Raw genomic sequence first — 72,089 nt, 5'->3', positions numbered from 1 at the left:
CAGTATAACACCATCCATCATCACTACATATAATGCCATCCATCATCACTACATATAACTCCATCCATCATCACTACATATAACACCATCAATCATCACTACATATAACACCATCCATCATCACTACATATAACACCATCCATCATCACTACATATAACACCACCCTTCATCACTACACATAACACCACCCATCAACACGACATATAACACCATCAATCATCACTACATATAACACCTTCCATCATCACTACATATAACGCCATCAATCATCACTACATATAACACCATCCATCATCACTACATATAACGCCATCAATCATCAATACATATAACACCATCCATCATCACTACATATAACATCATCCATCATCACTACATATAACACCATCAATCATCACTACATATAACATCATCCATCATCACTACATATAACACCATCAATCATCACTACATATAACACCATCAATCATCACTACATATAACACCATGTAATAGGCCCCTGTCTCATCAACAGAACGTATTATATAAATGGGTCAATACATCTGATATTATATTCAGATTCACCACCCTGTAACTTTCCACTGTCTATGAGTAAGACATGAGATTGACACGTGAGCGGGCAACTTACCCAAGAGGGCGAGACCCATAGCTCAGCATTCCTGTAAGCACGCACTGCGATGCCCCTAAGCTTCAGTAGCTCACATCAACTCATATCGAAAGGACGTGACCAAACGTTTATCATACATAAACGCCGTCCCTTTCTCATTCACTCCTAGACAGTGAGACTTACGGTTGATATACACTCAGGAATTATATATATAACCTTTTATAATAAAACAAAGGAACTACCGTTTGGGTTTCGTTACTTAAAACCCAAATATAAATATGTGTGAACGGACTGGTTAATTGGACAAGCAGCCGATTCAACCATCCATCATCACTACATATAACACCATCAATCATCACTACATATTACACCACCCATCATCACTACATATAACATCATCCATCATCACTACATATAACACCATCAATCATCACTACATATAACATCATCCATCATCACTACATATAACACCATCAATCTTCACTACATATAACACCATCAATCATCACTACACAACACCATCCATCATCACTTCATATAACGCCATCCATCATCACTACATATAACACCATCCATCATCACTACATATAACACCACCCATCATCACTACATAAAACACCATCCATCATCACTACATATAACACCACCCATCATCACTACATATAACATCATCCATCATCACTACATATAACACCATCCATCATCACTACATATTACAACATCCATCATCACTACTTATAACATCATCCATCATCATTACATAACTCCATCCATCATCATCACTACATATAACACCATCCATCATCACTACATATAACACCACCCATCATCACTACATATAACATCATCCATCATCACTACATAAAACACCATCCATCATCACTACATATAACACCACCCATCATCACTACATATAACATCATCCATCATCACTACATATAACACCATCCATCATCACTACATATTACAACATCCATCATCACTACATATAGCACCATCCATCATCACTACATATAACACCATCCATCATCACTACATATACACATCATCACTACATATAACATCATCCATCATCACTACATATAACACCATCCATCATCACTACATATTACAACATCCATCATCACTACTTATAACATCATCCATCATCACTACATATAACATCATCCATCATCACTACATATAACACCATCCATCATCACTACATATAACACCACCCATCATCACTACATATAACATCATCCATCATCACTACATATAACACCATCCATCATCACTACATATTACAACATCCATCATCACTACTTATAACATCATCCATCATCATTACATATAACATCATCCATCATCATCACTACATATAACACCATCCATCCACAGATCGGTAAAGTACTTTCCGAGATTCTCATGCATACACACAAACAAACACACACACAGACATACTTCTTTGTTTTATATATATATATATATATATATATATATATATATATATATATATATATATATATATATATATATAGAGAGAGAGAGAGAGAGAGAGAGAGAGAGAGAGAGAGAGAGAGAGATTACGCTACATAACATTCAAATCCACCGCGCTTGTAGAATCTCAGAAAACGGGAAACACTGATAAAGGTTAACTCATTTGTTGAATTGTACCCAGGTACAGTTATATAACATTAATTGTATGTATTCATAGCATTAAGGAGAACTCAAGGTATCTATAGGATGGTTGTGAGAGTCCAATTGATCCGGGCTAGTGTACTATCCGGGCTAAGTGTTGATCGTGGTTTTGTAATGGCCCCTGTCTCATCAACAGAAGTATTATATAAATGGGTTATTTACATCTGATTTATATTCAGATTCATCCCCTGTAACTTTCCACTGGCTATGAGGTGACATGTTCAATGCAAGTGATAAGGTGTGCCCACGTGAAGTATACGTACCTCTCTTGTCACGCTCATAGATAGCGGAAGATACAGTGATTTACACATCAGGAATTGCAGCAACGGTGGTGACGGATGCTTACCAGTCTACATACCAAGACGTCAAAGTTTTGTGAAAACAAGAAAAACAAAAAACAGTGACGTGTTACAAACAATATCCGAGTGTTAAGAATATCCCGTATTGAGACGATAGTAAGTGAGTGCTTCTCATTCTCTGTACAGCTGTTGTGGTTTCGCGATCGTTGATTGCAGTATTTCTGGTGTCATCAGACAGTCCCCCATATATACGGGATTGCAGAACATTTGACATTCAGTGGAGGCGACATCGTATCAGCGCATAGCCTACAGTGGGAAGGAAGATATATATATATATATATATATATATATATATATATATATATATATATATATATATATATATATATATATATATATATATATATATATATATATATATATATATATTTCCGTACTTTATGTATTATTAACCGACCTTTCGGATTATCCGTCGGCCTTCCCCCCATATGTGGTCAGTTAATCGAGGTTTTACTGTATATATATATATATATATATATATATATATATATATATATATATATATATATATATATATATATATATATATAAAACATATGAAAAACCGACGGTTAATTAACATTAAAAGAAAAATACATTTTCAAAGCACCTTTCCCTAACCTACCTCATTTAATTCCCTCTATTCATTTTTGTTCATTTGCCATTCATATTTCAATAGAATTTGCTTTAAAACATTAACCACTTTAGTAAATAAATATAAACCAGCACAGAAACCGTGAATAAAAAATGGAAAAGTCAAAGAACATATCATCACAAAAATTGTGACCAAGTCCCAGGTTGCTGATCTGACTTTCTACCTCATTTACACACAATTGCAGGGTCTCAATTGCTTCTCTTATTATTGACAACACAACATACATATATTGTTCCTCATTCTTGATTTTTTTTTCATTTTTGCATTTATTTATGGTTCTTTATTACTATTATTATTATTATTATCATTATTAATATTATTACATTATCGTCCCCCAGGCCCCGATGTGGGTCAGTGACCTGTGCCCGGGTGGGCTAATCCCCGTAAAAAATTTTTTTTTATAGGAGTTCGGGATTGACGATTAATCCAAAAATCGGTTAATGGAGGTTTTACTATATATATATATATATATATATATATATATATATATATATATATATATATATATATATATATATATATATATATATATATATATATATATATATATAAAACGTAAGTGTAAATATGCAATAGCAATCAAAGATATTGTTATATGTGTTACATTTATTACTAAAAGGAAGATGAACTGTTACATCTGCTACATGTTGAGTTTATGTCCATAACCAATACTGAGTTATTAAAAGTTGCTGAATTATGGCAACAATCCTGTGAGCTGAAGTGAACATTAGTTTCTGCAAATGATTCGTTCACTGCCCAGGGTGTGACAGGACGTGACTGCAGTTGCTGTGACTACTCATCAATCAATATCCGGTCAACAAAATTCTTTCGTATGGCGTGAGACACTCCCAGTTACCAGCACCCCACCCTAGTGATGACACATCTCCGGTCTGAGAGATGGTCTCAGCATTCTGAGGTATGGTGTGGTGGATGACCTAGTGTGACCAGGAGCGGCAGTTTGCTGTACTCAGAATTTTCGTGAAAACGTGAAAACTGACCCAGTCACCGGACCTTGGAATCAGCTGTGACTGCTGTGAGTGACACACGCAAGTCTACGGGATTGCGGCAACAATTTCACATTGTCAAGAAATTCTAGAAAGGATTCTTCAATCAAGCCTACAAGGCATAGGTAGTATCTAGGTATACATTAAATATATACACACATTTACATGTTCGAGACATAACTCGACATTGATAGGACATCGATAGGTTATGTCATTGTTGTAAGTGCTTACTTATTTTAATTTACTGATGTGAAATAATTCCTGGTATTTATTAGACAGAAAATTTGGACATTTTCTTTTGATCCCAGGGAGGATAAGAATGTTCATAATTTTCAATCTACATATTTTAATGATGTCAAAGACACATCTTCTTAAAATAAAAATATGATAGTTCTACGGTAAAGTATCACAGACTGTAAATTTTCAGCCATGCCGTGTAGAACCCTTCACAACTCAGTACCATTGCTCACCGCAAGGTCGAAAGTGTTGTCCACCATTCCCGCTCAGAGGAAGGCGGATAATAATGAGTCACAGCTAACCCAAGACCTCACACCTTCACTTTCCCAGCGTGATTACAGTAGCAAAAGTTGTACACTGCTAAGAAGATGCGTTCTTAAACACAAAGTAGATGAAGATTATTTCTGCCATGTTGCTTTTGATATTGGCAGTAATGTTTATGTTTGAAGTCATGTTTTTTTTCTGTTATTATAAGTCAGTGTCATCCAAGATGAAAATTGTTCATAACATTTTAACCCAAAAGGCACTAAAGTATAGGACCCCCTGTAGTAGATAAAAGCCCTACAGTAGTAGAATCCCCAGCTTAGTGTCTACACCTATGTTTATAACATGGTTAGGGTTGTATAGGATGTACTGTACTCTGTGAGCTTTTTTAGGCCTCACGGAGCTTGGCCGGTAGGTGACCGAGCGATGTAATGGCCCCTGTCTCATCAACATTAGTATTATATAAATGGGTTATTTACATTTGATTTATATTCAGATTCAACCCCTGTAACTTTCCAATGGCTATGTGACATGTTCAATGCACGTGATAAGGTGTGCCCACGGGAAGCTGCGTCATACTATGCTGAGTAAAGGCATAAGTAGCCGGCTCTCTGGCCACCTGAAGCGAGCAGTAGTTTGATATCCTTGACTAGAGGAAGACGTTATTTGAGAGCCGCAGTGGATGGCTCCGTCTTCCCTCGAGGGAGAGCGACGCGTCTATTCCGTTCTCCCTTGATGGGTCACTCCTCATTGTCTCACTCACTACTTAATATCGAACGGACGTTGATTCTTTACTGTATTTACATAGACACCATCCCTTCCTCACCACACTCATAAATAGTGGAACTTACGGTTGATCTACACTCAGGAATTATTTACATAATACTTTTTAATAAAACAAGAAACTTCAATTGGGTTTCGTTACTAAAGCCCAATATAATATATGTGAACCAACCTGGTTAACTTGGAATTAACCAGCCGCTTCAGTTTGAAGGTCATACTATTTACGTCTGTGAATGTTTAGTGAACATAACTTCTACAGATATCAGATGAAAATACATGAGAACAATGATTTGGAAAAAGAATAAGGGTATCAGAACTATGTGAGGTGTTGGAAGTGATCCAGAAAATATTTGACATACCCACGCTATGAACATTCGGCTTTTGTTTCAGAGTAGCGTCCTTGGTACCTGGACTGCAGGTTTGAGTTAATGATATCGCCCAATTAATTTCCCCAGGGGCTGTCAAACCTGGGCCGTCCCTTAGTATGTAAGTTAGGATTAAAATATGTATTTATAAGACACAAGGTCACAATAAACGGGAAAGTGTTCACGTGAGAACCATAAGAAATCAAAGTGAAAATTAAAGATTGGAAACTGTAGGCCTACACGGTGAGAGGCTACAGGACACTGCCCTCAATATCCTTCGATTCTCATCAAAACAGGTCAGTGTCCTCCATCGGGCTACATCCAGCCCTAAAAAGACTTATATAACTGTTATTACAGCTTAAAACTTTGCCTGATGTATAAAGTGAAGTAGTAATGTGTTAGGGTGGGTAATAACGGCCCATCAGGCATTATCTGAGTATCCTTTGTCTTCTCATTGAAACAGGTCCCATGCGGTCAGAGCGCCTTTCTGTGCGTCGGCCATTATCCCTGTGAGCGTCCCACCATGTGAGATGACTACTCCCAGCTATGCTACTCCACTGTGAACCTGTGGATTCCCGGCATACCACCACACGAGTAGGAATACATAATGGAATGTTTGAGAAACTCCGCGGTCGTCACTTGGAGCGACCTATAATACCAGGCGTAGAAACAGTACTGGTAGGTCTCTTGGTGAAGCCCTCGTCTCTACCCCCCGAGGGCGGTGTGCGAACGAGGTGCCTGATATGTGTACCTAGAAATTACAAGGAGTCCCATACTTGCAGGTGTGGAGTGTGGTGAGATGGTGCTACAGGGAGGTGAGATGGTGCTACTATGTATGATGACCTAAGGTGCTATATTCCATACAGGTGGAGCAGTCCGACGTGTTGAGTGTTATTGTAAGAAGGGATGACTGAGGTAAGGAGGTCACTAATTGTTATGCGCAATAAGTATGTGGATGACACGCAATTAATGTAAGACGTCTGTTGTTGAGCAGAGTAACCAAAATCATCGTTGTTCTTCTGAGGAAGACCAACTCACTTGTATTTTAACGGAATGTAATATGTTTTATAAGGAATAAATTAGTTAAGACATGTTATTGTTTCACCCTTCTTTCCCTTATCGATCTGGTCAATGAAAAACCCAACCCAATGCCTAGTTCACTCTGCCCGCTACCTAACGAGCTACTGCCCAGAGGGGGTCTGGTGGCAGCAACCCTTAGAAATTAAGAATAGAGTTAAGTTATCCCCTTAGACTTAGTGACCCCAGAATATGGCAGTATAGTATCAAACTAAAACAAGAGACCAGATTGGACCAATGCAGTCAGATACTGGTGAGCTAACTGATAACAACGGAGAAATGAGCAATCTGAGCAGATATTTTTCAACAGTTTTTACCACCAAGAATTTAAACATGATACCCAAGGCACCAACTATATATAGAGATGGTGACAAAATAGATTAAGCGAGAGTAGTAACGATGTTAATAAACAAATAGACAAACTAAAGCCTAATAAGTCACCAGGTCCAGATGAGATATTTGTCAAAGAATTAAAGTAATGCAAGGAAGAACTTAGAACAGTATGACCCAAGCAAATTTGTTTAACATATCATGAAAAACGAGTGTAGTACTGTAGTGGATCCTCTCCCCTACAACTCCCAACTGAGCTCCGGCCGCGCGCCTACCAGCCAATCAGCGTACAGCCAGCTACGCCGAGAGACTACTAGGTCTATGCAGTGGACATAGGGGTAAGATCGCCGACCTAGTCTCGACCTTCAACCTCCAGCTCAGGATCAGAGCGTTTCACACCTTACGCTTAAGCCGCCGTGATTGGCCCTCGCGCTATGAGCACCTCATATCCTGAGTTTCCTAAATCACATAAATACGGCCCCGGCTGACCGGGGAGCTTCGAAACTTGGAACCGGGGAACTCATTCTACACTCGGCTACCGGACTAGCAACATCTTTCACAGCTCCTCACCACCCAGCTTCCTCAGAAACCACCTCGCCCTACAGGACCTCTGAGCAAGCTTCTCCTCACCTAGTCACTCCTAAGCACTGCGCTGTACAACAATAGATATACAGAAAGCGCATTGTGAGTTTCTATTCTACCTCATTCCTGAGTGTGAGATATCTACATGTACGTACGTTTGTGTGCCCATACAAAGAGAAAACAGACAACTAAAGAGAATTGACAACTGGCCACATTAAGTACGCTACAGTACCAGTATCCTTATACTGCCAGACTGGGGGTCACTAATACTAAGGGTAAATACTTAACTCTAATCTTAATTTCTAAGGGTCGCTGCCACCAGACCCCCTCTGGACAGCATGTAGCTCGTTAGGTAGCGGGCAGAGTGGACTAGGCATTGGGTTAGGTTTTCCATTGACCAGATCGATAAGGGGAAAGAAGGGTGAAACCATAACATGTCTTAATTAATTTATTCCTTATAAAGCATACTGGTAAGAAACATACAAATGAATTGGTCTTCCTCAGAAGAACAACGAAAATGTTGGATACCCAGATGGGCACCAGACGTCTTACATTAATGGCATGTCATCCACATACTTATTGCATACCAATCTGTGACCACCTTACCTCGGTCATTCCTTCTTACACTATCCCTTAACACATCAGACTGCTCCACCTGTATGGAATATAGCACCATCGGTTATCATACATAGTAGCACCATCTCAACACACATATTACACTCAACCCCTGCAGGTATGGGACTCCTTGTAACTTTTAGGTATACACAACAGGCACCTCGTTCACACACCGCCCTCGGTGGGTCGTGGGTAAAGACGAGGGCTTCACCCAGAGACATACCAGTACTATTTCTACGCCTGGTATTATAGGTCGCTCCAAGTGACGACCGCAGAGTTTCTCACGGTCTCCTTAATTGTTACTACTCATTTGGAGTGGTGTGCTGGAAATCCACAGGTTCACAGTGGATTGGCATACCTGGGAGTAGTCACCACCTGTTGGGACGCTCATAGGGATAATGGCTGCCGGGCAGCAAGGCACTCCGACAGCATGGAACCTGAGGTGACGGTAGAACGAAAGGGACTCAGAAATAATGCCTGACGGGCGGTTATCACACCCCATAACACATTACTATTACACTTATACATCAGGCAAGCTTTAAACTGTAATAACTTCTATATAAGCCTAAATTATAGGGCGGGATATAGCCCGATAGGACACTGACCTGAGAAGACGGTAGTACGAAAGGGACTGAGTGCAGTTCCCCGCCGCTCATCACAGCGTACGCCTACAGTTTCCAATCTTTAATTTTTACTTTTATTTCTTACGGTTCTCACCTGAACACTTTTCGACATATTGTCACTCATGCCTTATAAACACATATTTTAACCCTAAAGTACAAACTAAGGTAAGGTTCTGGTTTGCTAATTCGTGGGTAAATTCATTGGGTTATAATATCAACACGGCACACTCGAGGCGGGTGCAGGACGCGCCTTAAAACAAAGGCCGAATGTTCATGGCAGGGGTGTACCAACTTCACTTAAAACTGTAATGAGGGATCCTCCTCTCACACATTGCACTATTTGAACACAGACATAAGATTCTCTGATCACTGTACCTGTCGTGGGTATATGTCACGTGAAGATACGAGGTGTATTAAGTTCATACCGACGCATACAAGATATTTCCTTTCAAGTATAGTTTCTGGGTCACTTCCAACACCTCACATAGTTCTGATACATTTATCCTTTTTCCAGATCATTGTTCTCATGCATTTTCATATGACATCTGTGGAAGTTATGTTCGCTACACGTTCACAGACGTAAATAGTATGACCTTCAAACCCTGATCCCCACTTAGTCCTACAGTACACTAGTCCGGCTCAACTGGACTTAAACATTCATCTTATGGATACCCTGAGTTCTCCTTAATGCTATGAATACATACAATTAATATTATATAACTGTACCTGGGTACAATACTGTCATGGTCACGTTGACTGCAGATCTATTTAACTCATGATTCTTATTAAACTCCACGCCCGCAAAACATGAGTGAGTTAGCGACCCCTGAGAAGACGTGTTTTTTCCCCATCGACGCTACACTTCTGTTTCCTCCCAGAGTCCCGCCTTTGTGAAGACAGTTATCAATGCTTTGTTATTCCACTTTCTCCTGGGAAGCTCAATCTTGAAATAGTCTGTGTAAATCAACTCAAGTAATTCGCCAGACCTTTGTCAACTGAGGGTCATCTTTGAATGAGTAACAGTTTGTTTGTAATTATTGTCATTGCGTGAGTAGCGATCACTGGCAACTCAGGGGTATATATACTCAAGATGAGCCAGGGAGAACGCTCCTTGACGCTGCAAAATGTTTCTCCAGGTATGTTTGTGTAGCCATTCAGTTAATTCAGTCAATTGTAGTGAATATCAGTGTTCACCAGTGTTCATGATTTAACAGTTGAATTGTCATTCACCCAGTGTAGAAGTAATATAACGTAAATACGTCTGTCGTCTAGACAAGAGAGTTGTTTGTGTTGTCATGCTCCTTGACGCTGCTCCAATGTTTCTCCAGATCCCATTGTGATTCTTGCAACCATTCAACAACGGCCCGGATGTAGTAGATACCCAGCAGGAATCATATATGAAACGATGGCACCGATGCTGCCTGATTAATGCGCCCCATGGCTTCGTTGGGCCAGACCCGAGACTCGCCATGTGTCTGGCTACCCCACAATAACAACGGTCGTGAGCCCTAGTGTTCTACCCTGGGTTACTCCTTGGAAGTATATGTCCACAGAGAGTGTTGTAACATGTATGCTAGGGATAATTAGTTGGAAATAATTATCCCATGTTGGGTAGTGGACCCCTATATATGCTAGTGTCAGTATTAACGTATGTTGAGTAAAATAATCTACAATGAGTGCCATGTAATGTAACACCAGTAATGTTGTGAGTAAGAGTAAGAATGTGGGAACTGAGTCTGCAATAAGCCCAGGAGTTGAGCCTGGTAGTTATATGATTAATACTATATCTTTTCCCCTTTCATTTCATATTAATAAACTTGTTTTTAGAGTACTTTAGGTGTATTCCTTTCTCCCACAGTATTTTACCTTTATTTCCATCCAAGTGACTTGATACCAGAATTACCATACCCATGTGCCTAGACCCTCGACCATGCTACCAAAAGAATGTCCATGCTACCAAAAGAAGGTCCATGCTACCAAAAGAATAGGTGACGGAACAGAGTAAGAGTAAGACTAAGAGAAGTAAGTAAGATGAGGGTTGTGTAGATACAGGGGGGAACATGCGCCCTCACAATACAACACATGGTCTAGTAACATTGAGTAGGTGAGTTATCCTTTATCAATGTTTCCCGTTTTCTGAGGTTCTACAAGCGGGGTGGATGTGAATGTTATATAGCGTAATATGAATTAAATGGGGTTTTTAGGAATGACAATGATGTGCACAGTACATCCTGGAGGATAGCGAATGTGATACCGATTTTTAAGAAAGGAGATAGATCACCAACCTCTAACTACAGTAATGTACAATTAGTTTAACATCAGTTATAGGCAAATCGCTGGAAGCAATAATTTCAAACTCTATTCAAAACCACCACGAGAAGTACAGTCATGCGCCGGTTAACGTCCGACCGAACAACGTCCAATCGCATATACGTCCGTGCCCCCCCCCCCAGGCCAAAAAAAAAATCCATGACGCCTGCTGGACCACCACTCCATGACCCCCTGACGGAGACATGATGATCCACCCCATACTGGTCAGATATTATGTGTTACAGGAATATGCTTCCTTCCTTAGGCTTTTTATGCCTACAGGTGTAATGTTAACCTACATCTATTGAGGATAAAATCTTTCACCTAAAAATTGACAATAACACATTTACTGTAATCAGACATATCTAGTTGCCTCAACAATTGCACCCCCAGTTGCAATTGGGGTTGCAATTTCAAATTCTGTGGCATTACTAAGAATATTGAAGTCTCTGGTGCACTCTAAGATTAAGAGAGAAAACGGAGGACTAAGGCGTCCTGATGTGAGAGAAAATGGACTCGTATGATGGAGAACAAATAAAAAAAGCATAGCTACATGTTTTGTGGACTACAGTATTAAGGGTACCCTTTTCATCACTATGTAATAAACCTAGCCATGCCTATGTATATTTATGATATTTACCGTAACATTATATATATATTTAGTGGGTATAAATGGTCGTAAAATGGGAAACTTGGGGTTGGGTTGTAGTGGATCTTCTCCCCTACAACTCCCAACTGAGCTCCAGCCACGCGCCTACCAGCCAGCTACGCCGAGAGACTAGGTCTATGCAGTGGACGTAGGGGTACGATCGCCGACCTAGTCTCGATCTTCAACCTCCAGCTCAGGATCAGAGCGTTTCACACCTTACGCTTAAGCCGCTGTGATTGGCCCTCTCGCTACGCTCACCCCAAATCCTGATCCTCGTAAATTGTATAAATACGGCCATGCCTGGCCAGGGAGACCATTCTACACTCGCCTACCGGCCCAGCAACATCTCTCACAGCTCCTCACCACCCAGCTTCCTCAGAAACCTCCTCGCCCTACAGGACCTCTGAGCAAGCTTTTCCTCACCTAGCCACTCCTAAGCGCTGCATTGTACATCCAATACAACATGTATACAGAGAGCACATTGTGAGTTTCCTTCCTCCATCCCATCCTGAGTGTGAACACAAACACAAATTAAACCCCCACAGGGTCTTGGGTGCCTGGAACCAATTAGAATAATTCCCATAGGTTCTGTACTTTCGTTATCAGGGTCCCAATTAGGCGCGATAACCAAGGGATGACTGTACTATACTGTATATACTTGTGACACTGGCCAGTTGCTTCTGGTGTTATGGTACAGGCGTACCAAGTGACAGCACTAGGATCCCGCTTCCTCTATCAAGGAATAAACAATTAAAATTTAAATTGAAAAAAAAAACATTCAAATAATGGGACCTAGCGAACCTAAATGGCCCTAGAGCGGGCACAGTCACGTATGCATCGCGTATTCTTATAGATTGTGCTGCCAGGCGTACGTTATCTAGTGAATTTAGTCAATATTGTACAGTAACAATGGACCCAAGTGCAAACCTGTATTGTACATGTACTAAATGATTACGGTACTAAAATTGTTATGTCTATTTCAAATATAGCTTGTTTATACAGGTATTCAAATAAATTACTATCTTACAAGAATCCCTCCAATGTAAGTTATATTCACCCAGGTCGTTTGGGTGGCAAATTATGAGAAGTCACTCTTAAGTAATGATAAATAAACATGAAGGCAGGCCTTCAGCGCCAACTGTCAAATCTTATCTCAAATAAATAAACAAACAAACGCCAGACATTCTGTCACCTCACCTCCCGCCCCCTCCCCCCCCCCCTTGTGTTCCCAGACAAAGATTAATTTGAATATAAACGTCATATATTTTGCTCAAGATATAAAAAATGTAGTACATTAGTGTACAATACTGTACAGGTTGTACATTTTATAAAAAGTTTTTCAACTGTATTTTTGGGTAGATTTACATAAAATTTTTCATTTATTTTCATCCATTTACATGCACACACCATACTAAAAGAAACGCAAAAAAAATAAAAGACCTTAGTGCAAACCTGGAGTGCACATGTACTAATTTGATTACGGTACTAAAATTGTTATGTCTAGTGTGAATTACAACATGTTTATATTCAAATAAATCAGTATCTTACAAGAATTCCAGCAATGTTAATTATATTCTCCTAGGTCATATCACTGGCATTTTAAAATGAGAGAAGTTTAGTAGGGCTGTTAAATAAACACACAAAGACTGTAGTGGCTCCTCTCCCCTACAACTTCCAACTGAGCTCCGGCCGCACGCCGACCAGCCAATCAGCGTACAGCCAGCTACGCCGAGAGACTAGGTCTATGCAGAGGACGTAGGGGTACAATCGCCGACCTAGTCTCGACCATCAACCTCCAGTTCAGGATCAGAGCGTTTCACACCTTACGCTTGAGCCGCTGTGATTGGTCCTCTCGCTACGCGCATCCCAAATCCTGATCCTGGTAAATTGTATAAATACGGCCACGCCTGCCCAGGGAGGACATTCTACACTCAGCTACTGGACCAGCAACATCTCTCACAGCTCCTCACCTAGTCACTCCTAAGCACTGCGCTGTACAAACAATATATATACAGAAAGCGCATTGTGAGTTTCTGTCCTACCTCATTCCTGAGTGGCTACATCTACATGTACGTACGTTTGTGTGCCCATACAACTAAAGAGAATTGACAACTGGCCACATGCAGTACGCTACAATTGGTGACCCCTGGAGCCGTGAATACCACACTCCTTTCTGCTGCCTTACTACTAGAGCTGAGAAGATCGTCCTGCCTGCTGCCAGCCTAGGCCAACCGCCTACCTGCACCACCCACTACTCCACAAGGACACCATCTCACGACCGTAAGGTTTATAACGCATTAGTCTGTTCTCCCTACTGGCGGTGTGAGTGACCCACATCACAGCTGGAGAGCAACTATTGTGCGATATTCCAAACGTGGTTTGAGCTCTTTTGCCTATTCTCCTATTTTTCTTTTGTTTTTTTAGTTCTGGCCTAAGGACCTGCACCCTAAAAAAGTGTATTCGTCCCGAAGTCCCCCCCGCAAGTGTTCACCTCCCTCCCAGGAGATTGTGAACACGGAAGGGGGTCGGAACAAGCACCCATCCCTCATCCTTCCCTAACAGGTGCGATATACTCCCGCAAGAATGGACGGACGGATCTCTCTACCAACCTTCAACCACAACGTAGAGGACTGGTTAGTTCATGTCGAAGCAGCTCTCATCGGCTCTACAGCTACAGACGGGCAAAAGTACGGCGCCCTGCTCTGCTCCTTGCCCACTGAAGTCGCCACACAAGTCTCACAGACCATCTCCAACCCTCCAGAGAACAACAAATTCGCCACTCTGCGGGATGCCTTAAAAACGCATTACCAACGGACCCGCTCCAATCTCCTGCAGAACCTATCTTCCATCTCCCTTGGAAACTCAACTCCGGGATTTCTCTGGGAAGAGATGTGCAGGGTGAACTCCCGGTACACAGACAGACTTCCTGACTCTATCCTGCGCCAGCTTCACGCACAAAAGCTACCCACAGAAGTACGCAACATCCTGTCCGCAGTAGATTACTCTACGACACCAGAACTATATGCAACCGCGGCAGACAGAATTTTCAACGAGTGCGCTGCTGCACCCCTTGCTGCCACGGTCACACCAGTACCTACCACCGAACTTGTAAGCCGGGTCAACACCCCTCAGCCGAGCAATACCTCACAAGATATCAAGGACCTGTTACAAACCTTGAACCGCAGGATGGACACCATTGAGCAGTTCTGCTCCTCCTTACCTGCTGCTGTGCCAGTTCCTGACTCACGCACCACGCCCTACAAGTTCCGACGCACAGCAGCCAGCCCCCAGCACAACAAATATACCCTCTGCTGGTATCACCAGACTTTCGGCCGCAATGCTCGAAACTGTGAGCCCTATTGCACCTATTCGGGAAACGGCAACACCGGAGGCTGGTAGACGCCTCAGCCTCTGTCCCTTCAGGCGTCTCATTACTGCACGTCACCGACCGCACCTCTGGCAAGAAGTTCCTCATCGACACAGGTTCATCGGTCAGCCTCATCCCTCCCTCACTACAAGACAAGTCAAAGCAACCCTCTTATGACCTGTTTGCTGCCAACGGTAACCCCATCGCCTCCTACGGCGTACTCACCCTCACCTTAGACCTCGGTCTGCCCAAGACTCTGCGTTGGTTATTCGTGATAGCAGACGTGTCTCAACCCATCCTTGGTTTCGACTTCCTCACCTTCCACAAGCTCGGCGTCAAACCAAGTCATCTATGCCTCATCCATGAGCCTACAGCACGCAAGATCCAGGGTTCTCGTGCCAGACACACCGACACTATCACCTGTCTTGCGCCTTCCAACGAGTTCTCCTCCCTGCTCGACGAATTCAAGGAGCTTTTCTCACCCCGAGTCTCCCTACCCCCACCACCTACATCGGGAATTTTCCACCACATCGAAACCAAAGGACCACCAGTCTTTTCACGCCCTCGCCGCCTGCGCCCTGAGCTCCTGAACACAGCCAAAGTAGAATTCAACAAACTACTGCAAGACGGCATCATTCGCCCTTCAAGGAGTCCCTGGGCATCGCCTCTTCACATGGTTCCCAAGCAAACACCCGGCGAGTGGAGGGTGTGTGGCGACTACAGAGCCCTGAATCTCGTCACCAAACCTGACAGCTACCCTATTCCGCATGTCCAGGACTTTCACCACAAACTTCATGGCAAGACTATCTTCTCGAAGATCGACTTGGAGCGTGCCTTCCACCAGATCCCAGTAGCACCTGCAGATACCCAGAAGACAGCCATCACCACTCCGTTTGGACTCTTCGAGTACACTTTCATGAGTTTTGGCTTACGTAATGCAGCACAGACTTTCCAGAGGTACATGGACCATATGCTTCGCGACCTCGACTTTGTCACCGTCTACATTGACGACATCCTCGTCGCATCTTCGACGCCTGCCGAGCACCGCCACCACCTACAACTCCTTCTCCAACGCCTGCAGAACGACAACATGAAAGTTCATCCTGCTAAGTGCGTCTTTGGAACCTCGGCCATCGATTTCCTCGGTCACAGAGTCTCGCCCAGTGGCATACAACCCCTACCACAGAAGATAACTGCGATTAGGGAGTTCCCCAAACCTGAAACGGCGAAGAAACTCCGAGAATTCCTGGGTTTAGTCAACTACTACCACCGCTTCATTGACAAAGCTGCCACCGTCCTAGCCCCCCTACACGACCTTCTCAAGGGACGCCCAAAGAAGTCTCACAAGTCTCTCGTGTGGACTCAAGAGGCTGCCACGGCATTCACCACTATCAAACAGCACATTACACGCCTCACCCTCCTGGCCCACCCCGCACCTAACGCCCGGACCACTCTCACAACAGACGCTTCTTCTACTGCAGTGGGCGCCGTCTTACAGCAGGAGATCAACGGAATTCTCATGCCCGTTGCTTTCTTCTCACAACGGCTTCAACCACCACACCTCAAGTACAGCGCCTTTGATCGAGAACTCCTGGCCATATACCTGGCTGTCAAACATTTCCAGCACTTCCTCGAGGCCCGTCAGTTCACCATCTTCACTGATCACAAGCCCCTCGTCCACGCCTTCGCTTCAGCTTCCCAGTCACATACACCTCGTGTCCTGCGCCACTTGGCTTACATCTCAGAGTTCTCCAGGGACGTCCAACACATTAAAGGCAGCCACAACGAGATCGCCGACGCCCTCTCTCGTTGTATATCCAACATTCTTCCCTCATCTCCACCCATTGATTATGGGCAGCTAGCCGCGGCTCAAGAGAAGACGAAGACCTGGCAGCATACAAGACATCCCCCTCAAGCCTCACACTCCAAGAACTCCCTGTTCCTGGCATAAAGATAAAATTGTGGTGCGACGTATCCTGTGGCCAGCCTAGACCGTTCGTGCCTCACGTTCACCGCCGCGCTGTTTTCGACCGCATCCATGGTCTCAGCCACCCGGGTGTGCGGGCCTCCCAGCGCCTCCTCACGCAACGTGTCGTCTGGCCCGGCATCAAGTCTGATACTAAGAAGTGGGCTGCCCAGTGCCTGGCCTGCCAGTCCTCCAAAATACATCGTCACATACGGGCCCCCTTACAAACCTTCCTTATTCCCAAAGGACGTTTTCAAGTAGTACACCTCGACATCGTGGGACCTCTTCAATCATCCTACGGTAGCACCTACATCTTCACCTGCATCGACCGTTTCACCAGGTGGACAGAAGCAATTCCCATGCCCAATGCTACAGCAGAGACTACTGTCCGCGCCTTCATGTCCGGTTGGGTTTCCCGTTTTGGCCCCCCCCCCGCAACCGTAATCACTGACCGAGGAGTCCAGTTTGAGTCACAACTCTGGCAGCACCTCCTACAGTTCCTCGGCACGTCTAGACAACGCACTACAGCATACCACCCTCAAGCCAACGGCATGGTAGAACGTTTTCACCGGCAGCTGAAGGACGCACTCAAGGCACAGCACGACCCTTACAGCTGGACTGATGCGCTTCCCTTAGTGCTCCTCGGCATCCGTGCGTCACACAAGGAGGATATGGACTGTAGCCCAGCAGATCTTACACTAGGCGAGCCCCTTCGGCTACCCGGGGATTTCTCACTCCCTCCTGACCCTCACCAAACCACTCCAGCCGTTCGTCACGACTTACTCCAAAAGCTACGACAAGCAGTTTCTGCATTCAGAGCTACTACTCCACGCCAGCCTCCTCGGCGCCCTGAACACATCCCTCCTGCACTACTCACAGCCGAGTATGTTTTCGTCAGGCGTGATGCTCATCGCAACCCATTACAACGCCCCTACGATGGACCCTTCCAGGTGGTTACCCGTTCAGCAAAGTTCCTGACGATTATCCGGAATGGCAGACATGACACCATCAGCATAGACCGAGTCAAACCGGCCACCTTACCCGTCGGGCCCCCAGCCCAGCAGCACCATCAACAAACTACGCCTGCACCAGTCTACCCGCAGTTACCACCGGCAGCAACACCACGCCCACGACATTTCTGGGCACCCTCTTTTCACCCTCATGTACACCCTGTTCCTGCTGTAGAACCTGCTCCTGTCATAGACCCTCTTCCTATCATAGAACCTGAACCTATAATAGACCTCCCTCATGTCATAGAACCTGCTCCTGCCATGGACCCTCCTCCTGACATAGAACCTGCACCTATCATAGAACCTGTACCTATCATAGACCCTCCTCCCGTCATAGAACCTGAACCTGTAATAGACCTCCCTCCTGTCATAGAACCTGCTCCTCCCATGGACCCTCCTCCTGACATACAACCTGCACCTATCATAGAACCTGCTCCTGCCATGGACCCTCCTCCTGACGCAGCCCCTGCAGCAGCAGGAGCACAACAACCATTGCTTGTACAACCTCCTCTAATCCCAAACCCTCTTTCTCCTCCTAATTCTCCCACAGGTTTTGTGTCACTGGAGGGAGTTGTTACACGTAGCGGCCGAGTCGTACATACACCTGCCCGGTATGTGTTATGTGTGGGACACAACCCGGACAACATCCAGCCTCCCGCCGCGCCGGGAGGGGAGGGGGAGTATTGTAGTGGCTCCTCTCCCCTACAACTTCCAACTGAGCTCCGGCCGCACGCCGACCAGCCAATCAGTGTACAGCCAGCTACGCCGAGAGACTAGGTCTATGCAGAGGACGTAGGGGTACGATCGCCGACCTAGTCTCGACCATCAACCTCCAGTGCAGGATCAGAGCGTTTCACACCTTACGCTTGAGCCGCTGTGATTGGTCCTCTCGCTACGCGCACCCCAGATCCTGATCCTGGTAAATTGTATAAATACGGCCACGCCTGCCCAGGGAGGACATTCTACACTCAGCTACTGGACCAGCAACATCTCTCACAGCTCCTCACCTAGTCACTCCTAAGCACTGCGCTGTACAAACAATATATATACAGAAAGCGCATTGTGAGTTTCTGTCCTACCTCATTCCTGAGTGGCTACATCTACATGTACGTACGTTTGTGTGCCCATACAACTAAAGAGAATTGACAACTGGCCACATACAGTAGGCTAAAAGACCTTCGGCTCAAACTTATCACCTCAACCCCCCCACCCCCCCAACCCCTTGCTGACTGGCTGGCTCCGTCAGTCCCTCCCCCCTCCACCCAGCCTTTTAGGCTTACAGTTTTTATCTTATATAATATCTCAGACTAAAGTTAGATTATAATTTGCATTGCTGGAATCCTTGCAAGACAGCCAATAATTTGAATATAAACGTCATATATTTTGCTTGAGATAAAAACTGCTGTACATTAGTGTACAGTACTGTAGTACATTTTATATAAAAGTTTTTCAACCGTATTTTTGGGTAGATTTACATAGATTTCTTCATTTATTTTCATCCATTTACATGCACACACCATACTGAAAGAAACATAATAGAAATAAATGACATTAGTGCAAAGCTGGAGTGTACATGTACTAATTTGATTACGGTACTAAAATTGTTTTGTCAAGTGCAAATTATAGCATGTTTATATTCAAATTAATCAGTATGTTACAAGAATCCCAGCAATGTTAATTATATTCACTCAGGTCATTTCACTGGCTTTTTATAAGAGAGAAGCTTAGTCACTTAAGAACTGATGAATATACACGGGTTAGACCTGGGCCTGTGCCAACTGTCAAACGTACTACCTCGCCTCCCCCACGCCCCCTCGATCTCTCCCACCCTCTCTCCTCCCCATCTGCCCGGCGTTGCTGGCATCCTTGTAAAACAGTGAATAATTTTAATATAAACGTCATGTATTTTGCACGAGATAAAAATTAATCACCTGTATCACATTACAGTAGAGATTTAAGAGTAAAAGTGTATATGTACGTATATAGTATTCCACATACACGTAAGTATAAATACTAAGTTTATGTGATGATCGGACAACGTCCATTTCGGTTAACGTCACATTTCCAAGAATGTATCTAGGACGTTAACCGGAGCAGACTGTATAAGTTGAATCAACTTATACTTCTCGACATGGCTTCACAAGTGGGCCTTCATATCTGACAAATCGTTTAACATTCTTTTCAACTGTTCTCGAATCAGTGGATGACGGATTTGATTATGATGTGGTATACCTCGACTTTAGCAAAGTCTTGGACAGAGTCCCCTAGGAAAGATTAAGAAGAAAATTGGAGGAGATATTCTAAAATAGATTAGGGCGTGGTTACAGGACAGGAAACAGCGATAAAGTATTAACAGCACTAAATCTGATTGGGGTAACGTCACTAGTGGAGTACCCCAAGGTTCAGTACTTGGACCATTACTACTATATTTATTATAAACACAAACAACACAGATATCGGCATAGACAGCAGTACTGTATAAGTAAATTTGCTGACGACACTAAAATAGGGCGTGTAATTAAATCTGACGAGGACTCCGCAAAACTATAGGAAGATCTAAGAAATTTTTCGCAGGGTCTGAAAAATGACATGAAATTTAATGTACCGGGTAGACAAATGTAAAGTGCTTACTCTAGAAGATGTAAACAGAGAAACCAGAGATCAGACAAATAGCAATGTTTTAGAGAAATCCAACTGTGAGAAAGACTTAGGAGTAATGATAAGTAGGAATCTTAAACCAAGACAACAATGTGCATGTGCTTGAAACAAGGCTAACAAAGTACTTGGATTTATACAAAGGAGTGTTAGATACAAGACTAGCAAGGTTATCCTAAACTTATATCTTGTGCTTGTGAGACCTCACCATACTACAGAATGGATACAGAATCCCTAAAGCATTCAAAGGAGGATGACAAGACTAATCCCAGGCATTAGGAACCTTGAGTACAGAGACAGGTTAAAGCATCTTAATTTGCACTCCCTAGAGAGACTTAGGGTGAGGGGCAACATGATCACGGAGTATAAATGGAAGTCAGGGTTAAACAATGGTGATATAACAAAAGTACTCAAACTATCCAACCAGAAGCAAACTCATAGCAACGGTTTTAAATTAGACAAATTTAGATTTACTCACAAGATAGATAAACACTGGTTTGGAAATAAAGCAGTGGATGAGTGGAACAAGTTACAGAAAGTCATTTTTAACTCGAACACGCTGGGTAGCTTCAAATATAGGTTAGACGGATATGTGAGCGATAGGGGTTGGGTGTAAATGGGGCTGCCTAGTATGGGTCAATAGGTCCACTACAGTCTTCTCCATTCTTAAGTTCTTATATAGCTGAGGATCTCCTAAAGAACATTGACTGCCATCTTGGCATGTTGGAAGAATTCACCTGTTATGTTTCATGAGAAAAGTTCCAAGTGAAAGTCAGTCCGGAATCCATTTGCCATCAATGCGTTAGATGTCCCAGTTGCTATTGAAGGGGTGTTCTTGGGGATTAAATATAATTAATTGAAATCCGATCATGGATTTTTATCCATAATCAAGCTTTTGAAAATATTGGATTACCTAATTCAGGGTTTTTTGCTGTTTTTGTTTGTTTATCTGAGAATTAATCCTAACTTTCCATTAGATTACAATCTAGCTTGTGGATATATTGCATTCTCTCACAAATTATATCTCCAGAAACGAGCTTATTCTTTGTGGTTCAGGGGGCACCACACGTTGGAGGTTAGTCTTTGGGTGCCTCTACGAAGGTTGAGAACCGCTGTACTAGATCAATGTCGTCTAAAACAGAAACCGACTTTTCCCAATAACAACCTGTGTCATTATTCAACAAACATGTAACTCTCTCTTATCACTCTCCACTTTCACTTCTTATTACACCATTCACGAATGCATTAAACAACCGTAGTAACAGTACTGTACTCTACTGTATTTACATTTTCCTACCATCACTTTAAAAACTGGACAGCATTCAAGAATTTCACATTTTCAGTACATCCAACAATTGCTTCTCTGTCTCATTTACCATACACTTTTCTAAATCCATAAATGTCATGATATTCTCTCCCTACTCAAGTTATTTAAATACAATACAAACTTGATTCACTCTTTTCATTTTCACTTTTGAGTTAAAGCTCATCACTATGAAATTGGTTCTTTCATCAGATTAAAGGAGAGGCAACCCAGATGTCAGCTATTGTGGAAGGAAAGATGTCATCAGGACTGCAAGAAAAGTAGTGCAACAGATATGTAAGAATATGAACAAACAGCTCGGGTGAACTTTCTGAGTGGTTAAGAAATATGAGGTGCAAATAATAAATATGAAGAGTAAATAAAAAATATGAAGTGTGGATAAGAAATATGAAGTGTGGATAAGAAATATGAAGTGTGGATAAGAAATATGAAGAGTGAATAAGAAATATGAATGTGGATAAGAAATATGAAGAGTGGATAAGAAATATGAAGAGTGGATAAGAAATATGAAGAGTGGATAAGAAATATGAATGTGGATAAGAAATATGAAGAGTGGATAAGAAATATGAAGAGTGGATAAGAAATATGAATGTGGATATGAAATATGAAGAGTGAATAAGGAATATGAAGAGTGGATAAGAATTATGAATGTGGATAAAAAATATGATGAGTGGATAAGCAGTAATAATATAACAAGAACTATGCAAAACCAAAGATAAGACACTGAAGGCAGGCAATACATGATAACTAAGTGACAGTACTGAGCTGGGAAATAAAACACACAAAAAAAAGACTAAGAGTTATTGAAAGAGGGACTCTGGAAAAGTTTAAAAAACAAAACTGGGTTGTACAAATGCCACCATCCTGGATTATGAGGTTTGTTGATAGTGAAACCCGAAAATTAATTTACCCCGGTACATACCAGACATCTCAGTACAGTGAATAGTGACTGAACCTTTAGACCATCCCTCTCCCTTGGCTCCTTTTTGGTCACTTCTCATAAAACCAATAAGATTTTTTCAGTACTGTATGTGTTTACTTAGAGGGTTCTATCATAATTTTTAATTGTTGATAAAGTAGTGTAATTACTAACCTTGTTATGAGTTTAAAACATTACTTGTTGAAGCACAGTACTGTAATAACATTTGAACATCGTCATTAATACAGCATATTTTACACATCATTTCGTCACTGTAAGACACAAGTAAGGATGGTAAAGAGAAACAAAATCACTTGGAAGGCCATTTTTGTATTGCTCTTTTTCTAGAGGGTTTAGATTTTGAAGAGAATAAACATTAACTTTGAAAATACTTCTTTGTAGAAAGAGAAAACAAACTAGCGACAAAGTTCATCATCGCAAAATTTAGTACAGTAGTGTCTAAAAGATACATACCGGTATGTTAAATGAATCTGATTAAGCCCAAAAAATTTAATTTATGTAACCAAGAAAAAAAATGTGTAAATGTTACCAAAGTATTTGTGATGGGGAACAATGGTAAAGACCACACAGATAATTAGTAAATATCAACATAAGTGGTGATGCATGAAAAGTTCCGTATGACGGAACATCAAATGTTTTCTGCTAAACCTATACAAAATTCTGACAAAATCAAGTGAACAATTCAATTATCCTTTGGTGACTCAAATTCTTAATAAATAAAGCTGCTTTGCAATGCTAACATACATCCTACTTCAGAAACAAATGTTAATCATACAACATATTCATTCAAATCATAATAGGAAAAAAAAAATTGAGTATGAGGATGAAATGTACAGTATAGTGTTGCCATGATGCTCCAGAGCCTCTAGCTATATCATACACTCACAATGGCTTCATAAAACCATGTTTAAATATTTCTCCTTAATAATGCCACTTGTCAAACCTTGTGGTCACTGGTGAAGCCCCACGTCTCCTTTTACACAGTAAAACTAAAGATTGTGCAAGACTTAAGAAAATAACATTCATACATACATATTTATATATACAGAAAAAATACATAAAGGAGACAGGATGAATATAATTAACACATTTTAAGGTTTAAACATGGGCCACCACTGTGGTGGATAACAAATTTTTGCATCTGCAATATTGCTGTAAAAGAAAAAATACTACACACCAACTCTGATGCAGTCATTAAAGATTAAGTTTGATGAACAGTGCACAACTGACAAGTATCTTCATGCATTATGTGAATGATGTACAAACAGAAAAGTACAATGCCATCCCTGAATAAATACTGAACGAATTTGACGGCCTAGTTATGATCAACTTTAAATTATGAATGAAAATAGTTAGGACTTTGTTCTTGTTCCAACAGTGCACTTCTCTGTGACTGCTCAACTTTCACATCAGGCCTTTCCCCATAAAAATGTGTTTCCGGTAATCTAACCAACTGCAATTTTTAGCCACATTAAAAATTGGGTATACAGTAGTATAACAAATTTCCCTCATGTACTCCTTTCTCTCAAAGGTTTTTTCTCACTTAAATGGATTTCACACATTAATACTATTTACAGGTGGGTTGTACATTCACTAACTGTATCATATCTATATTCATTATGCCATCATTCAGTTGGACAGTATGTACAGGCTACCTCATGAATCTCTAACCTAAGACCATCTCAACACTCTCGCTCACACTCTAGTTATCAGTACATCCTTGTATTGTTACCTGCCTCCTCCCTTTCACTTGGATACATAGTATAGTCCATTACTGTCATTCATCATATCCAAACATCAACTGCACTTTACAATTTGCTCTCACTTTTTTTCAACCATTATTTCTCTTATTCCTTGTCTTCTTATATTCACTCTTCTCATTCCCCATCCACACCTAACATACACTGTACTCAACTCTGTTGCTTTTACTCCTTGTCCTCCTAGTCTGTGCATCTTTTTAACTTCCATACATTAAAACAAGCTCAACTAGTCCTTCCCATTAACTCCTCTATAACTGAAAATTCAGTTTTACTTTTCATAACCTCCATAACCTTCACAATAAAAAATATATTATTTTTGCATTCAATTCCACAACCAGTGGCTACTCTAGTAATATCAATGAATGAATACTATTTATTGGTGGGTCAAGTATAACAAATTTGATATTATATACATATGTATCAAATTTTGAATGGTGATTGAGCTTTTGTGAGCATATAGTGTATCACTACCTCATGCCACAGTCTGTCCAGCTATCGAGTACACTACAGTACAGTACAGTACCAAAGAAAGGTTGCCCTGGAGTCTTTGTCAAACCTTCGGGAGTTATATCAAAATTGCTGAACCTAGAAGGAATGCTCTTGCAAATGATAGGGGAAATCAGAAAAGGTATTAAGCAACAGAAGAAACAATCAAAGAGAAAGGGAAGTGGAGAAAGACAAACAAGGAATATAAATAAGGACACACAAGAAAAATATAGTTGTAATACATGAGAAACTTAGTATATAATTATTAAATATATTATCTTACTGTCTCAATGTTCTGGTAACTTTCAAAAGATTATAAAAAAGGTTGCAAACCTCTTAAATGCAATCCCACCTGAGAATGAGACCAGTGGAATATGTCAACTAGGAGCCAGAAGCTACTGTACCTCTTGACAATATAAATTTGAGATTTAGCAACAAACAAATAGGATATTAAGCCACCAAAACAACCACCACTATAAGAAACATGAAGAACTGAAGTACATGACAACAAAACTAAAAGAAAAATTCACAGTAACTAAGGATAAAAAAAACTATGATAAGGCCAAAGAACCTTAAAAAGTGACCCACTACCACAATGCCTCCATGAAGACTTTGGGTCTAGTTTAAGTTGGTTTAAGGCAAGTTTATCATGGACTTGAGGGACACAGGGTATACACAAGCTCTGGTACCGAGACACCACTGATATCTGCAGGGAACAAAGGAGGAGTAGGTCTGGGTTATCTTGAGGATGCTTCTACATAGGTTAACTAGCCTTTCTGTAGGTCTTTTTAATGAGCAGATATGATTAATTCATATGATGAACTAGCAAGGAGAGACTCACCGGGTTGTAGAGTGAGGAATGAACAATGTCCCCTATAGAGTAAAAGGCACAAATTGGTGATGAGAACCATGGTAATCCAATTAGGGCAACTGATTGAAGAGGGACAGAAAGGTAGCACACTATAATATTGGCCCATTAAGGTATGCGACTTATTAGATGCTACATATTAATTGTTTTGGCATGAAACACGCTACTCCACACAAGAAACCTTAAGTATGCTGGCACAACACCAAGAGGGGCACCAAGATATTATATGTGACTAAGGTTTATAAACAGGATGTCCTGTAACAACCACTGCCAATCATTTTATCAATTTGTTTGTACCCCAAAATTTATGAGTACTGTACAGGATATACACCTAAACATATTTGACATGCAAAGGCCAAATGTTCTAGTGGTGTGGAGTAACACTAATTACATTAAGATAATGTCAGTCTTTTGTTATTTCCAAAAGATAAGTTGAAAAAGGCACCTTTGACCAGAATGCCATAGTATGTGAATCTACCTGTCAAGGTGGCAGTGGACTCGATTGTGCCAATTGAACCACAATGGAGTAAAAGATCAGTTTTATCAAGACTATGGTAGACCATGTAATTAAGCAGTCTAAGGAAGTCATGCTTCCAAATGACTGATCATTGCTGAGGCACAAGTGAAGTTCTCTAAAAGTTGAGTTGTCCTGAGAAAGCCCAACATTATGAATGGTCATCATTTGCATACAAAGCAAAAGAAAAGTCTGTAAGCAAAGAATCTCCAAAGCTGCAAATGGGTTTATACAAATGATTAGTGGAAAATAAATGTCTACAGGTCATGTAATAAAATATCCAGGAACTGGGATTGACTTTTTCAACAAACCCATTTCTAAAAGAAGGCACCATAGAAGAGTGTGGGGTTCTCTTCTTCAAATTACTGTTTTATGCATGTTAACTGACTCAAGAAGCATTATACTACTGATTTTGTTGGTACAAGTGGCATTATTAAAAGAATGTCCATTATAGTTGGATGTGCAGAGATGAGGACCTATCATTAAATGTTGTTAAATAAAATTCTAAAACAAAACCGAACTTACAAAATGACTTATTTGAGTATGCCAGTGTTTGATTAATTAGCCAAGTTACCAATGATAAAATTTCCATGAGAGCACACCAAAAATATGTCAACAAAGATAATTTGTGCTTTATCTGCGTGTTAATCTTCCACATTAGCTCTGGTGGAGCATCCTTACAGGGGACTGAAGAAATGAGGAAAACAGAATCATAAGCAACCTTGACTAAATCATACAGTAGTACACTAAACATCAGGCGGGCTTCACAATACAGCAGTGTACTTATAATCATGTTAAAATCCAGGACAGAAGATTAATAGAGGAAATTACCCTGTTTATGTATAGATTCCTTCATAGTAAAAAAAAATAAAGTAAAGAAAGTAAGAATTAGTAGAGCTGGGTAACATGCATTTATAAAGCTGCTAAAAACATGGGTTATGAACACCGAGCAGATGATTCAAAGTGAAAATGCATCTGTCTTGTGCCATACAAATTCATTCAAAAATCTCAAAAATACTTAATTGGTGAGAAAAATAAATTACCAGCACTGCACAAGCAATGAGAGGTCCTTATTTTGACACTTATTCTAGTTTCCTGTATATTATATAGGTATACCCTAGGTTACAGAAATTCCCCAAAAAAAATGAAAATTACGACCACTAAGCTCGGGATACGGCCTGTAAATTCGACCTTGTGGAAACGGTGTAAATTTTTAACAAGAGAATCGTGATATAGAAGAAAAAATAATAAAAAAATCAGAAATTACAATTTATTTGGTGTGGATGTCTTGGTGTTTGCTACCACCAAGTGTGGGTACGCTGGCATACCAACGCTGACTCGGTGTGTTATCTCCCAGTATGTACGCTTGATCTCTTGAATTTAATACTTACGTACATATTTTATTCAAGACTGTCCCAATGTATTACCCTCATTCAAGATGAGTGGAAAAAGGCCACCAAGTGCAAGTGAAAGCAATAGAGCTAAAAAAGAGAGCCAGTAAAGGAATTAATTTAGATATAAAACTCCTCACGCAACACACATTATTTTTGGCAAGTTAAATTCACGTGTTTTATGTACATCATTAATTGTTATTTATTCCTCACATTTACTGGTACAGTTGGGCAGTCACCCAGCTGGCTCACATCAGGGGAGGAAGGAAGAGAGGCAGACAACTCGTCAAAACAGTTACAGCTCACTACCTCCGCACAAACGTTCACTCGCCACACATACACACCCATGCTCTACATTTTTCTTATTTCATAGGTTTACAGAGATCCCTCGGTTAACGAGATTTCGGTTAACGAGTTACCTTCCATAAGATTCTTAACTTCGGTTAAGAAGCAATCCCTCGATTAAAGATTTTTTTTACGAGTCGACCTCAACATGTTTTCGCTTGCATTTGGCGGTCCACCAGCTGTAGTATTAGTCCGCCAATACAGTAATCAGTTCTAGGGCTTAAATTCCTTACTATTTTCGTAAATATCAAAAAGTTTATACTATTCAATAATTTTAAAAGTTTTATATTAAATTTTTTAGAAATTTTAACAATTACAGTATTGAAGTATTGGAAGCTAGTTTTTTGCCCGCCATACAGCCTGTCAACACACTATATAGGCGTCAGTTGCTGTGTCTTTTCAGTGGAGGTAACATCTTGCTTGAGACTCTCTTCAACTAAACGCTTTTTTCTGTATTTCCAAGCAAATTATTGGTCAATTTGAAATTTATTTTACATATTGACAATACCGTATATAATGCAGCGCAGTGTTGATTTAAAGACAATAATCTTGAATTACACCGAGAGCTAAAATTTTATGGGTGAAATGGCATCATGGGGTGACTTCTCTCCACCCCAATGCCTTCTCTTCTCCCTTCTCCTCCACCCCCATTCTAATTCCCATCATCATCATCATCATCATCCAGGAGCCTTCTACATACACACCTCAAAGTAAGTGTACTTTATTACCTTTTTTGTTGATTTTAGAAAATTTTCGGTGAGCTAGAACCAATTACCCAAAACCCCATTGAAACAATGGTTTCGGTTAACGAGCAACCTTCTAGAACGAATTGTGCTCGTTAACCGAGGGACCACTGTATATTATATTTTCTTTATTTCTTAGCCACAATAGGGTATTGTAATGATTTTATTTATCTTTTTCTCAATTGAGCACGAGATGGTGGGTGGGTGGGTTGATTCACTCAAGAGTGAGACCCAAGCGTCAGACACATATAAGTGGGATCACATACTATGGATGCACGTACTCTGAGACCCTACTGTATTTACTATCATGTTAAATCTCATAAAATGAATATGTTTTAAAAGGTTTATTTTCACTCATAAAAGTGCTTGTATTACTTCTTTTTACCCAAAAAATTTCCTTCGCAATGCATCTCTAATTATATAATGGAAGTCAATGGAAAAGTGGGGTTCACATTATGTTAAGAAAAGGCCCATTACAATACGGTAACTTGGTCGAGAAACTCACACAATGAGTTTTCAATTGGATCTGAAAAAAGTCTCCTTCCAGGTTCAAGAACAAAATGGAACCTAACTTCAAAATTTTGAGTTTCACTTGTAAACTGCAGGCCAAGAAGTTATCAAGATGGTGACCTGTTATGTAAAATCTAAAAGGAACTTAATTCAGTTGTATCTGCTTATGTTCGATACACACACCTTATACGTAGTTCGGCCATTCTCTCTCAAATGTTGAGGATATCAAATTCAGTTAGGCAGTGAAGCCGTATATAATTAGTTATGCTGTTATCAAACTAATGAAAGTACAGTAACTTTAAGTATATTTGAACAAGACATTTTTTGGCTAGACTGATGATAGTATGATACCCTGTATATTTGATATATTTAACAAACTTTCACAGATGAGTTTTGAAAATCTTTTTGTTCATTTGGTGTACATAATACCCATTCAGGATTCTCCAAGCAGATATGTATTTCAGAATCATGTCTCAGGGTTTTCTCTTGCATGGGAGATGCCAAAATGGAACCACTGTCCCTCACATAAAATTATTAAGGTCACTGTTAGATTACTACAGTCCATACTTCACTTTAACGACTAATTGGTACTACGAAAACGGTCATTAAAGTGAAAATCGTTAATATGGTGCAGTTTACAGTCTAAATGGGTCAATTGGTACCAGCCCTCAAACACTTTCGCCCCCTACAAACCCCCACAAAAAATTACAACAACTTATTCACTCACATTAATACTGCATGTACAGTTAACAATAACTAGCCTTTAGACACTCATTGAACTGCTTAATGAGACTGTTTGCTGTCATTCAATGCAGGGGAGTGGTGTTAGTGCCTCCCTGCCCCTACACTCCCACACTGCGTTGCTTTCCCAGCACCACCACCAACTGATCCTTCAGTCTCAAAGCCAGTGACCCTCCACAAACACCAGCTCCTCCTATGCTACTCATAGTCAACGCTTCACCACACCACAGGTAGAGAGGTTACGCAACGTGGTAACATAAGTGAGTAGGTTTACACCACACCTCCTGTTCACACGCTCTGATCAAAACAAACCACCCCGCTCGCTGACGTCATCAATATGGCCGCCCAGAGTGACTATCAACTTGTGCTACTGATTGTTATTGTATTGAAATGTATCGTTAATGTGAAACTCATTAAAGTGAAGTATATACTGTATTACCAAAGAGTCATCTACTGAGTCTAAGGTAGAGACAGGTAATAATGGGGAAGTAACTGGTTTAGGTGAAAGTTACTATCGTGCAACGAACCACAATGTAATGGTCAAGAATAATTTAATGGCCCTCACTACCAATAAAGAGATTTAAGAGGGGCTTGTGCATTGTATGCTTTTGTGCTGTATAATCATTTTAAGTGTCAAGTATGAATGTTCTTACCTTAACAATGATTCTATATATTCATAGGATTCTTTCTATGGTTGTTACTTGAGTAAATTTAGAGAAATGCTTTAATCACAAGGATTAACCAATTATTAAATGCTTAACTTATGTAACTTAAGAGTGTATTTTTTGGTTCAAAAGTACCCTGGTATTGATGGACTTAAGCTAATTAGTTGTAGGTTCATTTCAGGAAATACCACAAGCAGAACTAACATTCACTCTTCATATGGGAGGCACTGTGATGAAGGATGGAGTTGGAGGAAAGGGTTAAGTACTGTATCAATATTGTTATCCTTAAATCTAAAATTTCATATTATATTACTTTTTTTTATTGTGATTTGTGAACTCTTCTCAATAGCTGGACATCACTGTCACGGGTGAAATATGTATTTATAAAAAAAAAAAAAAATTGAGAGTAGCCGCTCAATCTGAGGCCCATCTAATTAATAGCAAGGCTGCACAATAAATTGAATATGCCCACAGACAAGTCCTTATGTAGAAATTTTTTTAACACCATTCATGCCTTTTTCCCTATTAGAGCAGGATGGTGAATGAAGTCTTACCTAAACTCTGGCTATAAACAATATGCATGCTTACAATTCTTTAACATCTAACTGCAATGCTCAAAAAAGAGAAAAAAAAATGCTCAAGAATTCTGCTTGTTGGGATGGCTATAACAAAAGTGAAGCACAAGACATTGGCTTACAAATATAAAGGTGTGAAAAGAATGACAGATATTTAACATGAAACAACCACAAGAAGAGGTAGAAGTACAGTAGTTAAGCATCTTAAACCTAATACTATTTCAACTTCTTTTAACTCAGCTGTGGTTATCTCACCTACACTAGGCACTGTTATCTCTTTTCACAGATTGACTACTTCATTACCAATACTACAAGCATGTCAACTGCTTTACTTATGTTTTAGCTGATAACAATGCACGCTTCTACATAAAATTTCTTCCATGCTCATAACCAACATCTGATAATATTTACCAACAATCCTTTAAAGACACGAGTTATCTTACAACTCTTGGTTCAGATAACAGCTCTGAAGATAAAGACAAGTAGATATATTCAACTGATGTACAAAAAACCTATTCATTATCTAGCAGTTATTAAATTGGTTATTTCCATTAAATATGTAATGGTGATACGCACAATACATAACGGTAAAATACAATACATGGTACTTTATCTTACAATTCAGTGTCTTTAAAGCCAAACGTCTAAAAATTTCACGTACTAACCTTATATTTGTCCTCTTTACCGGAAACACAAAAATATTTTTGTTTGGCCTTATGACTAGCTAAAGTAACCTTGGTTGGCACCAACCTAATATTATTTTACAGAGGGCTGAGTGAATGTAAAAATATGAATGATGTGACACAGTACAAAACTCAATTAACACCATATATATACTGCTGTGATATGCTTGATGATTGCAAATGAGTTTTCTTATTTGGTGAGTAACACTATTCAACACATAATATCGTACAAAACTACAGATCTTAGTGCCACAGATCGGCTGGAATATCAGAATCAGTAGAGTCTTCCTCTTCTGGTTGTTGTGAGAAATGCCGTCTGGCCTTGAGCTCCAAGTATTCATTCATTTCTTCTTCAGTGCGAGCCTTTCCAAACTCACTCACTAGGGGATATATGTGCTCTATGGCACTCTGTACATTGTTTACACTTGGAGCTGCAACACAAAAGCATTCATTAGCTGACCACATTTTACATATTATATAAATAATTATAGGCAAAACTTCCCTAAGATATAAAAAATGTGATATCATAATACAGTACACTGAAGTGAAATCTAAAGATCTATTTGTGTTCAATCTTCCTTATCACTTTGATGCTTCACTCTTTTGAATTTAACTACAGTATTTCTCAGATTAAATAAATACACTTTGGTCCCTCACTACATGGCCATGAAACATGAACAGGATGCATATGCAAATAAGTAGGGAATTAGTGGTCAGAAACAAGGATGTAGTTGGTGGGCAGTGTGTGAGAAATAACTGGATATTATATGTGGTTGTTAATAACAAAGAAATTAAGACTGCATGAAGAAAATACAGTATTATGATTGTCTGCTGAATGAGGAGCCAGTACGAAGATCATGCATCACGCCCAATGATTGAGATCAAGTAGGTGAAAATAGCAATGACAAACTGAAGAATGGAAAGGCTGCTGGTAGCTCTTGAATAATTGCAGAAATGTTGAAACAACAGGTGCTGCTGATGTAGCAATGGTGAACAAATTCACATATCAGTTACGATGGAATGGAATGTAGTATTGTTTCAGTTGACTGACTGAATACCTACAAAGTGACACACTTGAATATGGAAATTACAGGGACCTGAAGCATTTAGATCAAATTATGAAAGTAGTGGAAAACGTGATGAAAAATTGTAAGAGAAGAGGGCACAATAATAAAAAGCAGTTTGGGTTCATGTCAGGCAAGGAGATTACAGAGGCAATATTTATGACCGGGCAACTACAAGGAAAATATCTAGAAAGGAAAGAAAGACCTTCTTTGTATTTCTAGAGTTAGAGAAGGCATATGACAGGTTACCACCTGAGTTAGTAAAGAGGGTAATGAGAAAGCTAAGGTCTAAGGAATGTCTTGTATGAATGATTAAAGGCACTGTAGGAGTGCTGCAGTATTTCTGTGAGGGTAATTGACAATGAAAATGAGAAGTTTATGGTAAAAGTAGAGGTCCATCTACAGTCTGTCTTGAGCCCCCTTCTGTTCATCATGGTGTCAGAGGCACTATCACAAGAACTTAGGACTGTTCTGCTCTGTGAGTTGCTGCATGATGATGATTTAGTGTTGATAATAGAGCTGAAGAAATCTATGAAATGGAATTATGGAATAGAGTTCAAGGGCATGAGAGTAAAAAGAGATGAAAAAAAAAAGTTCATTAGTGTGTGGGTAAAGGGCCTGCAGTGGAAAGCAGAAAATGGCCATGTGCTGTCTGTAAGGCATTAAGTCAATATTGTGCGGTGATTGTGGAAGGTAGGTAAACAAGAAGTGTAGTGGTGTAACTAGCAGACTGCTGATTGTTGCCATCTTTAAGTGTGTTGTATGTGCAGGATATCATGTGGCCTTAGCAAAGGTTACCTGGGTGACATGATTAGTGCTGTAGGTGGTGCCAAAATTAGCTCAGTTGCAAGAGCCATGTGTGGCTGAAAGACATTTAGAAAGCTGCAGCCTTTATTGACAGGGAGAGGAACTTCTTGTTTATTGAAAGGAAAGTTGTATGCAACCAGTGTGAAAAATTTGTTGCTGTAAGGCAGTGAAACAGGTAGTTAGGTTTACAAGTGTAGATTTCAGCGAGTTGAAAGGACAATACTGTACTGTAGTGAGATGGATGTAAGATGTGGAGACAGAAAATAAGAAAACCCTGTTCAGAGCTAAGAGGGCAGCTGGGTATTGAATAGATGTAGGCTGAGATGGTTTGGGTGTATGGAGAGAATGTAGGAGATCAACTGGGTCAAGAAATACACAAGTCTAATTGAAGGGGGAGTTAGGGGTAGGTCAAGAATGACAAAGGGAAAGACTAAGAAATGATTTCAGATATAAGAACTTGACAAGAAAGGGTGCAAGTCAGTATAGCAGAGGGAGCTGCCATCAGGTAATCACATTTAAGCCATACAAGTGTGAAAAATGGCCATAAAACAGAAGGAGAATTAATCTTTCTATACAAAACTAAAGAGATTAAGGTATAAAAGACTGACCTGTCACAGTAATACTCCCAGTTGAAAATATTTTCAATGTTGCTTTTGGGTCATCAATCTTATACGTCACACCAGGATGCAACTCTGGTTCATAGCTGTTGGAAGGTGTTGGCTTAGAAGCAAAACTGACTTATTGTATCACTTACAATTTTATTTCCTTTTATTCTCTATGCAATATTCTGCCAAACATATTAAATAACTGGATATGCAATAAAGGTATCCCTTGAGATACAGATATGTGCATTAACAAAATCCAAAAGAATGGAATGAGTTTTGATATTTGGACTGCCTGTATATAGTATAAAGGATTTTATTCAGCTTGGTTTTAATTTTGCGATTAGCAGGATATATAGTATGATCTTCCCCCCCACACACACACACACAGGTTGACAACCCTTTATCCGAAATTCCAAAAACCGAAAAGCTCTGAAAAACTGAAAGTTTTTTGTGGAGCAATTTTTTTTTTTTTTTTTTTAACAGCCCACCCGGGCACAGGTCACTGACCAACATCGGGGCCTGGGGGGTGAAAATGTAATAGTAATAATAATTATAATAATAATAATAATGATAATACAGTAATAATAATAACTATTCATAGTAAATAAAAATTTTAATAAAAAATACACAAAAATAAAATAAGAATGATAACAATGATACCAGGTAATAATAACAATAATACTGTAATAATAAAATAATAATAATAATAATAAAGAAATACAAGAATGAAAAAAAGATCAAAAGTGAGAAACACGACCTAGACCTATGAATTATTATTATTATTATTATTATTATTATTATTATTATTATTATTATTATTATTAATATTATCATCATTATCATTATTATATTTTAGCCTCCAGGCCCCAATGTGGATCAGTGACCTGTGCCCGGGTGGGCTGATCCCTGAATAAAAAAAAAAAAAAAAAAAACCTAACCATTCTGAAAACCGAAATGCATCTGGTCGCAAAGATTTCGGAAAGGGATTGTCAACCTGTGTATATACAGGTTGTACCTCTCTAGTCCGGCAACCTCGGGACCTGACCGGTGCCAGACCATGGAAATTGCCAGACCATGGAAATTGCCGGACCATGGAAATTCACCCTTTTCCTGGATAGATAGTGACTTGTGCTTATGCCTGGAAGCACTTGCACCACTTTCTCTGCATCATGGTCTCTTTGAAGACATATTGAAGGGCTAAATGTCATATAGTAGCTTCTCAAATTTCGTGAGTTTTTAATTCTTAACGTATTTTATTGGAACACACAAAAAAATAAATAAATAAAAATTTTGACGGCGGAAACTAGAATTTCGACGGGTTTGAACGGCCCGCCAACGTGCAGACGACGTGCATAATCGTGTAAACAGCGTCATTTCTCTTATGTACAAAAGATTCATTATTGTTTATTACTGAATGTCTTTTTTATTGAATTAATGTTTATGTGTGCAAAATGAGCAATACAATTCATTAATAATACATAGAATATTAAAACACACGAGGAAATGACACAGCATTGTATTCGTTGATTACAAAACCAGTGACTGACTGGTTCTACATATAAAACTGAAGAAAATAAGACCTTGGTTGTAGCTGTAGTAAAATTAATATGGTTGTTTTAAGTAATGTTATTTAATGTTAATAAATGGAACAATAGAAGTAGCTAACGATAATGGTAAAGAAAAAAGAGAGATCGCATATGTAAGTGCGCATGCGCACACGTGAAAACATATCGTCATTACTTTACATAAGAATATGAAAGCAACACTTATTTACTGTTCATATATATTTTAATTAATGTTTCTGAATTTGTTTTTATTGAATTAATGTACGTGTGTGCAAAATTAACAATACAATTTATTAATAATACGTGGAATATTAGAGGAGACGAGACGGCTGCCGGCATTGTTTATGTTAAAGCTTATGAAACCAGTGACTGATTGGTTCTACATATAAAACTGAAGAAAATAAGACCCTGAGTTTAGCTGTAGTAAAATTAATGTAAAAAAATTAATATGGTTGCTTGAAGTACCTGCAATGTTATTTAATGTAAATAAATGGAAACACCGTGTGATTTTATCAAGATTTATCTTATCCACATTTTCATTGTGGATTTACATATATATATATATATATATATATATATATATATATATATATATATATATATATATATATATATATATATATATATATATATATATATATATATATATATATATATATATATATATATATATACATATATATATAACGCCCCTAGATATATGTTCTTGGAAACGTGACTTTAACTGAAATGGACGTTGTCCGATCATCACATAAACTTTGTATTTATACTTACGTGTAAGTGGAATACTATATAAGTACATATACACCTTTACTCTTAAATCACTAGTGTAATGTGATACAGGGGAATATTTTTAGCTCTTGTGCAAAATACATGACGTTTATATTAAAATTATTCACCGTTTTACAAGGATTCCAGTAACGCCGGGCAAATGGGGGGAGAGAGAGGGCGTGGGGGGAGGGGAGGTAGAACGTTTGACAGTTGGCACCGGCCCAAGGTCTAACGCGTGTACCTGTATATTTATCAGTTCTTAAGTGACTAAGCTTTTCTCTTATAAAAAGCCAGTGACATGACCTGGGTGAATATAATTAACATTGCTGGGATTCTTGTAACATACTGATTAATTTGAATATAAACATGCTACAATTTGCACTAAACAAAACAATTTTAGTACCGTAATCAAATTAGTACATGTGCACCCCAGCTTTGCACTAAGAAATCTATGTAAATCTACCCAAAAATACAGTTGAAAAACTTTTTTATAAAATGTACTACAGTACTGTACACTAATGTACAACAATTTTTATCTCTTGAGCAAAATATATGACGTTTATATTCAAATTAGTGGCTGTCTTGCAAGGATTCCAGCAATGCAAATTATAATCTCCTAACTTTAGTCTGAGATATTATATAAGATAAAAACTGTAAGCCTAAACGGCTGGGGGGGATTGAGAGGGAGGGAGGGAGGAAGGGAGGGACTGACGGAACCAGCCAGTCAGCGAGGGGGTGGGGGGGTTGAGCCGAAGGTCTCTGTGTATTTATTTAACAGTCCTACTAAGCTTCTCTGATTTTAAAATGCCAGTGATATGACCTAGGAGAATATAATTAACATAGCTGGGATTCTTGAAAGATACTGATTTATTTGAATATAAACATGTTGTAATTCGCGTGCGTGCGTGTGTGTGTGTGTGTGTGTGTATATATATATATATATTGATTGATTTCAGGTTACAGACAACTTTCTAGGCACACAATCCTTCTGTAATTTGAGGAATACCTGTATTATTTAGGAATTTATCCACAATTTTCTTGAGGCCTAAAGCAAACAGCCAGGCATGAACATTTTCTTGGTTATTTGATAAAGACAAGTTAAGAGAAAATATATCACAAGAACTATAACATCTTACCTGGCTCTGTTTCTGAATTTTTGAGAAAATGGAGTTATCTTGATAGCAAAGGGCATGGTACAGGTTCCTAAAACATTTACAATGCGAAAATTTTTGAATTTAACGCTGTATCCTAATTTTTGGATGACACGTGCAATACGCCTCGCTGCTAGCTTGGCCTGAATCTCTGAAGTGGACCCTGAAGAAGAAATAATAAAATTAAAACACACTTAATCTTTAGTATTACAAGTATATAGTATTTATATTTCCAAATTCACAAATTCCTTTTCAAACTACTTACTGTACCAATGTTGTAAGATCCCTCCAAAATACTTTAAATTAATTTATACAGTAATTCTTGGTATTGTCTAGAGTAGGGTAAGATGGAAGGCATGAATTTGTGTGGATTGGTCACCTTCATACTATAGTCAAATGGCTCATGGAATGACAATTAATGGATTGGAAATCTACTGGTTGAACAGGATTTAATGTATACGGGCAGTTAAAGTTTAGCAAGTGAACTCCTAGTCCTTGGAGGATTGATAGTAATAATTCCCTTTTCTTTCTAAATGGTTTTCTTAACAAGCAGCCACCACATGGAGGCCATCAAGAACTGATCATAAGAACATAAGAACATAAGAAAGTGGGATACTGCAGGAGGCCAACTGGCCCATACAGGGCAGATCCCTTTCACACCCATCCCAGCACTTCCATGTGCCTATCCAACTTCGTCTTGAAGCTCCCTAGCGTCCCCGATCCTACTATAGCACTCGGTAGCCTATTCCACATATCCACAACTCTATTACCAAACCAGTGCTTGGCTATATCCTTTCTGAATCGGAATTTATCTAATTTAAAGCCATTTGTTCTAGTTATTTCGTTATTACTGACCTTCAGAACATCTTCCATTTTACCCTTGTTAATCCCGCTTACCCACTTGAACACCTCTATCATATCTCCCCTAACTCTACGCCTCTCTAATGAATGCAAGCCTAAGCTTTTCAGTCTTTCTTCATATGGAAGGTTTCTAATAGTATGGATCATTTTTGTCATTCTTCTTTGTACTCTCTCCAAAGAATCTATGTCCATTCTATAATAAGGACACCAGAATTGAACCGCATAATCCATGTGTGGCCTCACTAATGCTAGGTAAAGTTTCAAGATAACGTCAGCAGTTCTGTTACTCACACTCCTAGATATGAACCCAAGAATCCTGTTTGCCTTGTTGCGAACGCTAATACATTGTTTTCTAGGTTTCAAGTCGTTGCTAACAAATACACCTAGATCTTTTTCACAATCTGAGTTTTCTATTTCCGTGTTACCTAGTTTATACTTAACGTTTGTATTCGTCTTCCCTATCTGTAGTACCTTGCATTTATCAGTATTAAAATCCATTTGCCAGTCTACTGACCACTCATGTAAGGTATCTAGATCTCTTTGAAGGTGTTCAAAGTCACTGTCTGAATTTATCACTCTCCCCATTTTGGTATCATCTGCAAATTTACTAATCCTACTAGTTATGCCTAAATCAAGATCATTAATGAATATAACAAACAGCAGAGGGCCTAATACAGATCCCTGGGAAACTCCGCTTTTGACCGCACCCCAGTCTGACTTAAATCCATTTATGCTGACTCTTTGTTTCCTACCAGTTAACCATGACCTAATCCATTTTAACAATGATCCACCTATTCCATGTGCTTCTACCTTCCTTATCAATCTCTCATGAGGGACTCGATCGAATGCTTTACTGAAATCTAAATAAATTATATCATATGACTTATCATTATCTACCGCTTCATATCATGAAATACTACAATAAGGTACAGGTGTCTCTTTTTTTAGCCATACCCAAGGCCAAGCAATTTAAGACACCCTTCCCTTGGGTTTGTGGATGGTCAACTGGAGAATGAAGCAAGAGTAGCAGAAACACTTGCATTGACATGATGTATGTATTGGCTAAGTAAACACAGGATTGTAAAGGCCAGCTGCTTCTTTCTGGGAGGTAGATACATGAGGAAGACCCAGGTAAGTCATGTGGGTCGATGACCTGTGCACGGGTGGGTTATTCCCCATAATAATAATAATAATAATAATAATAAAATCCTATTCTCCAAAATGGTTTGCACATTATTGGAGCTGCCTGACAAGAGGATATGCAGATAGGAAACAAATTTCCACAATAGAGTGTTTAAAGAAATGAGAACATAGTGATGAGGTATGGTACTATGAAAAAAATCCATAAAAGAACAAAAAGACAATAAGCAAATAAGTGTAACGTAAAGTACAGTACACGGTATCTGGAAACATGATGGATTTAGTGAATTTGTTAAAACTGTCAATGTTAGAATTTTTGCACTGATTATTCTTTTACCAGGACAGACAATACAGTTAGCCCTACCTGTACACGTTATCTTTCCTGACGACCATATTGATGCAGTTGTGGGCGGCCTCCGTATTTTCATAGTCACCATCTGCAGGATTTAAGTATTCAGCTATCAGTAGTTGTCACATGTATGAATGACAGCAAAAAATATTTGCTGCCAAAACACACAACCAAGCTATCACATGTATGTCTTACAGAAAAAGTTCTCATTAAATTGGGATGTCAAAAAAAAAAAAAAAAAATTGGTACTGTACTTATTTTGCCCACTGTGTTGAAAAAATAATTAGTTCAGAATTAAACAAACCATTACAGTTTAATATCATTCTTAATGACTGCTTGAAGCGAATTGGTATTAGTCACCGTCACAATGCCCCTTGGTATGACCAGCACACATTGGTTTCAATTGTCAACACTACCTGGTAAGGAAAAGTGAAACTGTTGTAAAGCTTCATAAAAGTAATTCTGGTTTAGTTTGCCTAAACAAATCCTAGTAATTTAATGAACAAAAATTATGATGCAAGTAAGGAGATAAATGTAGCTTTACTTAATACAGTAAAGGTAAACCAGAGCCTATGATTAAAGAAGTAAATTGTACTAAACGAGGAAAAAGATCTACAATACCGAGGGGGGGGGGCATAAAAGAATGCTATACTGAACTGTACATGCTCTACTCTTGACTGCCAAAGATATGAGTCAAAATATGAAAATCAGAAGCTGAACAAGAAGTACAGGATGACAGAATAAGGATATTAGAACATCTGTTAAGAGAAAGAAAAAGCATATTCTTTATTCATCGACTTACAGCAAACAAATAGTAAGAACCCGTGCAAAGTGGTATGAGGTACTAACGGTGCCGGATTAACCATAAGGGACCCCCAAATCCAAACGTTCTTGAAGTTGAAGCATATAAAACATGAACTTCGTTCAACGATGTCCTAGCAACGTCTTAATTTTATGTCTCTTACGAACATTGAATGTGTTACTTTGCAGAAGCTTAATATTGATGAAATCATTGATAAATTTGGGTATATTTTGTTCTTGTTATTTATATATACCTTGAGGGTACGGGGCCCCAAGTTGATCTGTGCCTCAGGCCACTATTAAGCTTAATCCAGCCCTGGGTACTAATATGCACAAGTCCCTTCAACCAACCAGCCACAGTGCGAGTCCGAATTACCTGAGGTTGAATTAGTGAAGCAGATAAAGGGAGGTCCATAAAGGCACTTCCTTCAACTGCTTCACTAATTCAACCTCAGGTGATTCAGACTCACACTGTGGCTGGTTGGTGGAAGGGACTCTTGTGTAGGATAGCATATTGACAGATGTTTATTGAAAGCTGTCAAAGAGTTCCAAAGAATGAAGTAGCATATGTGTGTGAGACCTAACAATGGTGTGACCCAACAGTGCGAAATAATTGGGGAATTGGTAATGAATGCATCATGTCAACTTTGGTTACTTAGAAGGCTCTTATGGATGAAGCATAAATTATCTGACCTATTCTAAGACTTAATACCCTCAAAAATAGTACAGATGGAACACAGTGCACATGTGAAAGACTGCTAGGACACGATAAAAAAAAATATATATATAAAAATATGAGTTGTTCATCAAGTTTATTAAAACCAGCGAGTTCGATCTAAAATTTTTTTAAGGTTATAAAGTTTTAAAATGGGTCAGAAAATCTATACACACCCCTGTACAGTATTCCGTATTAAGGCCCAGACCTCCCCACCACCTACAGTTTTTCTCAATAACACAAAATAATATAACCGAAGCTCAATTCGTCAGCCATGTACAAAAAACATCATCATCAACTTATTTCAAAGGTAGTAGGTAGTAGGCAGCTATCAAACAGGGAGGGACTACTGCCTGGGAAGATATTGGAAGTATAATGTATTGTCTAATGGTAGACCCTGCTGCCATATGGCATCACAAAAATTGTGACCAAGTCCCAAGTTGCTGATCTGACTTTCTGCCTCATTTACACACAATTGCAGGGTCCCAATTGTTTCTCTTACTACTGACAACACAACATGCATACGTATATCATTTCTCACTATTGATTGATCATATCTTCTTTTTTTATTTATATATGGTCCTTTATCATTACTGTTATCATCATTGTATTATACAGTACTGTATTATATTTTCATTTAATATTTTTTATATTATTTACAATTAACTTTTATTAATATTAATCCCCCCCCCCCAGGCCCTGATGTGGGACATTGTCCTGGGCCTTGGTGGGCTAAACCCCATCATCAAAAAAAAAACACCCATACATGGGGGATTACACAAGTTCGGTTACGATAGGAAAGGATACGCTATGCTAGGTTAGGAGAGAATAGGTTAGATTGGATTAAGTTGGTATAAGGGTGTTTAATCATCAGTAAAATTTAATTCATGAATGAAAAAATATCAAGAGTCATTATCTATTACAGTCAACCCTCACTTTACGCGGTCCCACATTCCGCGTTTCCATGTTTACACGGTGCCCTGCCAGAACCCAGGACGCTCACATTCCGCTGTGGGTGTACCCCTTTACGAGGGTGAAGTATAATTTTTTTATTTAGTTCATAAAATTCATACAAATTATCCGGCCAGAATATAATTTACATTGTTGGAATTCTTACAATTTGATGATCATTTTGAATATAAACATCATAGATTTTGCATTAGACATACAAATTTTAGATATACAGTATTTCCTGATCATCTTAAGACTTTGAGCAGCACATTCATCTTTTATTAATTGCTTCATGTACCTTTTCTTTCATTGGTTAGTCCTAAATACATAATAATCCAAGTACTGTACTGTATCTGCAGTGTTTAATAACCCGGGAAGGACAAGATAATGGGAATAAGTAGAGTAAATAATTACTCTTCAGCTGAGTATAGACAAATATGAATAAACTACTGAGGGTCTGTTTTGATATCATATGCTATACTTCTCCACTTTAAATACTGTACTTACCCCATTTTCACGTCGAAATTCCACATTATTTCCTGTTCTAGCGATGTTTCTTAGATCGAGGTGACAGGCGACAGAGAAAGAACTTACGACATTATTGATCATAATGTCTATCACTGGGTCAACATCCTCTGTAACCTCTTCTTCAACCTGACAATATCAAGTGAAACACACTAAATAAATATTACAGAAACAGGTGAATATAATTTCAATAAATATTGATGAAGGATTTTTTTTAATGACTGAGGAAGAAAACCTATGAGATACATCCATCCTGTTATTACTTTACCATCTTGTCATCTATTAAGGTTGGGAAGCAACTATAAACAGTGTTAAGTCTCCTTCACCATACAGTACAGTTGTTGGCTATTACCCCAGGAACCTCCAGGAAAGAGGAAGTTGTCAATAACTAAAAATAAATTAGTTGACATCCTCCTCCATGTCATGAATCAGGTGCTTTATATACCACACAAATCAATAATTACTTGTCCCAGGCAAGTGACCTTTGAAATTTTCTTGCCCAGATATCTTTTTTAGCCCTGAAAATTTTTGGAGGAAATTTGCTTGCCCATATTTTTTATGGGAAAAATTAAATAAACATCTTATAACATTCAAATTTATTGTATGTAATCAACTCACAGATCACTTGTGTCCATCTACATGGTGTCAGTGGTGATAACCCTTGACATGTGATGTCATAATTCCTGTCAACTAAACTCACACCATGCTGTTAGGAGGTGGAGGCAGCACCTGTGATCTAACTACCCCCCCCCCCCTGCTATAATGTGAGGTTATACCTCCTGTCACCTCATGTCTACAGTCTCTCAGCTTGGTGGTTCCTTAAGCATGCTGACAACTTGACTGACTGACTAGAGGCAGGTTGGTGGTTTAATGTAAATTACCTGCACCTGACATAGGTTACTAATCCTGGTACAATGATGACCTCCACAGTTAAACTTGTATGGTGAGGGGTCACAAAAGAATGTCTAGGTATTTACCTCTAAAAACATTAGCTTGTCCGCCAAATAAGTGCCAGGCACATGGACATGAAAAGTTACTCATTTGGCCTCTAGCCCAGGCACAATCGGGCTGCAGGGCACTGCTAATCTGCTCAACCTACTCCAAACCTTAATTTAACTCCATAAAAACTAAGGAAGTTAAGTGGCCTTAAAAAATCAAAGCAAGACATTTATAAAGCTTAGGAGGATAACAGTACTGTACACTGAATCTCCACCTAAGATCGAGCTCACAGGAAGTGAAGGGACTGGAAGTGGCTTCAGAAAAAATTTTAAGCAGCAAAGGGATGTAATTTCTACTAGATCAAGAAAGAGAACTGTTGCACTTGATCTATGCAATTTAGGGGCAATGGTTAGGATGGGTAGGGATGGGTGAATGGTTCTGTATACTGTACCCAAGAGATAACCATCCGTACAGCTTATTTCCACTGATGATGGGTGCCATTTAAGGGTAAAGGTCAGCTGTACAGATGGGGTTAGCCAGGTAATCCCAAAATATATAGCATACTGCATATTTTTAGTCAATATATAAGCCTAAAATTCCAAAGGTACACAAATTCATGAACTGTAATACTGTAAGTCTTACCTTAGACAATTCTTCTTTGATTGCTTGCGTGTGATCTAATGCCAGTACTTCTTTTATTCTAGAAGGAGCTAGATCTGTTTGCATTAAAGGTGGTACTTGATCTTTTCCCATCATAGGCATCGGGGCTAAGTTATTAATATGTTGCAGTTGGTGAGGAGTAGCAGCACTAGTCGCGGAGTCACCTGTTGCAGCCATTTCTGCTTTTGAGGAAAAATACAATTATAAAAATAAACTTTCACACTATTGTACTGTATTAAGAAATTACAGTTGCTTTACTGTACTCTATACTGTACAGCATGCCCTTGAAATCTGCATCTTTTTAATTCGAGGACCTAAATTATTCGCGGTTGACACTCTGGATGTACCCAAGAAAGTCATAACAAAGTACTGTACTGTAAGTGAGAACAGACCAAATGCCTGAATTGCTAGTAAGCTGATAAATGATGAAATTATTAATTAGAATAAAATACAAATTATATCCCAGAAACAATTTACAAGAGAAAACACACAATGCACTGTGTAACAATGAACTGGAAAATTTCAAATATTTTATTCTTATATCACAGTGACCAGCAAATCAGAATAAACGAAAGAAAATAACATGGAAACAACAATACTGTACAGTACTATACAGTATATTGAAAACATGTATGAATTAAATGTAATTCTTCTTTTCAGTACAAATACAAGTTGAAACATAAGACAATAGATGCATTTATAAATTTTTAAAACTAAAGAGTAAGATACAAAAATAAAAGAATCAGTTTGAGTTGCCTTGTGTAGCAGATTAAGTACAGGCTATACCTCACTAATAAGATGCAACTTATTGGAAAATTACTATTCACAATGTCCATAGGTTTTCTTACATGATTTTCCATTACTGAAGAATTTTCCTTGTATTCTTCTTCAGAAAAGGTTGTTGAACTTCCATTACAGATACCTTAGCAAAGACTTTGTGATAAGTTGAGATACTGGACAGGCCAAATTTGACAGTGTACTCCGTAAGAGGGCCTTTTCTCTCTTCAAACAGCTAAGTGCCCTTACTGTACCATGTGTGGTAAGGGTGGATAGATGAAGAAACATAAGAATATGAACTGAGGCTTACATAAAAATTAACAAAGAAATTCAAAGGGAATGCAGACAGGTCAAATAAGATAATCTAGAAAGCAAATGCAAGGAGATTGAAGAAGATGACAGGAGGCATAATTATATGGGAATGTACAGAAAGATCAAACAAATGAACAAAAAAATTGGGAATAAATGGGATGATATTAAAAGCAAAGATGATAAGGTCCTGTTTGAGGCAGAAGAAGTAAAAGGGAGATGAGCAATGATAAGCAATGATAAGGATGAAGTAGAATTAAGAATCAAAATGGAAATGAAGATCAAAATGACAATTCTGGAAACAAGTTGAAGCAGCTGTGAGAAAAAAAGAGAAAAAAAAAGAGACAAATCTTGTGGGGTTGATCAGCTTCCAGCAGAATTTACAAAAACAAATTGAAGAAAAAGGAACTAGAGAAACTATATTTGGCTTGAGATTTTTGTTTATCTGCTTTGTTGATTTTGAAAAAGCTTTTGACAAGGTAAAATAGTTATTAATGGAGATATTAGAATTGTAAAGTGGCAACATGAGGCTGCAGTGTAAGTAAATAATGAACTTCCTAACTGGTTCACAGTTAGACAGGGATTAAGACAGGGCTGTATATTCAGAATTCTTAATGAGATAAGTTATAAGTGACAATTGAGGACTAAAAGTTAATGGTAAAGTAATAATAAATATACGCTGAACAGATAAAACTGCTCTTATCACAGAGTGAAAAAGCATTGCAAAAACTTGTTAACAGATACATTAGTGGAAAAAGGCAAAAATGTGGTTTAAGAGTTAATGTTGTAAAGACTAAAGGCGGTGTCACACTAGCACTTCTTCAGTCAACCTTCCTGGTTTCTGTCGTTTTTTCATTGAATTGTAAATTTTTCTGGCCTGTCTCGCTCAGACGAAACGTATCATTTCCACCTGACTGGTTTGCGCCGATGGACGAATTGACGGTTATGGGTAAACACAAGAAATACACTCTGCCACGTTCGTCAAGTGATACGGTATACTGTATATAATTTGTAATAAAAGTTTAAAGTCCTGCTATAATAGTTGAGATAAGTATATTTCTCTAGTAACAGGGACACCATTTGCAATGACGTCACTACCTTCAAACTCACCGCTGCAGTCGGAGGTAGGAGAAAGGATGGCCTCTTCAGACCCCAAATGCCACATTCAGTTAAGTTTTAAGAGTGTTTTTTTTATGGTCCAAGTCATGGACATTTCGTAAGTGAAGAAATGTGCTGTGAAGAGCAGCTTCAAACATAGTTTGGATAGATATACAGTCAACCCTCGCTTTACGCGGTCCCGCTTTACGCGTTTCCACGTTTACGCGGTACCCTGCCGAACACGGAATGCTCACTTTCCGCGGTGTGTGTACCCTTTTACGCGGAGAGCGGCTCGAGCAGGGTGCGCACAAGGTCGCCCAGTCATAAAACATTACCGAGTTCTTCACCCGCCATCCACCACAGCCGGCCCAAGTCAGTGATAGTGATAATGATAGTGAGGATATGGACGGACTTATATGGACTTTGAGGGGTTTGACAAAGAGGCCCTGCAAGCCTCTGTGGTGGATAGTGATACAATTGATACAAGTGATACAGGCGAGGGCCAATAATCTGCCCTCTGCCTCGGAACCAACCCCCCATCCCCGTGTGCACAGCCATCTTTTCTACTAATGTAAGTGTTAAAAAACCTAATATTATTGATATTTCTCTTAATTATTAATTGTGTGTGCATACCATCATAAAATTAAGAAGTTATTTTTACTACAACATAGGTATTGTGTCTGAAAAAGTGGAGTTTGGGGGTCGGCCGGGTCTCTATTTCAATTAATCCCATATGTTATGTTGTTCACTTTACGCGGGCCGCCGTGGGTTCAATTGACCGCATAAAGTGAGGGTTCACTGTACGAGCGATTGGGGGTTGGGTGTAAATGGGACTGCCCAATATGGGCCAATACACAGGCTGCAATTTCCTCCATTCTTATGGACATAAAAAACTCATATGTTCACACCAGCTCAACTGTCATGTACTCTTACCTGGGAGACTTTCTCTTTTTTTTTCCAGTGCATTTACAGAGTATATCGGTACTTAATGGAGAGACGAGTAAATTAGAAGTAATGACATTGTCTGGACTTTAATTTGAGAATGCCTGATGCTAGGTAAACATGACAACATAGTGCTGTTATTGTTTTGATGATTCACTAATGAACCACTGGGATATATCATCATTTCCATTAATTAATGGGTAAAATTTTACTTTAACTACCATAAGTATTTGGATGTTTAGATTTGAGATAGGCTATATTGGGTAAGTTTTAAGTTTTGGTCATCCCTGTACTAAAACAAGCGGACTATGTTTTTTCTAATGGTTTGTGATGTGTTATGAACGATTTACACTTTCATTTCTATCGGAAATCACTAGTTTTGAGTTACTACCCCCCTTTACCAATGTATGTTAAGCTAACTTTATAACTCATCATAACCTAATCTAACATATGACCTGTATTTTCTTATACGATCAAAAAATTTTTTGTGACAGAAATCCTGTAAAGATAATGTGTCTTATTGTTTAAAGTACTTAATACCACAGTTAGGATCTTAAGGTTCCCCAGATGACCAAAACCAAAATAATACCAATATTGTTTAGAATGTTTATACTATGAAATTTGTTGTATGGGCAGCTAATATCCATTGAATTAGTTAAATTAGTTAATGTGCTTAGTAATATTTATATATTCAAAATAGTATTAGTGTTGCACAATTAATTATCTAATATTTATTTACAGAGCCAATCAGATGAGAAGGTTGGACAACTACAACTGTCTGCCTCGCTCTCTGCGGCTCGCCCCAGCCAATGACGTCACAACAATCACAGAGCTTTTTGCAGTCACGTGACTTTTTAGCAACTTTAACCCTTTTTTTTTTTTCACTTTTTGGCCCAATTTATTTAAAAATATCATTACCATTGTGAATTTAAGCATTTTTTTTACCTGTTCACCTGCCATCTTAAGAAAAAATTACGACCGTCAATGCATCCATTCTTGTGTTCAAGTCAAGATCTATACCGTGGTCCCTCGGTTAACGAACACAATTCATTCCAGAGGGTCGCTCATTAACCACAAGTTTTGTTAACCGAATACATTGTTTCAATGGGATATTGGGTAATTGGTTCCAGCTCACAGAAAAGTACATACAGAGTAAAAAAAAAAAAAATTGCAGTAAAGTACACTTACTTTGAGGCGTGTATGTAGAAGGTTCCTGGTTGATGATGATGATGATAGGAATTAGAAGTGGGGGTGGAGGAGAAGGGAGAAGAGAAGGAAGTGGGGATGGAGGAGAAATCACTTTTCAGGGGACCCATACTTGATGCCGTCATTTCACCAATAAAATTTTAAGTTCACTTGGTGTAATTCAAGATTATTTTATTTAAATCAACACTGCACTGTGCTATATATTATCAATATGTTAACTAAATTTCAGAATGACCAATAATTAAAATGTAAAAATGCAAAAATATTCAAGACACCAACAAAATAAATGTTCACTCCACTTGTCAACAAAGCCAAACTGACGCCTGGTGGCTGAGTCAAGCGGCTGATGGGCGCACAAAACACTAGTTCCTTGTACTACATATATTATCAATATGTTAACTAAATTTTAAAATTACTAATAAGTTTAATATAAAAAATGCAAAAATATTAAAGCGCACAACTTTCTTGATATTTACTCCACTGGAAACGAATGTAAACATAGAACTGATTACTGAATTGGCAGACTGGCCCATCAGCTGATGCTCACAACAAAACGTGTTGTTCGCAAGGTTTTCGTTAATCAAAGTTTTGTTCGTTAACCGAATTGAAGATCCTTATGGGAGGTAATTCGTTAACCGAAATTTTGTTAATCGAACCGTTCGTTAACCGAGGGACCACTGTACTCGACAATTAGGATATTTATATGAAATAAATATCAAACCACATAAAATAAAAATTTTTAACAGGTATTAGCCTGCACAAGCACAGGTCACTGACCCACATCAGGGCCTGGGGGGCGAAAATTTTATAATAATTGGGTAATTATAATAATAATAATATTAATTATAATAATAATAATAATAATAATAATAATAATAATAATAATAATAATAATAATAATAATACTATAATTAATAATAATTAATATAAATAGAAAAAATAAATATAAATAAAATAATAACCATAAATAAATACAAAAACGAAAATATAAATCAAGGGTGAAAAACGATATACAGTGAGTTTTGACAACGCGAATTGGCTCTAACGCGATTTATGAATAGAGGAACGATATTTGTATAAAGCGAACACTTGTTTGCTGTAACGCGATTTTTGCTTACTATTTCTCCAATTTTGTGGTATTAACTGTGAATATGGTAAAGAAGAATATCTCCAAGAAGCGTTCTGGTGATCGCATTCCCGGTGATGATCGTAAAAGAAAGGCTATAACCCTTGAAGAGAAGCTTGATGTTATCAACCTCAAAATCAGCCTTCTCCCCCATCAAGTTATATTCATATTATTTCAAGGTAAAGTGTTACATTTACTGTATGATTTCATTATTAGATATGAATGTAACATTTATTTAGACTGTGCTATCCTTTGTGTTAGGCTAACTACTAAATTTTTTTCGATTTTGAGTAGTAATCTGCACCTAACCCTATTTTCTCCATAAGCCCTGTTATTTCTATTACGCGAATTTCTATAACACGATGTTTTACAAGAACACAACTATCGCGTTATAGCAGAACTGACTGTACAGTACAGTATGTATGTTGTGTTGTTAGAGTAAGAGAAACAATTGTAAACCTGCAATTGTGTGTAAATGAGGCAAAAAGTCAGATCAGCAACCTGGGACTTGGTCAAAATTTTCGTGATGCCATGTGGCAGCAGGATCTACCATTAGACAACACATTATGCTTCCAATATCTTCCCAGGCGGTAGTACAGTACAGGCATTGCATTTTTAATAAATTGCTTAAGTGTAATTTTTTTTTATTGATGTTGATATTTGAAAATATATCAGATATATTTGTTTACATTGAGTAATATGTTCAACTTCTTCACCTCCCCTCTATCTATTCCTGTGTGGACATGCCTGTCTGAAGAATATATGATAGACAATAATAGATCTTATCACTGCCTGTGGGACCCAAGTGATGATAGATACAGTACAAAGTAAAAATTAATTAAATAATAATAAGAGGAAGGCATACAACACCATCTTCTTTGTTTACAATTGGTGAACACAAAGACTGGAGCACTAGTTCTCTATGTGTGTGTGACAGGGCACGCTGAGAAAATTTAATTTTGTTTAGAAAATGATGCAATAGAATTACAGCAATTAATAATCCAAAAGATTTAAAGAAAAGGGACATTAACTTCAATTTGAGAAAAAGGCTGCTGAAAGGCTTTATATGGTAAAGAATAATGTATGGTTCAGAAGCATGGGCACTCTCGGCAGACACCAGAAAGAGTTAGAGGCCTTTGAAATGTGGTGATATAAGTGAATGTTAAGAATAAGCCACACTGACAGAAAAACAAAAGAAGTACGTACAGTATTAAGATTAGCAAAAACTTCAAAAGAAATACTTTAATGTACAACAAAATAAAAATGAGATACTTTGGTCATATAATTAGGGATGAGGGGATAATAAGAAATATTAATAGGTATAGTTGAGGGTAGGCAGGCCAGAGAAAGGCAGAGATTGGGATGGATGAATAGAATTAAAAACTGGGTCCCCGGAGACACAAAACCTTAGAGGATTGATAAAAACAGCCTGAGAACGGTTAGAGACTTTGAAAACTGTGGTCGCCAACCCTCAGATATGAGGACAATACTCTTGATTGATTGACCCAGCATAGGGTTGATAAACTGTATCATTACATGCAGTAGGTCGATCACTCTCACATCAAATTTTCCAACAGAGGGAGAAATTTTTCAACAAAATCCTTTCAAAGGCAACACCACTGCTGGGCACATATCTACCCAAAAGACAAGAGATGATTGACTTTGCTAAATCACTTTATTCCTTGAAGATGTAAACATATATAGAGGAACATCAGAAAGTGGTCCACTGCAGAATAATTGCACTAACCTGTAACCACTCCATGAGTGAGAGCTACAACCAACACGTAATCACAAGTTACGTAAAAGGTTTTCCTCAATAAAAACCTCATAAACACTACAGTGAGTTTTTTCAGCTGAGAAAAATGCCCCGCCCCCTCCTCAAGAGTTACAGCTGATTGGCGGTTGCAAACCTGTCCGATGTACTGTATTTCTAAACGAGTTTATTCATAATCGTTGGGATGACCGTTTCTGACGAGTCATATTTCCCGCCTCTGCTGATGTCCGTGTAACATTTCAATGTGATTCAGATCTTTTAAAATGTTGTTTTTGCATAATGTACTATTACTGATATGTAATTTGTCTTAGTATGCCATATTGTGGGTAAAAATAAGTATACTATTAAATGCATCCTCCGAAAGCATGAATTTGCTACCCGAGTTTATCAGTTAATTCACGTATAATACTTCTGATAAACTTCCTACATGCTTGTATTTGAAATAATGAATGTATGTATCTTTATATAATTTAGCTAAATATCTCTCTCGTCAGAAACGGTCATCCCAACGATTATGAATAAACTCATTTAGAAATAGAGTACATCGGACAGGTTTGCAACAGCCAATCAGCTGTAACTCTTGAGGAGGGGGCGGGGCATCTTTTCTCAACTGGGAAAAAACGCGCTATACCCTGGAATCAAATTCCTTAACGATGAACCCAAGAACAGGACTCGTTAACCTGTGAGCATCATGCCTCATCCCCACATAACATCTCTGCTAGAACATTAAAAAATTACTTAAACTGATTTGTTGTTTTAACATGGTAATGCATGGTGCCAATTACTGTAATGGTAGACACAGGCGAAAATATTAAGAGAATCCATAACAAAATCAAGATTTATTCTAAATACTGTCAACACAAGCATTACAGTATATCACACTAACTTCAAATCCCAAGAACTGGTTAAACAATAGGAAACAAAGTTCTGGTCAACCTAAAGGGAGGTGGAAACCAATAAGAAATTTTTTAGCACAAAATCATATGAAGAAATTTTCCAGCACTAAAAAGATTCCTGCAGCTACAATAGATCCACTTCAGACCAAAACACTAATCCAATGTTATCTTACAGCTTCCCATATACAGTAAAGACACCCTACACAACACTCAGTTTACAGAATGACTCCCATACATCCCATTAAAATATTTTTCAAGTTGTGCAAAAGTTTGTTATTATGGAAGGTAACTAGGACAGCGTAACAACACTACAGTGATATCCACATTAGCTGGAACATTGGTGCAGAGCCGGAAAAAATCCCCCATCCCCGGAATTTTCCAGGTAACGGGAAAATTTTCTCGTTAGTTCCAGAAATTGCCCATTACATCACCTCTTGAGCCCAGAAAAATATCCCTCATCCACGGAATTTTCCGGGTACCGGGAAAATTTTCTTGGAATTTTCCGGAAAATGTGCCCCTTAGAAAATCATCCCCCAAGCCGGAATTTTCCGGTTTGGGGAAAAGATTTTCCGAGAAAATTTCAATTCCGGCTATCAGAGAGTTCCGGGTTGGAGGGATTCCGGCCAACGGAGATATTACTATATTTGCAAAGGATTATGCGTAAGGCGGCTGAGTGCACCCCTTTGTGAGACACCACCTATGATTCAGTATAGGGTACAGTACACATTTACTTTTTGGTTTATAGAAAATTTGGCTTACAGATAGGGTCCAGGAACGGAACCTTTCCGTAAACCAGGGAGTGTCTCTACAGTACGTGCTCCACCACCTTCCTCCATGCAGAAGTATACTTCTGATAATAAGTTATCAATAAAAATTTTATTCTATGGACTGGTGAAAATTTAGCTCTAAAAAGTCCCCCAAGAGCCCAGCGATAGTACACACAAAGGACCATAAAACTGTAAATACCATCATCCTCATCCATGACACTCCTCACACTGTGTTTGTGCTGAGAACAAGGAATAATACTTGCAATACAGCTAAAATTGCCTCACACATGCGATCAGGTTATTGATCCCATGATATATGTATAAGGTCTTGCAACTCATGACCTGTGTCTCAGTGTTCACAAAAAGTCTAGGAATAAAACAAACTAAAACCCGACAGTTAACAGGTACAAGCCACGATGCTTCTTGAATACCCAATAAATCAATAAATTTGTAACCCAAAGAGGTAACCAACAATACCTCAAAGAAATCTGAGAATTCAAAAAAGGGAACTGTCTCCCCGTCACTGGAAGCAATTCAGCACTTAAATTTATTTTTATACCAAAGATAACGTTATGTAATGACATACTGTAATCTCCCACCACATATTCAAATATCATGTGACAAAATCCCTAAAAGTAACAAACAACCATTCACAAGCACTTACACCAATCTCTATAATATTGTATGATTGACTTGCAAGTGCAAGTTTCACTTTAAATTTCATATTAATTATGAACATAAGAACATAAGAATGCAGGAAACTGCAGCGGGCCTATTGGCCCATACTGGGCAGTCCCGTTTACACCCAACCCCTATTGCTCATATAAGCATCCAACCTATGTTTGAAGCTATTCAGCGTATTCGAGTTAATGATGATATTTGGTAACTTGTTCCATTCATCCACTACTCTGTTTCCAAATCAGTGTTTACCTATTTCACGCCTAAATCTAAATTTGTCTAATTTAAAACCATTGTTACGAGTTCGCTCCTGGTTGGATAGTTTGAGTACCTTTGTAATGTCCCCTTTGTTTAGCCCTGCCTTCCACTTATACACCTCTATCAGGTTGCCCCTCGCTCTACGTCTCTCAAGGGAGTGCAAATTAAGATGCTTAAACCTGTCTCTATACTCAAGGTTCCTAATGCCCGGGATTAGTCTTGTCATTCTCCTCTGAATTCTTTCCAAGGATTCTATATCCATTCTGTAATACGGTGACCAGAACTGAACTGCGTAATCCAGGTGTGATCTCACAAGAGCAAGATACAATTTTAGGATGACCTCGCCAGTCTTGTAACTAACACTCCTTTGTATGAACCCAAGTACTTTATTAGCCTTGTTACGAGCAAAAACACATTGTTTACTTGGCTTAAAGTTCCTACTTATCATTACTCCTAAATCTCTCTCGCAGTCGGATTTCTCTATGGCATCATTGTTCATCTGGTTTCCCTGTTTACATCTCCTATACTGAGTACTTTACATTTGTCCACGTTGAATTTCATCTGCCATTTTTCAGACCATTCGAAAAATTTGTTTAGATCTTCCTGTAGTTTTGTGGAGTCCTCGTCAGATTTAATAACACGTCCTATTTTAGTGTCATCAGCAAATTTGCTTATGTTGCTGTCTATGCCGATATCTATGTCGTTTATGTATATAATAAATAATAATGGTCCAAGTACTGAGCCCTGGGGAACTCCACTTGTGACGTTGCTCCAATGGGACTTGGTGCCATTAATGCTCACTCGCTGTATCCTGTCCTGTAACCACGCCCTAATCCATTTAAGGATATTACCTTTGATGCCATGTGCTTCTACCTTTCTAATTAGTCTTTCGTGGGGGACTCTGTCGAAGGCTTTGCTAAAGTCGAGATATACCACATCATAATTGTGCCCCTCGTCCCACCGATTCGAAAACTGATGAAAAGAATGTTAATAGATTAGTTAGACATGAACGTCCGCTTGTGAAGCCATGCTGGGAATCATTGATCAATCGGTGCTTCTCCAGGTGATTTCGAATAGAGTTTGAAATGATTGCTTCCAGTAATTTGCCTACTATTGATGTTAGACTGATTGGGCAGTAGTTAGAGGATAGTGATCTATCCCCCTTCTTGAAAATCGGTATTACATTCGCTATCCTCCAGGATTCTGGTACTACACCTGTTTTTAAGGACATGTTAAACAACTTCGCTAAGGACATACTAAGCTCTTCCTTACATTCCTTTAATACTCTGGCAAATATCTCATCGGGACCAGGTGACTTATTAGGCTTTAGTTTGTCTATTTGCTTATTAACATCGTTACTAGTCACCACTATCTCGCTTAATTTGTTTTCTTCACTGTCTCTGAATAAAGTCGGTGCCCCGGGTATCATGTTTAAATTTTCGGTGGTGAAAACTGTTGAAAAATATTTATTCAAATTATTGCTCATTTCTCTGTCGTTATCAGTGAGCTCGCCGGTGTCTGACCGTATTGGTCCAATCTTTTCTCGTGTTTTAGTTTGATACATTTGGTAGAAACCTTTGGGGTTTGTCTTCGCCTCCCTTGCTATCCTTACCTCATTATTCCTCTTGGCTTTCTTTATCTCGGTTTTAACCCTTCTCGCCAATACCCTATAATAATCCCGGAGGTGAATTTCGCCACGATTTATCCTTCTACCTATAGCCTTCCTTTGACCAATGATGTTCTTTAAATAATTATTTATCCATTTAGGGTCATTGTTGTCTGATCTGAGTTTTTTGTATGGTATGTTCTGCCTTTGTGCATTAAGTAACTCACTATTTAAATTGTCGTGGAACTCGGCAATCTCAGATCTCGTTATCTGGTCGGTGTCATCTGTCAGGTTCACGGCCAAGCGCGACACCCCCTCTCTCAGCTGCCTCTTTAAACTGTCAAAGTTTGCCCTTCTGAAATCTGGTACTTTAGTGGAATTTTCCTTACGTCTGCCCTGAAAATCTAACTGGAATCTAATTTCTTTGTGATCGCTGTTTGCAAGTTCGTTCCCTACCTCGACATTGCTGATGAGGTTTTCTCTGTTTGACAGAACTAAATCGAGTATATTATTACCACGGGTGGGTTCGGTTATATGTTGACTTAGAAAACAGTCCTGGATCGTCTCGAGAAAATCCTCTGATTCTGAGTTACCTGTAAGGTCAGTCCAATCTATTTGGCCAAGGTTAAAGTCGCCTACTATACAGACTTTGTTGTGTATGGAAGCCCTGCGCATTTCATCCCAGATAAGTCGCTCATTGACTCTATCAAGATTGGGAGGTCTATATATTACTCCTGTGATTAATTTTTCCCTACCGTCGATTAATTCTATCAAATTGTTTCTGTATTCCGCTCAGTTTTTATTTCCTTATTTATTTCACACTTCAGATTATCCCTAACATATATTGCTACTCCGCCTCCTTTCCTGGTCTGCCTATCGGTATGGAACAGTTTGTAACCCGCAATTTGGTATTCGACCGGTAACTCACGTGTGTCTAGGCTGATCCATGTTTCAGTGAATGCTATTATATCGATTTTTTCGGTACATACCAAGGCCCTAATATCATCCATTTTGTTTCTCATACTTCTACTGTTCGCGTAGTATACATTTAAGTTAGTCGTGTTCTGAGTCCTCCCCTTACCGCGTTTACCTTTAAACTCCCTGTCTAATTTAGTTTTGTCATCATTCCTAACACTATTTCCCTGTAATCTTTCACTTTGTTTACCCGCTCCCACTGCAGTCTCCTCCACCCCCGTACTCATATGTTCTCCTAGCAGTTTAAAGACTTCGATATCTTTTGAACTGCCCCCTCTAGAGCCCCAGCCAGGGTTGCTACTCCATCCCTAGACAGGTGCACCCCATCCCTAGCATAAAGGTCCCTTCTGCCGTAGAAGTTGTCCCAGTTGTCAATGAATGGGACTGATATTGACTTGCAATATCTGTCAAGACGGTCGTTGACACCAACTGCCCTCGACAACCATTCACTGCCAACTCTCCTTCTAGGCAGGACACCGCATATGATAGGGATCCCTCCCTTATTCCTAATACGATCTATAGCTGCCTTGAACTTATCAAGAAGCTCCTCGCTCCTACACCGGCCAATATCATTGCCTCCTGCACTGAGGCAGATAATGGGTTTGTTCCCATTACCAGACAAGATATTGTCCATCCTGTCAATTATATCCCCCACCCCAGCTCCTGGCAAACACACCCTCATCCTATTTATGTTTTTACCACAAAAAGCCCTGTCCAAGTACCTTACCTGTGAGTCACCAACAATTAAAGTTTTTATACCTTCCTTGTCAGCCCTGTCCCTGACTGTACTAACGTCCAATTCGTCTATCAAGGGACTGAATGAGTTGGTACACTTAGCTGCTGATGTCGTTGTTGACGTATCCTTGGTGTGTTTCTTCATCACCAGTTTGGTCATCCCTCTCCTTACAACCTTCCACTCGCTTGAATTTTCGTCAGACACTGGCTTTCTTGAATTTTCGTCAGTCACTGGCTTTCCCTGTCCCGCCTCCCCCTTCAATCTCGCCATCTCTCTTAATTTCAGGTTCTCCAACGTGGCCCTCTCTATTTCTTCCTTGGCCCTCTCCAATTCTTCCATGGCCCATTCCAGCTTGGCCAACAAACTTGCAGACCCCAGACCACACATAACGCTGGCCATATCTGATAATTATCCCTCGGGAGCTAACCCTGCCGTGACCTTTCCCCTAGTGAGGTCAGAACACAAAATAAAAATGAGCACAACACTGTCTACATGCCAAGAGACATCAATTACAGCATGTGTCAGTATAAAAAAATGAAAAGTGCAAGAGAAAATCTAAATCATGGTTTAAATTCAACACGTCTTATTCATTTTTTTCCTAAACGATTATCAACAAATTTCTGTGAAATACAAATCGCAAATACAACACAACACTGAAAGTATGGAGAAAGACATTCCCTATAAGACTTATGACAGGTGGCAGACTTCAACTGTCAATTACATTCTCAGTGAGTACAATAGCTATACAGTACAGTGATCCCTCGGTTAACGAATTACTTTCCATAAGAATCTTCAATTCGATTAATGAACAAAAATTCGGATAACGAAATCCTTACGAAATCGTGTCAACATGTTAACAAATTTATTAAAAATGTGCTAGTCTACTCTCCAGTCCGTGCTCTATTACAGTACAGTGGTCCCTCGGTTAACGAACACAATTCGTTCCAGAAGGTCTTTCGTTAACCGAAAATTTCGTTAACTGAAACCATTGTTTCCATGGGATTTTGGGTAATTGGTTCCCGCTCACCAAAAATTAAATACAAACTAAAAATAAATGCAGTAAAGTACACTTACTTTGAGGTGTGCATGTAGAAGGCTCCTGGTTGATGATGATGATGGGAATTAGAAGTGGGGGTGGAGGAGAAGGGAGAAGAGAAGGCAGTGGGGTGGAAGAGAAATCACCTCATGCTTCATGCCTCCATTTCACCCATAAAATTTTAAGTTCACTTGGTGTAATTCAAGATTATTTTCTTTAAATCAACACTGCACTATATATTGTCAATATGTAAAATAAATTTCAGAATGACCAATAATTGTAGTACTGTAAAAACGTAAAAATAGTTTATGTTCAAGAGAGTCTCAAGCAAGGTGCTTCCTCCACTGAGCACAGACACAAACTGACACCATTCTGGGCGAGTAAAGTGGCTGTTTGGCGCGCTAAAAACTAGTTCCCTTTACTTCAATTATGTTAAATTATTGTTAAAATTACTAAAAATTTTAATATAAGACTTGGAAAATTATTGAATAGTACAACCTTCTTGATATTTACTCAAATGGTAACGAATTTAAGCCCTAAAACCGATTACTGTATTGGCAGACTAATACTCCAGCTGGTGAGCAGGCGAAAACATGTTGACACGATTTCGTAAGGATTTTGTTAACCGAATTTTTGTTCGTTAATCAAGTTGAAGATTCTTATGGAAGGTAATTCGTTAACCGAGGCATTCGTTAACCGAGGGATCACTGCACTGTACTTTATTAATAAAGCATGGACTTGAGGGTAGACTGTCACATTTTTAATAAATTTGTTTCTGATTATTTGTAAAGAGGATTTTCCAATTTATTATTTATTTGTATGTGTTTTGTGTGTCTACACACACACACATATTTACAATGCAGGTAAAGGAAATTACTGTCTCTAGAATGAATAGCTCACGGTCCCAGCCACGTAAATGCCTACAACTTTAAAACTACCACAGACATTCTTGGGTACATCCAGGGTGTCATCCGCGAATAACCGAGGACCGCAAAGTAAAAATCCGCAAACTTGGGGAGCCCCCTGTACTGTAGTAAGATGTGCAGAGACTAATCAGAGAACTATGTAAGAGCCCTGAGGTTAAAGTAAGAGAAAGCAGGGAAGTACAGTATGGTGTCCCTGTGGTGGTACAACATAGTATTTATGTATAGAGTGGAGAGGGAAGTCAAGACAAGAGGTGACTGGGACAAGTGCTAAACTGAACCCGGCAGGGGGGTGTGGCACAGGGTATCACATCAGAGTGAATGTAACTTTGGATGTAATGACAGACTTCAGAGGTAGTACAGTATACTGCAGTACAGTAGAACCTGAAATGTTCTTGTCAAGCTGCTGCTGCTCCCAGTCATTACTGATGGTATTAACAGTATGAAATGACTGACTCACATGACCCCACCCACAGTCCATGTTACAACAAATGCAAATTAAAAATAAGTGGGTGGAAATCAATGTTTGTAGCTAAATTATTATGTAATGTACCGTGTAACTTTGGTAATACCTGCTGTACTTGACGACCACATTATCAAGGTAATTTCTCCTAGAAAATAAAAGCTTTCTTACCATATAAAAATGACAAAAAGTGCACGAGAAATACATTTTGTATAGTATCACTTTTACGATTACAGTAAATCTTTACATCTGGGAGGCGAGAGTGACAACCTCCCGTGTCCACCACGCTGGTTTCTTGGTCAAACTTTTAGAGAGGAATCATAAAATTATTTCAAATGATTAAAATACAAGATTGTCTTAATATTTTAGGTTAAGTATGGTTTACTTAGGAAAGCCTAAATTATAGACTGAAGCAGTACTGTATCTGGTATTTCCATATTTCATTGGTGCTAAACTCCAGAAGTAACAAATACTGTAAGCTACATTTTATAATTTTTAACTCATAATATGAACCAAAGGAGCCTAAAATACTATTGTACCAGGTTATTTGAAGGTTTGTATTGCTTTTTGAAATATACCAAATGCACACAAGGTTAGCCTACTTCCTACAGTGTTGAACAAAAGTTTTACCCCAGAATTTTTTTCAATTTGATAATTTCCCCCATTAATATTATCTCCACAAAAATATATATAGTACATTGTCAGTTATGACAAAATACAGTAATAAAATAGATTGTGATTGATTGTGGAGGCTGCATATGTACCGTAGTGTGTTAAGATGGAAAAGTCATGTACAGTTATGAGAATTGTTAGGTTTGGTTACTTAGGTTTACATTTTTGCCCCCCAGGCCCCAATGTGGGTCAGTGACCTGTGCCCGGGTGGGCTAATCCCCCCCAAAAATAAAAATTTAAATAAAATAATGTTTGCTATTCTAATGTTCCACAATTACCAAGCTTAGCTAATCTAACATATTACAGAAAATTTTTAAAAAGTTACCTGGTAATACTTTAGAAGAGGTGTACAGGTTAACAAACATTAGAAAACGTTATACTGTACAGTATTAGAAGAAACCCATCCTTTCTCAATTACAAAAAAAAAAAATAGCAGAGGAATCAATTTTGGTAAATACTGTATTTAGAAGTTGGTATGCACAGAAATAACTATGGAAAATAGGGTTTAATGGTGAATTTCATTGTTTCATACAAATATATCCCCAGCCCCAATTACAAACAATGTTGGTTGAGCAAAGAGGGCAGAATTTTGAAGGTGAGGAAAATCGTGGGGTAAAAACACGCAAAAAAACTGATGAAACAAAAAATCCTAACCAGAGAAATCAGAAGGACCTGACCTAACCTCCGAGGCAGTGCTTAAAATACTTACCTTAATAAACAGATGCAGGAAGATAAAGTGATGCCACTTGAATGAGGAAGTGGTGCAGTATGGTGTTTGGACACTGTAAACCCACAATTACAAGATCTCTCACTCTTGGGCAGTGTCTGTCTCTTAAATACTGTACTAAGTGTGCCCATCTTCACGATACTGATAGTATGAATCACACCATTACCCCTGAAGATGTCAACAGCTGTGGCATTATTCTCAAAAACATGCTGAATTACATGCCAATCTGCTCAGGAGCAACCTTCACAGACAAGCGCCATCTTGCCACTACACATTTAAAATTCCAGAGCTTGCACATGATCACAAGTCTTCCACTGATTGGCTCACAAGTATCACATGACATCCAAACTTCCACTGATTGGCTGAGTTAAAAAGAAACAATGACTTCCCTGCAAATTTTTACTACAGTACAGTATATGTAAGTGAAACAGAAATGTCAAAATAAATAAAAAAACTGTAAATTTCCAACAAAACGATATACAGTCAATCCTCACATTACGCGGTCCCGCATTCCGCGTTTCACCGTTAACGCGGTGCCTTGCCAGAACCTAACATGCTCACATTCCGCGGTCGTGAACGCCATTACGCGGAGAGTGTCCGGCGCGACGCTATTTTTAGATTTGCCCCAAGCGCCACCCACCCGCCTGCCTGCCTGCCTCTCCCTCCTCCTCCCTCCGCTTGGGCAAGCGGCGCGGTAAGGTTGCGCAGTGTGTGTCTTTGTTGCGTTATCACTGACGTCATATGACGTATCAGACCTGTGATGGCCATGCATCCCTACCCCCCTCTGCTGCTAGCTGTAATTGGCTTAAAGTATTATGACGTGTCCACCCAGGGGAGGGAGGGAGGGAGGAGAGACGACGCTTGACCTAGCCGCGGCAGTTTCATCCCTCCAGGCCACTCCGTGTAAACGCGCATCCATTGTTCCGTAAAATGGCTTCCGCCGGACCACCACCCCCAGAGAAAAACCTTTCCTTACCTGGACCCAGCGGCACTAAACCAAAGAAGACACGACGTTCCTTAAGCTACGAGGTGAAGTATAGCATCATCCAAGAGTTGGAGAAAGGAACAAGGCAGGTTGATTTGGCGCGCCAGCATGGCGTGAACGAATCTACGATCCGGACTATAAAGAAGGATTCAGCCAAGATAAAGGAGCACATGAAGATCACAAAGTCTACAGGTGCTTCTATGATCAAGTATTTTCACAACCAGGTGCTTCTCAAGACAGAAAAATTACTTGTGAGGTACTTGGTGCGTCAGGCGCGACGGAACATGGCGGTCGACACGCGCTCTGTGAAGGACTACGCACGTGAACTGTACATGGCAGTGGCACGAAAGATGGGAACTTCAGAGCCCAAACCCTTTACTGCTTCCTCTGGGTGGTTACAGAGGTTTAAGATCCGGAACAAGATCACCAATATAAACATTGGTGGTGAAGAAGCGAGTGCTGATCGTGCTGCGGCTCGGGAATTTCCTCCATTTTTACGTGAGATTATGGAGGAAGGACAGTACAGTGACGACCAGGTGTTTAACATGGACGAATCTGGTCTTTTCTGGAAAAAACTACCTTCCAAGTCCTTCGTTGTGAAGAATGCCAGCAGGATTCGGGGCCGGAAAATGCAGAAGGAACGCATCACCGTCCTGTTTACCACCAATGCCTCCGGTACCTGTAAGCTCAAGTTATCGGTGATCCACACAGCCCGCAAGCCGCACGCCTACAAGAGCATGGACATGACCAAGCTAAATGTCCACTGGCTGACAGCACGTAAGGCATGGATGTTCTCTACACTGTCCCTCTCCTGGTTTGATGACTGTTTTGTTCCCGATGTAAAGAAATTCTGTGAGCAACAGAATGTCCCATTTAATATTTTGTTGCTGCTGGACAACGCACCAGGACACTCGCCCCTACTGTTAGATCGTCACCCCAACGTAAAAGTGGTCTTCCTTCCTCCCAACACTACGTCTTTAATCCAGCCCATGGACCAGGAGTTGATTTGCAATGTGAAAGCTGCATTCTCAACAAAAAAATTCCAGCTCCTGAACGACTACACCAACACCAGGGAAGAGTTGCGTGACCTGAGTGACACCACCACCGATAGCAAGAGCGACGAAGATGAGGAACAACAGTTAGAACAGCAAAAAATACTCTTCAAACAATTCTGGAGAGTATTTAACATCAAGAAAGCTGTGGACATCTTGGTGGAGTCATGGGATCAGCTGTCTATTGCTACAATTCGTCACGCATGGAGACATGTGTTGCATGGAATACCAGGTGAGAGGAGGAGTCAATCTGTGACTGGTGAGGTTCAGACTGTTGCAGTAGCAGTGGACCTTGCCAGAGAAGCTGCGCAGACTGTTACAGTTCCAGGCTTCTCCGAGACCACCAACGACGACATCCTGGAGGTGATCAGAAATCCTGAAGTGACTGCCGACGAGATGTTGGAAGAAGAACACGTCAGTGAAGAGGAGGAAGAAGGTGCGGCAGTCTCCGAAGAACACAATTTAAGTCATAGTGATATTAAGGGTGCCATGGAGTGTGCAGAGAAGATGAAGTCCTTCCTTTCCCGCGACAATGACGATGACCGCTATGAAGTCTTCCATAACCGGCTGGTGCAGGCTATGGAGCCGTACATCAAGGTGTATCACGACAACATCAACGCCAGCCGTCAGCAAAGCATAACAGATTTCTTCACCCGCAACCCACCACAGCCAGCCCAAGCCAGTGATAGTGACAGTGAAGTTGACTTTGAGGGATTTGTCAGGGAAGCCCTGACAACTGTAAGTGACAGTGATGATGATTCACCTAGTAATGGTGATTCACCTGAGGGCCAGTAATCTGCCCTCTGCCTCGGAACCAGCCTCCATCCCCGTATGCCGACCCATCTCTTCTACTACCGTAAGTGTTCCACATAATTTTTAGTTTTCTAACCTTACCTTTATTTTTCCTATGTTAACCTTTATCTTTCCTAACCTAACCTCGTCTATATTACTTGTTTTTTCATACCATCATAAAGTTAAGATAAAATTTTTACTGCAACATAGTTGTGTGTCGTCAAAAAGTGGAGTTTGGGGATCGGCCTGGACTCCATTTCAATTAATCCCATATGTTATGTTGTTCACTTTACGCGTTCCTCACTTTCCGCGGTACCCTCCGGGTTACATTAACCGCGTAATGTGAGACCCAACTGTAATATATTTTGGCTCTATCTCCCTATATGACAATATAGAGTTCCGTGCTTGGCAACTTCAAAATATTAACCAAAATTTTTACCAAACCTAACCTAGCCAAAAAAGAAAGGCCAAAAGAACAAACCCTAATGACTCATATACTATACATGATTTTTCCAACCTAACATCCTGGTTATGTAGCCTTCTGTTTACCGAGCCAGGAATTCCCAGCTCAGTAGCCACTTCCAATAAAATATGCAGCCACACCTTTCTGGTAGTACAGTACTGTATACTGTGAGAACCACCCAAACTTAACCTTAAGATCCAGGATTAGATTTGCTCGCAATAACCTCTGCTGTAATATACAGCACTAAATTTTGTGTGACATAGTACTTTAGCCCTAAAACCATTCAAAATAGTCACATGATTTATTTTTAGAAAAGATCGTGAAAGACACATTTGACTTCGAGCACCATCGGCAATACTGTATAAAAAAAATGAATGAATATCATGCACATGTAGAAACTGAATTTTTTTTTACTTGATCAAAGAGATATCTACTACCATCTCTCAAAACCTTCTGATAGATCAAAGAGGCATTTTTTGCAGTAATGGTGAAAGAGACGGTTACTACTAGAAGGACTTATGGAATTGCACCAAATTTTGGGGAAATGTTGTTTGGATGATACCACGTAAGAAAATCGAATCAACAATGCACAGAACCTATTAAAACATGACGTAATCTCAGTAATTATTGACTGACCCGCCACCGATTTTTCCTAGAAAACAATTATAAAAACGCCGCAATTTCACAGTGTTCAATAGTGGACACTGTCATAGTTTGTGCAAATGTGTTAAAAAGTGGTTGTTTCTAAATTAAACCTAACCTAACCCTAGCTGAGAAAAAACAACCAGCAGAAACGTTGTCAGAAGACGTCGCCAACCTAACCATACAAACCTACCTAACATAACTTCCTAGCCCCTGGTATATCAAATAGAAAGAACTTACTATGATATGGTGTAATTTTATGTTTTTTGTGGACGTGAGAGCAGGTGCCCATACCGAATGGCTCATAAGCACAAACTGAGCATCGGCGTCGATCCAGGTAAAATTATCATTACAGTCTTGCACCAATTTTGAAGTAGGTCAGGATCGTTAAAAAAAAAAAAACACAGAAAAACATAATTTTAACCTAACCTAAACTTAAAATCTTAAAATTTGCTGCATGAACGAAACGATTATAACACCTCTATCCGGTGGCGGAGTGGTTTTTAAACATGTCAATAAGATTGGCTGTTCACATCCTGGGATGAGACGTCACCACTGCATTACTGCTGAGAAGAAAATGTAGTGCGTGGAGCCTAATTATTTACCAAACGAAGCATTTGCACAAGAAAAGATTATCATATCAGAACTCACTCTTACTCTCATCCTAACAACATTTTTAGAAACAACGAATGAAGTCAATCCAATATAAATTGTAAGAAACACGTCCAATGAGATCGTTGTTCATTTCTTGACATGTAAACAAAGACCGCTGGCGCGCCCATATAGCAGATGATGTGAACCAAAACATGGTTACTTAGGAATATCCGACAGTACCATAATTACAGAGTAATTATTTATGACTTAACAGCCGCTGAATTTTCATAGAAAACAAATTTTTAAATGCCACAATTTCACCGTTTTATAGTGGGCACTGTCATGGGTATGGCAAATGCGTTAAAAAGTGTTTATTTAAAATTCTAAGTTAAGTTAACTTAACCTAACCTAACGTTAAACCTGCGGTGGGCGTATTTACTGTTACCAAGACGAGGAAGCGACTGTGAAGTCCTCCATATTAGCCCAGTTTTTACCAAATAATTTCACTCTTCTTTCATGCCTTGTCCACTAACAAGTAATATATAATCCAAGGATAGGCCAAAAAGAAGAAAAAAATACAATGTTGTCATTTTGATATTATTACTCGGTATTATCCAAAGATCTCCTGAAAATTTGGTGTAATTCCATAAAGTCGTTCTGGAATTAACTGTCTCCTCCACCAGAACCGTTTTTTTTATTTTATTAGTGAAGCTTATATTAGCTCTCAAAAACTTTTAAGTGACAACCTGCATAAACATTTTGACAGCACAAGTAGAAGGTGTGAAAAGTAACCTTCACACGTGTAATATTACCGACACACCTAACACATCACTTACAAATAGAAAAATACTGAAGTGTTCAAAAGATTATCTAAAAAACAATGAACATGAACTATGGTCATTGTAATTAAAGATCACATGGTACAAGTCTTAACCATTTCCTGTTGTCTGCTGTGTTTGTACAGATCAATACACACTAGTTTCTAAATTAATGTATTATATTCGAGAACCATATAAGTCAGACCCATCAGTCAGTCTCCTTAATTCACCTGTACACTCCCTGGCTCCTCCCAGATACACTTCCAAAATGTTCTTGTTAGTAAGGTCTTGCCGTGGCCTACACGGGGTCAACTGAACCCTCATGAAACACTCCCTCCTCCAGCCTCTACTTCCACTATTCTGCCCCAATACTTCACCAGAAAGCAAGTAATACATGTGAAACACCCAGTTTTTATATATTCCACATCCTACAACGACCGCATGTCACAACTATGAAATATAATCGCCAATTATGAACAATGAACAATCCAAACATGCTCCGGTTCAGTAAGCTTTTGGTTGTCGGATATTAATTGTATGTATGGCAGCCCCGTGAAGGTGTTAGCATGATACAGTGGCACTTTACTGACCCAAGTGAGGCACAATCATCACAGCAATTTATCTTTACATACCAGTAATAGAGGAAGTAACTCTAATCATTCCGTACAGTACACCATCACAGCATCTTACCTCAACCATAACAGGATGAAGAACCGCGCCCGTCATTGGTCAAATCTCACCCCATCAGCCAATCACAGATGAGCTTACGAAACACAATGGGCGTTAAAGGTTAATAAAACACGGATTATGATTGGTTAAATATTGAGCACTGAGCCAATGGGATAAATCTATACACAATCAGCTGGGTGTATGTAAAGGCTATCAGAGGACCGGAAGAGTAATATCTGATGCGTTAGACACTTCTCGCTTTATGATTGAAATTATGATAGGGGGACTCTTCTATATAAACAACTTAACAACAACAGTTTAATTTAAGAGTTTTTGACACGGAAATGAGACAGCAGAAAAAGAAAAAAACAAATCTGAAGGGCGTTGACTTCAGTAAATGAGAACCTAAAAACCCGCGTGTTTATACAATTTGAATCAAAAATGGTAAATCAACTTCAGAGATCACCCAACAAATATAACAAGGACAGGAAAAGGAGAAATGTAAGGAATCTGACACTTTGACTGGAGAAGCAATTACACACACCCATCTGTCTCAGTAGGGATTGTTCCCAGACTTTAATTTTCGCTGTCTATAAAGCTTTTAAGACAAGATCGATTACGGTTTACCAATGTTTTTGTTTCATCTTTTGAAAACATAAAAAACTACATATTGGTCATAAGTGAATAAATAGATACTATATTTATATATACAGTATATACTGCAAGAAACATCGCATACGATGTTCAAATACACAATATACGTCTACGCGTTTGTCTGATGAATATTAAGAATGCCCTTTCTTTGATATTCTTATTTGTGGCTTGTTGAGTGTTTGTGCTACAAAATAATCATGGTAAATATACCGTATGTATCTTGTTTCTAGGGTGATACAAATTAACTTTGGCTATTTCACCTTGTACCCTGAAAATTATGGAATTTATGTGAACCTCTTCTGTTGTTACACTGAGCGATGTTTTACATACACACACACACACACACACACACACACATATATACATATGGAGTTCTTATACTCTCTTATCACAAATATAACGTAAACCATATACTGCACCTTGAGGATTATAATAATTTGGCGCACTGCATTTGATCACACAAGTTAAAACAGAACCTAAGATATTGTAGTGGATTTCAACCCTACAAACGCTGTTTGTCGCTGAGTAGCCGATCCCACGAATTCCCCAGTGTATGCCTCGTGGTCTAGGTCAACCAGTGCCGCCCACGGAGCGGGGGTCAACTATTAAGCCACGCCTACCCCCGCTATTTAAGACCTGACCTCGTGGTGACCTCTTTCAGAGCAACACCACCTCCTCCGCTGCTGCCTGGCGGCCCTCGCTCCCGCCGGCGAGCATGGCGACCCACAAGCTGGTCCTCCTCTGAGCATCCTCAACAACCAGCTCTCTCTACTCAACGCTTGTAACCATGCTGCCTTCCCAGCACCAAGCTGCATTGTACATCCAATACAACATGTATACAGAGAGCACATTGTGAGTTTCCTTTCTCCATCCCATCCTGAGTGTGAACCAAAGAACCTATTCCCCGCAATATGGTAAGATGGAGTTTACATTGCACTGAGTCTTTTGTTAGCCTCCTCAAGAGGATAAATTAGTCTTAAGAAACTTTTGATATTCTTAAATTATATTCTGGCGGATTTGTTGGTTGTTTACCTTTATTTTTATACCTGCATACTGCACGGTTTATGTACCGAGCTTCGGTAGTAGATGGCGCTTGGTACTGACGTATTATACTGTAGTGGATACTCTCCCCCACAACTGCTGATTGGTCACTTGCCGTCCGCTTCCCAGCCCACCAGCGGCGAGTTCCACAAATCAGCCCTAGAGTTCGAACTGCGCGGTGATCGGCCAGTTGTCGCCTTGTGGGGTACGAGATGTTTGGTTCACACTCAGGATGGGATGGAGAAAGGAAACTCACAATGTGCTCTCTGTATACATATTGTATTGGATGTACAATGCAGCTTGGTGCTGGGAAGGCAGCATCGTTACAAGTGTTGAGTAGAGAGAGCTGGTTGGTGAGGGTGCTCAGAGGAGGACCAGCTTGTGGGTCGCCATGCTCGCCGGCGGGAGCGAGGGCCGCCAGGCAGGAGGAGGAGGTGTTGCTTGCTGGTTGGTGTAGGTAGAAAAGTGAGTGGTTGGTTGGTTATACGGAGAGAAGAGAGCACTAGCTCTGAGGGTGCAAGAAGGGTACAGTACAAGGTAAAGTTCAGAAGTGGGAAATAGAGGAGGAGGTTAACAGCAGGTGGGCTATCCACCTTGCGGAGACGGGTTTTTTTGTCTTCCGTCAACAGTGCTGCCTTAGAGGACTCATGCGGTTAGGGAAGGCCGGTCTCAGCCAAGCTAAGCTAAGTTGTTCTATTTGATGTTTCCTTGGTCACCACGAGGTCAGGTCTTATATAGCGGAGGTAGGCGTGGCTTAATAGTTGACCTCCGTCATGTAAGGCGGCGCTGGTTGACCTAGACCACGAGGCATACACTGGGGAAATCGCGGGGTTGGCTCCTCAGCGACAAGCGTTTGTAGGGGAGGAATCCACTACAACCTTAACCTCAGCCATCAGCAACGTTTCCCATCTTTGCACCTCGACCCGTGATCCGGCAGAATCATATAAATACCCCCCTGCCTTCGCAGTGACCGGACCTCTCTTCAGACCCCTCACCGCCAAAGCAGCCAGCCTTTTTTTCTACTGTTGACGATCGGACCACAACTCGACCTCTCTGACTACCACTGGACGTCCCAGGAATCCTGTTTGGGGCAACGCCCTTTGTGGGCCTCCACCTTTGGAAAACGACTACGACTGTCACCGGACCACCTCACGAGCGTTCAGGATTGTCAACCCTAGCTAGTCCCTCCCCACGGGTAGAGTGAGTGACCCACACTCCTGCTGGAGGGCAGCTATTAGTTGGCAGTACTGACGTGGTTTGAGGTCTTTCTCTCTTGCTGAAATCCTTCCTTACTTACCCTGGCCGAGGCACCTGCTTATATTTAAGTATTCGTGCTAGAGCCCCTCCAGTGGAGCACACCTCACAGTAGGTGGGATTGTGTGTGTCCATTGGAGGTCGGGGGAACACAGGCCAATCCGGCAGTGGAAAAACAGTGATAATGCAGTTACACCACCTTCCGGGGGTCGCCTATGGGCACACTAAGAAGGGTCTTGAATAAGCTTCTTTATCATCCACAATTAATACATGCTAGGAAGACATAAACAAATAAACCACGGCTACCAATGTTAGACTCAAGACCATAGACAAAAGAACAGCCCCTTCACGTTCTCAGATAACTGAAATAGCGTATGGTACACTCAATGTACCCTTCACAAGGATTTTCTCCTCGAACGATGGATACACTGCAATATGCAGGGACTACAGGGATGCGGATACCATTCTGAGCCCTGAGGGAATGCAAGCCTTTGGAGACATAGGACTCCAGGTCATTATGCCACCAGAGGTTAAAGCAAAAAGATCAGTATTTGTACGTGGACTTGACTACGAATTTGATGAATACGAT

General features: G+C 39.5%; 1 protein-coding gene across 4 annotated transcripts; it reads right to left on the bottom strand.

The window, feature by feature from the left end:
- Positions 1–29,680: 29,680 nt before the first annotated feature.
- LOC121869946 (TATA box-binding protein-like 1) lies at positions 29,681–68,575 on the bottom strand. 4 transcript variants are annotated; one of them, XM_042371533.1, is made up of 7 exons: positions 68,515–68,575; positions 45,550–45,749; positions 43,951–44,097; positions 40,992–41,064; positions 38,612–38,789; positions 35,143–35,237; positions 29,681–33,094 (listed from the first exon to the last, which is right to left on the bottom strand). In XM_042371533.1, exons 1-7 carry the CDS (start codon positions 68,540–68,542, stop codon positions 32,907–32,909), a joined length of 909 nt encoding a protein of 302 aa, XP_042227467.1. In that variant the 5' UTR covers positions 68,543–68,575; the 3' UTR covers positions 29,681–32,906. The 4 variants fall into 4 exon arrangements, with proteins under 4 accessions (XP_042227467.1, XP_042227468.1, XP_042227469.1 ...); XM_042371534.1 differs by having other exon boundaries at positions 45,550–45,746; positions 68,515–68,572; XM_042371535.1 differs by lacking the exon at positions 68,515–68,575 and adding an exon at positions 62,519–62,802.
- Positions 68,576–72,089: the final 3,514 nt, after the last annotated feature.

Source organism: Homarus americanus, unplaced genomic scaffold, assembly GCF_018991925.1.
Source record: "Homarus americanus isolate GMGI-L3 unplaced genomic scaffold, GMGI_Hamer_2.0 scaffold14467, whole genome shotgun sequence".
Classification (NCBI taxonomy): Eukaryota; Metazoa; Arthropoda; class Malacostraca; order Decapoda; family Nephropidae; genus Homarus; species Homarus americanus.
The sequence above is the reverse complement of the archived record's forward strand: the minus strand, read 5'-3'. Positions and strand labels throughout refer to the sequence as shown.

What these genes read in the sequence shown, in the direction of transcription:
- LOC121869946 (XM_042371533.1), bottom strand. Translation starts at nt 68,542, where the DNA reads ATGATTAGAGTTACTTCCTCTATTACTG. An exon ending in AGGAAAGATAACGTGTACAG is followed by an intron (nt 38,790 to 40,991) that starts GTAGGGCTAACT and finishes TTTCTTCTTCAG; the next exon opens with GGTCCACTTCAGAGATTCAG. An exon ending in AAATTCAGAAACAGAGCCAG is followed by an intron (nt 35,238 to 38,611) that starts GTAAGATGTTAT and finishes ACCTTCCAACAG; the next exon opens with CTATGAACCAGAGTTGCATC.